Here is a 60,948-nt window from a genome sequence, read left to right on the forward strand (position 1 = left end):
ATACTCTTTCACTAATCTATTTCTCCTTCCCACAGACCAGTCAAGCTCCAGCTTGGAAGGAGTTGCAGGATTGTCTTTCCAGCACTGGGTAGCAAAAGCAGGATTAGGTGTTCAAAGCAATTCTCAGTTACATAGTGTGAGGGAAGCCTGAGCTACAGGAGATATTAATATAAACCAGCTGTTCTCAGTCTTCCTAATGTTGTGATCCTTTAAAACAGTTTAGCATTGGAGTGTTACTTATACAGGAAATACTGTTTATAAGCTCCACAGAATTAACTCCTGAGGGATCCTAAACCTAAATAGTAAATGTTCAAGGTGCAGAACTTCCGGGACAGAAGTTCTTTGTGACTTTGGCAAATCTATGTTTCATTGCGACAATACAAGCCCGCATTTCACAGGGAAGTCAGCAGCAATGGTATTTCAAAGCACAGTCCCATTCCCAAATCTCTAACAGGCGCAGTAAGGATAGTGAAGTTACTCAGAGGCTGACAGCCACTCGGAAATTTCAAAGAACATGCAGAATCACGTGGAATCGCGCAGACCCTGATGGGGCATGCAGGACCAGCAGGACCAGGCAGAAACAGGATGAACTCTACATCTGGTCAATGGCTCCCACGTGGCTGGAGGAGGATACAGCACACTGTCTCCAAGGCTCAACTAGCCGCCTCTCCCGGTCTGAGAATAGCCCCAAGCTCACCACATCATGGTTTTCCAACTTGCCCATGCTCCTTGCTCAGCTTCCTGCACTCACAGCAGAGCACACAAAACCACTGAGGCGGACTTGTCCTCAAAGTCCAGCTTGAAAATGGCTGAGGCTGCCGCAGCCTAGGCTGCCGCCACCTTGGACCCCTCTGCCTATGCCTCCTCAGGAGGAATCTTGCAAAATTTCTGACTTGCAGGACACCTGGCAGGCCTGATTGGCTAGTGAGGCCTGAGTGACAAGAGCACCTCCCATAGAGTCCTACTCTACTTAAAGACAAGGCTCAGCAGGGTGGTAACAGCAGAGGTGCAGGCCTCTAATTCCAGCACGTGGGGGGCAGAGGTAGGTGAATCTCTTTGATTTCTAGACCAGCCTGGTCTACAAAAGCTATTTACAGGAAAGCTGGAAAGCTACAGAGAAATCCTATCTTGCAAGACAATAGATAGAAGATAGATAGATAGATAGATAGATAGATAGATAGATAGATAGATATATCTACAAGAGCTAGCTAGTTCCAGGACAGGTTAGAAAGGTGCAGAGAAACCCTGTCTCTAAAAACTAAAAGTAAAAAAAAAATTAAATAAAAAATTAAAGAGAGAAAGAAAAAAAGAAAGAAATCTACAAATGCTAGTTCCAGGAAAAACTCCAAAGCTACAGAGAAATCCTGTCTTGAAAAAAAAATTAATAAATAAACTAATTAAATAAAAATTTAAAAAATAAAAATTAAAGACACAGCTCCAGTGTGGGTCTCTGTCTCTATCTCCATCCATCACCAGATGAAGGTTCTATGGTGGTATGCAAGATATTTGTCATTATTGCTATAGGATAGGATCATTTCAGGTTGCCTATCCTCAGCTGCCCAAGGGACTAACTGGGGACATCACCATGGGCTCCTGGGAGCCACTCTAGGGTCAAGTCTCTTGCCAACCCTAAAGTGGCTCCCTTAACTAAGAATTGTGGTTCCGTGCTCCCCTGTCCAAACTTCCTTTATCCCAATCCTCCAGTTTCCCCTAGTTCCCCCCCTTCCTTCCCTTCTAACTTTTTTCTCCCCGTCTCCCCTTACCCCCATCCCACACCACCCCCAAGATCCCAATTTTCTCCCCGGCAATTTTGTCTACTTCCCATAGCCAAGAGGATAACGATATGTTTTTCCTTGGGTTCACCTTCTTATTTAGTTTCTTTAGGTTCATCAATTGTAGTCTGAGCTCCCAAGGTCCCAATGAGGAGCAGAAGGAGGGAGAAGATGAGCAAGGAAGTCAGGACCACGAAGGGCGCACCCACCCACTGAGACAAGGGGGCTGATCTAGTGGGAGCTCACCAAGGCCAGCTGGACTGTGACTGAAAAAGCATGGGATAAAACCGGACTCTCTGAACAGGGCGAACAATGAGGGCTGACGAGAAGCCAAGGACAATGGCACTGGGTTTTGACCCTTCTTCATGTTCTGGCTTTGTGGGAGCCTAGCCAGTTTGGTTGTTCACCTTCCTAGACATGGACAGAGGGGGGAAGACCTTGGACTTTCCACAGGGCAGGGAACCCTGACTGCTCTAAGGACTGGAGAGGGAGGAGGAGAGGAGTTTGGGGGAGGGGGAGAAAGGTGGGAGGAGGGGGAGGGAAAAAGGAGGCTGGGAGGAGGCAGATACTTTGTTTTCCTTTTCTCAATAAAAAAAAAGACACAGCTCAATGGTTCCTGACCCTGCCTTTCCTCCCAAAGACCTTTTCTAGTTCAGCAGAGATGCATTTCCATAGCATGTGTCCATGGCCCCAATAGCAGACCCTGCTATCTTCCTGCTTTGCACAGGCACTTCCCATATTTCTCCTTGACACAATGTGGCTATCTAGCTTATGCGGGCCACAATATACTATGACCCTGTCCCACAGGTGGAAGGATGTCCAGAATATTAACAGCTAAATGGAGATGTAAAGATACAAAAGGAGATATTTGTTATTGTGAGACCCTCACAATGTGGGGACCAGTCATGAAAGCTAAGTCTGGGCAGGTTATCCAAAGGAAGTTCTTTACTTCCAACCATTATCACCTGGGACTCTGGTCATCAGTGAATTTAAATGGAGTCTGGAGTCTGAATAATTTACTTTGAGACAATGCCTAGCAGGCCGAGATTGCCCAAGGCCTACCCAAGAGCAGACCATTTAAAGGAAATTCCTAGCATTCCACGAACTGTAGATAGAAACACTTACCAGCAGGAACCAGGACACCCCTAGACAAAGGTCAGCCAATCAGGGGTCCTGAACCTCAGAGATTCTTCAGGATACTTTGAGAGATAAGCCAAGGCCACTCACTCTCCCATCCCCCAGAGACAGCTCTTCCTTCCTGTTTGCAGGCTTTCTCTCTCTCTCTCTCTCTCTCTCTCTCTCTCTCTCTCTCTCTCTCTCTCTCTTTCTCTCTCTTTCTCTCTCTTTCTCTCTCTCTCTCTCACTCTCTCACTCTTTTTGGGTTTTTCGAGACTGGGTTTCTCTGTTGTTTTGGAGCCTGTCCTGGAACTAGCTCTTGTAGACCAGGCTGTCCATGAACTCACAGAGATCCTCCTGCCTCTGCCTCCCCAGTGCTGCGATTAAAGGTGTGCACCACCGCCCCCTGGCTTTAGTCTCTCTTTTTTCCATCTCCCTCTCCCTACTTCTCCCCTTCCCCTGCTTCTATCTCCCCCTTATCTCTTTCTGCTCTTCTCCCCCTTTTCCCTTCCCCCTCATAATCCACCTAGTAAATTTCAACCTCACTCTGCAGGGTGTGCCTATTTATCTGTCTCTCACCTGCTGCCACCATAAGGCTCACCACTGGGGACCAGCCACCTTCAGAGACCTGTGGCATGGTCTCATGCTCTGTCCCTGCCTGGGACTGGCTGCTTTGGGACCTGCTGCCCACTGCCTGCCGCTGTTGGGATTCTTGCAGCAATTTCTAATAATCTGTTACACTCTCCCCAACCTTTACTAATATAAAATCCTATTCTAATTGAGCTCAAGACTCTCTAGTTATTCCAATACCTTGGACGTGTGGACAGAGCGAGTTTGCAAACTTGATTAAAATAAAGGCTCTTTGCATTTACATATGGGACTCAGTCTCCTTTGTTGGCTTTTGTGGGGACCCACGGATTTGGACAGAACACACCCCTCATTCTCAAAGGGATGAGAAGGAATTTCCTAGCAAAATGTTTTAAAATTAGAAACTAGCTTCACGTTCCCCTAAAGATAGTGGCCTTCCCTCCCATTTGGGAAATTCCAAAGCACAAGGACACCTGGCCACCTGGATGGTGGAGACTGCTGAAGATGGCCTGATTTAGGGGCAGGGTAGCCTTGCTTTGAAAACAAAGAACAAGCTGACTAAACAGGATGGGAAAGGGAGCAAAGTCTCCCACCCATGTCAAACCGCTGTGATGCCTTATCTTGTAGTCTATACCTTTCAAAATGCAAACCCAAGAGAGGGACTCCGAACTCCTCTCTACCTTGCTGTGATGGAGTGATGGAGACAGTTACGAACTAGTTAGTATTACACTATTTCTAAACCTTGCTTATTGCAGTCTGTGTTTCTCTGGTTTCTGGTGGTCTCTCTGGGGGTTGTAATCTGGGCACAGCAGGTATGTGACACCATGCTGAGGGCAGATGAACTGAAGGCAATTTTTACCTGGTTGTCACAGGAACTTCAGATAACCAGGAAAAAATACAAGAACTAGATCACGGATTAAAAACAGATAAAAAGTCTTTCTCCTACCAGAAAGCTGCATGATGATTCCCTTCCTTTGGAGTTTCATTCCTGAAATTTGGAACAAACTGTTGGCAATTGGATAATAACAAAGAGTAGTCATAAGGGAAAGTTGAATACTTAGAGAACAATGAGACTAGGAAAAAAGTGTTTGAACACTAATGCCATCACATCTTCCTCAATGGGCAGGTGAAAAAACCCACAGCAGCATTATTCAAAGTTGTCTCCATGAATAGCACTGGTAGAATGAATCTCTCCATGTATATAAAAAGTGGATTTATTAGACTGTCTTACAAGCTGTGGTCCAGGTAATCCAAAAATGACTGCCTAACAATAGAAATTTGAAGAATCTACTAGTTAAGTTCATGAGGCTGGATATCTCAGCTGGTCTTCAGTGTATACCAGAATTTCAAGGAAGTAAGCTCCAATGCTGGTAAAGGAATGAACTTGGTAGCCAGATCTAGGGCAAGCAGGCAAAGAGAAAGTTTTCTTTTTCAATAACGAAGAGTCCAGGAATAAAATATAAAACTTAAGGGTCTATTCCAGAAATACAGAAATGTAAAGTTGTAAGCACAAACACATTAGAGAGAGAGAGAGAGAGAGAGAGAGAGAGAGAGAGAGAGAGAGAGAGAGAGAGAGAGCTGGCAGCCACTGTTAACCTTTAAGAAACACTTTTTGCCTTAAGTGCAGACATTGTGGCAGCCACTGTGTACAGAGGTAACCTTTTAACTTTCCAGCTAGGCAGGTACTAGCAAAAAGGTTAGCTTCTAGCTATTGCCTCTATGGAACCCTCTGCTTCTATTCTTCTAATTTTTAACTGTCCCTTTATGTAACTCTACTCTCTGCCTTACATTCTCTCAGGCACAGTGAAAAGTGGCTGTGCCAGCCACTGACTTTCACAAACAATCTAAGTTAACATTCTAATGTTCTAGAAACAAAAGTTGCAAAGCTAACAATGGAACTTGACATCAAGCCTGACCTCAAGGTTGTAAAAGCTCTTTGACACACACCTGGTGCTTGACTTTACTGTAGGAAGAGGCTCCAAACAAGCCCCCAGGGCCACAGTTTCAGGAGGTGATCTCTGGCTGTGGTCATAGCTATAGGTGACAACATTTGTGTGCCCATGGTTGTTTTATTCTTTCTCTAGAGTAAAGCTTGCCTCTGGTCTAATGGATTTTGGTGGTCTATCCCAACATCACTGTGTGACCACCAAACACAACAAACATCCTTTATATATGTAGGTGACTACCAGAAAGTGTGATCCAGATTTAAGGCAGATCTTATTCTTTGTCTCATTGGTTCTTTTTGCTGTTGTTGTTGTTGTTGAGACAGGGTTTTTTTGTGAATCCCTGGAATTCATTTCTGTAGATAAGGCTGGCCTCACATTCCAAAAATCTGGCTGTTGTACCCTTCAGAGTGCTGGGGATAGATGTGCACAAACAACCAAGCATCTGAAGGTGGATATTGCCTCAAATGATCCAGATTAAAGACAGGTCTTTAATTTCAAAACCTTTAGAACTATCCCTCATCGGTGTGCCCATTGGGTTTTAGTTAATTCCAGATATAGTCGATATGACTTCCAAGATTAGCCATCACAACAGTGAAGACAAAGAAATGAGAAAAATTGTTACCTGCAGGTGGCAGGGAAAGCATGGGAGTTATTTCCAGAACAATGCTTTTCAAAACAAAGGAAGCATGTGGATTTGACTAAGGGAATCTCTACACATTTATATGGAGTTCCATCTATTCCTAAGCAGACTCAGATAACAAACCCGTTTTTGAACATGACGACAATGTAAAAACAGGACATTCTCACGGCAAAGTCATGTAGAAACATATAAATTATAAAAATGATGTAAAGAAATGCCTCTGGCATGTTCATCTTGTACCACAAGTGTTAGTATTCAGGCATCTGTACTGGGCTGCCCTTGGGGTGCTGACAGGCTATGTCCTCAGCTACAGTCACTAGGAGCACCTCCTATGCACCTTAAAGGTGGGCCATGCCCACTTCCTCTCTCTCCCTCTCACTCCCTTTCTTTTTTTCCTTTTTCTTTCTACTTCTTTGCCTGTCTCTGTCTCTTCCTCTCTTCCTCTCTTTCTCTTGTTGGACTCTAGCATCCAAACACAGAGGAAGAGTCATCCCCAGAGACCATCTCATACACCACAGCTGAAGCAAAAGCATGAGGGTTTTATTAATTCTGTCATGACAGGGTCCCCAGCATTCGGGAAGCTGAGGGACCTCGATAGCTGGTACAGTCTACTTTTTTTTTTTTTGATTTTTCGAGACAGGGTTTCTTTGTGGTTTTGGAGCCTGTCCTGGAACTAGCTCTTGTAGACCAGGCTGGTCTCGAACACACAGAGATCCCCCTGACTCTGCCTCCTGAGTGCTGGGATTAAAGGCATGATCCACCACTGCCCAGCTACAGTCTACTTTTAAAGGGGCCACAGAAGCAAGGGGAGTTATTCTTTGACTATTCTGATTGTCTTATTCAAAAGAGCTATTACCAATAATTGACTGGAGAGCTGTTGCCAGATCAGATGAGGTAAGAGGTCATTTTGACCCCATTTCCCAGGGACCGAACCAAAACATACGAATATGGGTAATTGTTCAGGAGGTGAGTAAGGGCTCCTGTAGCTGTTAGGTCCTTGGTTCCCAGGGGAGGAGGGGAAGCACTATGACACAGAGGCTGAGAGGATTCAGAATTGTCAAAAATGGCTTCAGGATTGTCTTAAAGTCTTACATTCCCTCCTCTTATTTGGTCAAATATCTCAATCTTGAGATATTAGTAAATTTGGAGGACCAATTGGATCTGTACACAGAAATTAACAAACCAGTGTTGTAGACCCATCATAGATCAATAAACTGCCAGATGAGTCTATTCGCTCATATTAGGGAGGTCCTGCTGACAAGCATAGCCAACAAGATTGGGTCCATCTGGGGTCAGTACTATTGAGCAAAGGAAAGGCTCCCTTACCAGATTAAACAGTCGCTGGCCTGTATTAGAGCTTGTCAACAGTGAAGCAGGGCTTGCAGAAGGGATTTTAGCACTAGGAGTGGAACCTAGGGCCCTGGCGAGGGGGCTACCTCAGCAGGGGCTAGCTGGCCCTGGTCAGGTAATACCGGCTTGGGCCCTAGTACTATGGTCATGGGAGGTGTTACAACAACTCACAGGGCAAACAGAATCCCTATGTCTTTTTTTTTTTGGATTATATAACCATAAACCCCAAGTATTGTGTATTAACCAGTTAGCTCTTTCTCCTCAGTGAAAGTGATTGTGATTTCAGATTTTTTTTTTCTGGTGTGGAACAGGTGAAAGCGACTAAGTCGTTTTTGTTAACCCTCAACCAAGAGACATTGACCTTGGTTTAACATCCCCAGGCAGCACAATAAAATACTTTAGCCCACCCTCCCCCATACTGAAGAGTCTGCTTTTCCCCCAGACAAATATATCATTCAGAATATTTGCATACAGGATAAAAGTTTCTGGGGGTTTGCTCAGTATCCTCCCAAGAGTCATTTGCTAAAACACACAGGTCAAAAGTTAGCTGGGGGATCCAGGTATCCAGGGGATGAACTCCAGTGGCTAGCCTTAAGGCTGGCCCAGTCTCTAAGTTAGTCAGGGTCCAGGTTAAGTCCTGAGGTATAAACATCTGGGCAAAGATCAGCAAGCCTGGCAGAATCAGGCCTCCTTGAGAGGATTTTGTGTATGCTGAAGCTATCATTTGGATCATCCTGGGTCGTCCTATGGAGGTGTAGATTTGACGTGTGATGCATGGATCCAGGCTAAAATACCATCCATATTGAGGGCAGTAGGTGTAGGGTCCCTTCTAGCGAGGTTCAAGGTTCTGGGACCGGTGTCTCAGAATGTACACAGAATCGCCAACCTAGAATGGGTGTGAGATTTCCGAGTGCCCGGGCTGGTGTTGGGAGGTGCCAGCAGAGAAGCAGGGAGAGCAGCTTAGTCCAGCAAACAGTAGCAGGGATAGCTAGGGCCCCTTTAGGGAGGGTCTTGTCGGGCCAGCAGCAGCAAGCTCTAGTCAAATAGTAGTTGGTTTTAAATACCATCTCATGCCCCAAGTCCTTTCCAAAACCCATGGATCTGTCCCACTGCTCAGCCCTGGGAGACTAGTGGGGGAGATGTCACAGGTCCCTGTGCTCCACATGGAAACCTGGAAAGGTTTTTCCTCTCTGAGACATTTGATTTCTCCTCACCCAGTATGGTAACTGCTAGTGTCTTGAAGCCTACCTGGGTGGTTCTAGTTAATGAAGGACTCTACTTGGCAATCAGGAGCATAAGTAGAAAGTAGCTTACAGGTTCTTAACAGGATTCTCTGGTTCTGCTGAAGGGAGCAGTAAGGAGGATGACAAAGCCATGCCATGGTCAATGTAGGGGCCACTGTCCACAGACCAGGAAGAGCAGGTTGGCTGAGTTGTCAGAGCTGCTTGGAAAGGTGTGAACCATGAGCGAGACAGGGTTTATTAATTAGTATGGTGGCCTGTGTAGTGGCGCTTTGCCTCTGAGCTTTGTTGAGTGTGGATTCATTGGGGGAGGGGGAGGCTCTGCCATACTGGTGTGGGAGAATATGAGCTTATAATCCTGTTGCCTCATGCTTTGTAACTGAAAATTGCTTCAAACACCTAATGCTGCCTCTGCTGCCCAGTGCTGGATAGACAGTCCTGCAACTCCTTCAGGACCAGGCATTGACTCCAAATCACTTTTCAAAAAGACTGAAAATTCCCAATGAGGAGCAGAATGAGGCAGAACATGAGCAAAGAAGTCAGGACCACAAGGGGTGCACCCACCCACGGAGACAGTGAGGCTGATCTATTGGGAGTTCACCAAGGCCAGCTGGACTGTGACTGAAAAAGCATGGGATAAAACTGGACCCTCTGAATATGGCAGACAATGAGGTCTGCTGAGAAGCCAAGGACAATGGCACTGGGTTTTGATCCTACTTCATGTTCTGGCTTTGTGGGAGCCTAGCCAGTTTGGATGTTCAACTTCCTAGACAAGGATGGATGTAGGAGGACTTTGGACTTTCCACAGGGCAGGGAACCCTGGCTGCTCTTCAGACTGGAGAGGGAGGGGGAGAGGAGTGGGAGGAGGGGGAGAGGAGTGAGAGGAGGAGGAGGGAAATGGGAGGCTTGGAGGAAGTGGAAATTTTTTTTCTTTCAATAAAAAAAAAGAAAAAAAAGACTGGAAAGGAATTCTAGAATTAATATACCTTTATGGCACAACAGGACATTATGTTGGTTGTGACCCTGTAATGGCCCCTTGAGCAGCATTTAGAAGCCAACTTTTTAATGGAGGGATGGGCACTTGTGCTGGTTGTAATTCAGGCTTGTCTCCTTTCTTATGGAAATGTGGCTGGTTAATCCTGGGAGACAAACTTTTATATTTTATCATATTAATTTCTAACAGACAACATTAGAATACCATTACCTTTGTGGTATTTGGGATGCAGTTCTCCCTTACCTAAATACTACTTTGTGACTTAATGTTTCCCAAGAACTGGTAATTCCTTATACCATCAATTCTATTACCATCAATCTTCTCTTCTACATCACGGTTTAGCAGTGGAGTGCTACTCTATACAGGAAATACTGTTTACAAGCTCCACTGAATTAACTCCAGATGGATCCTAAACCTAAATAATAAATGTTCAAGGTGCAGAACTTCTGGAACAGAAGACAGACCAGGGCTATGTGACTTTGGCAAATCTGTGTTCCATTGCGACAATACAAGCACTAAGGGAGCCTGCATTTCACAGTGAAATCAACAGCAATGGTATTTCAAAGCACAGTCCCATTCCCAAATGTGAACAGGCGCAGTAAGAATAGTGAAGTTACTCAGAGGCTGACAGCCAGTTTGAAAATTTCAAAGAACCTACAGAGTCATGCAGGATCACGCAGACCCTGCTGGGGCACGCAGGACCTGCAGGTCCAGGCAGAAACAGGATGAACTCTGCATCTGGTCACCAGCTCCCACCAGGCCAGAAGAGAAAGCAGCACATTGTCTCCCATGGTTCAACTAGCCAATTCTCCCAGTCTGAGAATAGCCCCATGCTCACCACAATGTCGTTTTCCAGCTTGCCCATGCTCCTTGCTCAGCTTCCAGCATTCACATCAGAGCACAGAAAACCACTGATGCCAGCTTCTCTTCAAAGTCAAACTTGAAAATGGCTGCCACCAGAAGAATCCTGCACAGCTTCCGTTTGGCCAGTGAGGCCTTAGTGACATGAGCACCTCCCATAGAGTTATACTGTGCTTCAAGACACAGCTCTGTTGGTTGGTGACAGTGGTGGTGGTGCATTTCTTTCATTCCAGCACTTGGAAAGCAGAGGTACGTGAATCTCTTTGATTTCTAGACCTGCCTGGTCTACAAGAGCTAGTTACAGGAAAGTCTCCAAAGCTACAGGGAAACCCTGTCTCGAAAGATATTAGAGAGATGGATGGATGGAGAGAGAGACAGACAGAGAGAGAGAGAGAGATCTACAAGAGCTAATTCTGGGACAGTGTGCAAAGGTGCACAGAGACCCTGTATCAAGACAGAAAGAAAGAAAGAAAGAAAGAAAGAAAGAAAGAAAGAAAGAAAGAAAGAAAGAAAGAAAGAAGGAAAGATTGAATCTACAAGAGGTAGTTCAAGGAAAGGCTCCAAAGCTATAGAGAAATCCTGTCTTGAAAAACAAAAAATTAATTAATTAACTAATTAAATAAAAATTTACAAACTGAAAATTAAAGACACAGCTCAATGGTTCCTGACCCTGCCTTTCATCCAGAAGATTTATTCTGGATCAGCAGTGATGCATTTCCATAGCTTGTGCCCCTGGCTCTAATAGCAGACCCTGCTGTCTTCCTTATCTCAACAGGCACTTCCCATTCTTCTCCTTGACACAATGTGGCTATCTAGCTTATACAGGTCACAATATACTATGTCCCTTTCCCACAGGTGGAAGGATGTCCAGAATATTAACAGCTAAAGGGAGATTTAAAGATACAAAAGGAGATATTTGTTATTGTGAGACCCTCACCCTGTGGGGGCCAGTCAAGAAAGCTAAGTCTGGGCAGGTCATCCAAAGAAAGTTCTTTACTTCCACCAACCATTATTACCTGGGACTCTGGCCATCAGTGAATTTAAATGGAGTCTGGAGTCTCAATAATTTACTTTGAGGCAATGCCTATCAGGGCGAGATTACCCAACCCCTACCCAAGAGCAGACCATTCAAAGGAAATTCCTAGCTTTCCAAGCACTGTAGATAGAAACACCTACCAGCACTTCACCAGGACACCCCTAGACAAATGTCAACCAATCAGAGGTTTTGAACCTCAGAGATTCCTCACTATAATGATCTGTCTCTTTAAGAGACAAGCCATGCTCACTGCCTCACCCATCCCCTGAGGCAGGTCTTCCTTCCTTCTTACAGCCTTAGTCTCTCTTTTTTTTAAATTACCCTGTCAAAGTGGCAGCTTCTGTCTCTCCGTTTTCTCTCATCTCTTCTCTCTCTGCTCTTCTCCCCCTTTTCCCTTCCCCTCCATAATCCACCTAATAAATTTCAACCTCACACTGCAGGGTGTGACTATCCATCTGTCTCTCACCTCCCACTGTCATTTGGCTCACTGCCAGGGACCAGCCACCTTCAGAGACCAGTGGGATGGTCTTGGTGCTGTCTCTGCCTGGGACTGGCTGCTTTTGGGACACTCTGCCCACTTCCTACCGCCATTGGGATTCTTGCAGCAATTTTTAATAATCCCTTACACTCACCCACACTTTTACTACTATAAAACCCTATTCTAATTGAGCTCCAGACTCTCCAGTTATTCGAACACCTTGGACATGTGGAGAGACCAAGTTTGCAAACTTGATTAAAGTAAAGGCTCTTGCTTTGACATATGGGACTCAGTCTCCTTTGTTGGATTTTGTGGGGACCCATGGATTTGGACAGAAAACACCCTTCATTCTCAAAGGGATGAGAAGGAATTTCCTAGCAAAATGTTTTAAAATTAGAAACTAGCTTCACGTTCCCCTAAAGATAGTGGCCTTCCCTCCATTTTGGGAAATTCTAAAGCACAAGGACACCCAGCAGGCCAGCTCGCTGGTAGAGACTGATAAAGATGGCCTGATTTAGGGGCAGGGTAGCCTTGCTTTGAAAACAAAGAACAATCTGACTAAACAGAATGGGAGAGGCAGCAAAGATCTTGCCCCCATGCCAAACCCCCATGGTGGCTTTAGGGCTAGCTTGTAGTCTATACCTTTAATAAAGCAAACACAACAGAGGGACTCAGAACTCCTCTCTACCTTGGGATCTGTAATAACACCCAGTGCTCTTAATTGCTGAGCCATCTCTCTAGTCCCTCTTTTTATTTAAACTTATTTCCATAATGGTGTGGGAGGTCCTTCTGTCTATATGTTGATTTTTTTTTTGCTCAATGTATGAGGAAAACTGGCTTGGTCTATAGCAAGGAAGGAAGAAGAAGGCAGAGTTAGTAGAAGCCATGGAGCTGCAGGAGACAGACACTGGTTGGAATCTAGCTGGTAAGCCACAGTCATGTGGTGATACACAGATTAATAGGAATGGGTTAAATCAATAAGTAAGAGTTAGCAAATAAGAAGCTAGAATTAATGGGCAAAGCAGTTATTTAAGAAATACAGTTTTATATGTGATTATTTTGGGTCTAAGCTAGCTGGCAGCTAGGAATCAACTAGCGGCTACCCTATAACACCATAAAATGATAATGAAAAGATAATGCATCACTTTCTATTTTTATTTCTTCATTCCCTCCTTTCCCAAATTTCTTCCAATTTCTCCCTTGATTTTTATTACATTATAAATAATACCAATCAAAATTCCCACTTCCTCCCCTCCTCCCACTTTTCTCCCCCTCCCCAATTCCCCTTCCCTCACACTCTTCAGTCAGTCCTAAGAGAGGGAAAGATACACTGCCTGTGGAAAGTCTAATGCCCTTCCTCCTACATACAGGCTTAGGAAGGTATGCATCCAATGAGAATAAAATCCTAATAAGGCCAGAATGTGCAGTAAAAACAAAGCCCAGTGCCATTGTCATTGGCCCCTCAGTCTGCCCCAATTGTCAACCACAACCACTACCACAATAGAAAACCAGAAAACAATCCAAAGAATCAATGAAACAGAACAGGTTCTTTGAGAAAATCAACAAGATTGACAAACTCCTATCCAAACTAATCAAAAGGAAGAGAGAGAACACACAAATTAACATGATCAGAAATGAAAAGGGGGACATAACAACACACATTGAGGAAATTCAAAGAATCATTAGGTGTTGCTACAGAAAAGCCTGTATGCCACAAAATTGGAAAAAGTAAAAGAAATGGACATTTTTTTAAAGTAAGTACCAACCAAAGCCCAGAACCAGATTGCTTTAGTGCAGAATTCCATCAGAACTTCCAAGAAGAGCTAATACATATACACCTTAATGTGTTTCATGTGAGAGAAACAGAAGAATCATTGCCAAACTCTTTTTTATCCAGCTAGTTACTCTGATACCAAAACCATACAAAGACTCAGCCAAGAAAGAGAATTACAGACCAATCTCATTCATGAATATTGATGCAAACTTTCTCAATAAATTACTGGCAAACTGAATCCAAGAACACATAAAAAAGATATCAGTTATGATCAAGTAGGCTTCATCCCATAGATGCAGGGCTAGTTTAACATATGAAAATATATCAATATAATAAAGCATATAAATAAACTGAACAAAAATAAACCATATGATCATTTCATTAGATGCTGAAAAAGCATTTGACAAAATTCAACATCCTTTTATTGTAAAGGTCTGGGAGAGATTAAAGATACAATCTTTATTCATAAATATAATGAAACCAATATACAGCAAGCCGACTGCTACCATCAAATTAAATGGAGAGTAACTCAAAGCCATTCCACTAAAATCAGGAACAAGACAAGGTTGTCCATTCTCTCCATATCTCTTCAGTATAGTGCTTGAAGTTCTAACAATAGCAATAAGACAACATAAGGGGATCAAGCAGATTCACATTGGAAAGCAAGAAGTCAAATTTTGTTATTTTCAGATGATATTATAGTGTACATCAGTGACCCCTAAAACTCTACCAAAGAACTTTTACAGCTGAAAAATGCTTTCAGTGATGTGGCAGGATAAAGGAGCTAAATTATACAATGGAAGAAAGAGAGAATCTTTAACAAATGGTGCTTTTATAACTGGATGTCAACCTGTAGAAGAAGGAAGATAGATCCATATCTATCACTATGCTCAAAACTCAAATTCAAATGGATTAAAGGCCTCAATATCAATCTGACCACATTGAACCTGAGAGAACAGAAAGTGGAAAATGGAAAGTAGCCTGCAATACGTGGGCACAGAAGACCACTTCCTGTATATAACCTCAGTAGCATAGACAATAAGAGAAACAATGAGTTAATGGGATCTTCTGAAACTGAGAAGCTTCTGGAAAGGAAGGGACACAGCCACTAAGAAAAAAAGGCACCCCCCGAATGGGAGAAGATCTTCATCAACCCTACATCAGACAAAGGACTGATCTCCAAAATATATAAAGAACTCAAGAAACTAGACATTAAAATTATAAGTAATCGAATTAAAGAATGGGGTACTGAACAGAGAATTTTCAACAGAAGTTCAAATTGCCTAAAATACTTAAGGTCATGCTCAACCTCCTTAGTGATCAGGGAAATGCAACTCAAAACAACTTTGAGATACCATCTTACACCTGTCAGAATGGCTAAAATCAAAAACACCAATGATAGCCTTTGCTGGAGAGGTTGTGGAGTAAGGGGTACCCTCATCCATTGCTGGTGGGAATGCAAACTTGTGGAACCACTTTGGAAATCAGTGTGGTGGTTTCTCAGGATATTCAGGATCAACCTACTCCAGGATCCAGCAATACCACTCTTGGGAAAATACCCAAGAGATGCCCAATCATAGCACAAAAGCATTTGTTCAACTATGTTCATAGCAGCATTATTTATAATAACCAGAACCTGGACAAAACCTAGAAGCCCCTCAATGGAAGAATGGATGAAGAAAGTGTGGCACATATAAACATTAGAGGACTACTCAGTGATTAAAAAAAATGACATCTTGAATTTTGCATGCAAATGGATAGAAATAGAAAACACTCTCCTGAGTGAGATAACCCAGACCCAAAAAGATGAATATGGCATATACTCACTCATTAGTGGACTCTAGCCATAAACAAAGGACAATGAGCCTCTAGTTCACAAGCTAGAGAAGAAATAATAATAAGGTGAACCCAAAGGATAACATATATAGATCCTCCTGGAAATTGGAAGTAGAAAAGATCACCAGGCAAAATGTGGGAGTATAGAATAGGATTGGGGTGGGGGAGAAGAGAAGAGCCTGAGAGACAAGGGGGAAGGTGAAGATTGGGACAACTTGGGGGAGTGGGATTGTTGTTATGAAGGAAGGGCAGATATGGGAGCTGGGAAGAAGCAATCTGGAGTGCAGAATTACACACTGGTGCAAATGCACCACAGGCCCCTGGAAGCTGCGGTTTCTCCCTAGTTGGACTTGGAGTTAGGATGAGGCTGGAGATGAGACATAAGAGTCAAAAACCAACTGTGGGGAGTGGACCACTGGTCATCAGGGACCGAGCTGAGACACTGTTGCCAGGGTCAGGCACAAGCTTCTCAGTGCCACAGCTGGCTGAGAGACCTGGGGTTATTTGCCTTTGGCCAGTAGGCTCTCCTACACTGGTGGTTTGGGTTGCTGCTCAGAGGCTGTGGAATGCTATGAGCTGTAGGCAGGGTGGTGGATGCCTGCCTCAGCTCGCACAACAGAAATAATGGGGCCTCGTGTGCATGGAGCTGGCCATGCCAGGCAGAAGTACAAGGCAGTTGATTTCCGCCTTGCCACAATCAATGAGCTGTACAGCAGTTGGTTGATTCAGAGTGAACAGAATGGGATTGGAAAATTGGGGGTGTAGCTTGATATCTGAGTGGAGTAGATGCAGTCTCCATGAGTGAGTAAAGAAGGTCTAGAGACAGAAATCTAGTGTCCCAGAAAAATAGCATGGACTTCAGCAAAAGCTGGCTTTGTGTTATCACTCACAAAGTCAAGGGGCTGTGAGAACAGATGAGCACAAACCAAATGCCTACATCATTATTTGGAGTTGGGAGCCTGAGTTAGGGGATTTAATTCTGATAGGCAAACAATTGACCAATAGAGTTTTTTTCTTTTTTATGAGGGGAACCACCACTGTGTGATTGCACACTCATGGATGCATGGCCAGATGTGTGGGAAGAACCTACCATTTGATGTTGGGTGTAGAATTCCAGTGATATTTAAGCTAGAAATTTGACCTTTTAGAAGGGTTAGAAGTTACAGGATCCCTATCAGTCCTCAGCTGCAAGGGATATCCTGCTGAGCTGACAGCACCAATGGAAGATTAATGGTAGTATGAGCTGGCAGGTCTCTTGGTGGGTGGCAGACTGGGGAGGGTGGGAGACAGACAGATACACTGTGACGGGAGATTTTGAATATAGAGTATATTTAGTGGGTAAGGAGATTATGGAGTGAAGTAAAGAGAGAAACAGAGAGAAATGGATATAGAGAGACATAGATAGTGAGAGAGGAGAGAAGGGGGGAGGTAAAAGCAGTGGTTTTCTCTTCAAAAGAGGGACACAGAAAGAAATTAGAAGAGAAAGAAGAGAACTTGCCAGGAGATGAGCTTGTCCTGGCTAGTAGATGCAGGGCATTAGGGGTGTGTGAATCTTATCTATTAAAGGAACAAGGTACCCACATGGCAGGGAAGGTCAGCAGAATAACAAAACTCTATCATTAAGCTCTCTAGTACATGTTTTCATTATCTGTGGAACCATTGTCCTATTGTAATGCTCTAGCACAATGTCTAATTGCCTTATGGATAGCAGGGGAAAGATTCTTCAGAGAACTGAATCCAGCGACATACACGAGATAAGTCAGGCATATGAGCTTAGAGGCAGTCTCAGGGAGAGAACAGGGTTCCTTTTGTCAGGTGGAAGGAATCGTCACCTATATTGTCAAGCTTAGAGAAAGCTGCCAGACCATCATAGACTACAACTTCTGACCATCAGGGCCTCCTAGAAGGGAGACATTGTCAAGACTACTATAAAGTCCAAAGGTGGGAGGAGAAAGATCACTGACCTGAATCATCATGGCCAAATTAATTAAATCAAGAAATTAATTGAAGCAAGCTTTTTTATTCATGTACATGTGCTGTTGTTGTTTGCTGTTGATCTCTTTATTCTTTCTCATATAGCAGTCTTTATTGTAGTTCTCAAGTCAGATGATGTCACCATGTATACTCTATAATCAATATTGTGTTAATATTTCTCTTTTCTTATGAAATTTCATCATCAGTTTTCCATTGTTGATAGCATAACTAAAAATCTTTATTGGACATCTGTTGAACATATAACTCAAATAATGAACTGATATTGTTAAATGCTGCAAGGTGGTTCTTGGCAGGCCAAGGGGCCATGTGGCAGGTGAGAGCCCAAGGTGGGTGAGGTACAGACACAACATGAAGGCAGATCTTATGTGGGAGTTTTATTGAGATAAAAGGAGTGTGGGAGGGAAGAGAGAAAGAGAAATATGGAGAGGAATAGGAAGGAGAGGCAAGGACCAGCCTGCATCTCCAGAAGGGTGTGGGGAATCAGGAGTGGACAGAGCTTGCCTGTTAAATGGACCTTTGACCTTGCATAATCTGCAGAGTCTACATAGTGACATAGTAGCCATAGGACCCTGGGCTTGCTGGGGAACTGCCTACATTTCTGTTCCCATTTAACTTGTCTTAACCAAACACTTGTCTACAGCAAAAGAATGACACCAAAATAAAAATGCATTTTTTGTAGGTTATATATTGACCATTCTTTGTGGAATTATGCCTACTAAGAGTGTTCTTTTCTAGTTCCTTGTGGAATAAATCTCAAGTTTGATGTAGCACAAATTCTAATTGGTCTTAATAACTAAAATCCCTGAGTCAGTTATTGGGATAAATGGTGAACGACCTGAGAAGTAAAGGAGATAGACACTAGAGAGACTTTTTACATCTACTGAGTCCTCAGACCAAAGGGGACAAGATCTTGTCTCCACAAATCATCAGACTGAAGGGGTCTCCTGTCTCTATAAATTCTCAAATTGAATGGGGTAAACTCCTGTGTCCTCCTGCCTTATAATCCTCTCTCTGCACAGCCATATCACTTCCTGTCTCCATCTCTCTAGTGCTGGAATTAATGGCATGTGACTCCCAAGGATGAGTCGCCACCACCTGGCTCTTTCTCTTTTGACTGAATCTATCTCATATAACCCAGAGTGGCCTTGAACTCACAGAGATCCATCTGTCTCTTCCTCCTGAGTGCTAAGATTAAAGGTATGTGCCACCACTGCTTGATCTCTATGCCTAACAAGTGGCTAGCTCCACACTCAAAAGGGATGGCTATAAAGCCCACAGAGCAAAGCACTGCTTCTGGCTTTCTTCAAGTGAAGGAAGAACTTCATAAACAGACACTATAGTACACATTTCAGAGTTCAGAGTCTTCCAATTTTTAAATGAACTTGAATTCATGGGCAAGGAAACATCTCTATTCTTGTCCATTTCCAAAGCTTCTCCTACCTGTTGTCAGGTCAAGTAGGAGTGGGCCCACAGAAAACCTCCATTTCATAAACTGACTAATATAGGGCAACTTTGCCAAGGGAAGACTGGCAGGCAGTTTTCACTCACATGTCTCCAAACATCGGAATTAGATACCAGTTTTGTACATTATACATTCACCAAATGGACATAAGAATTCCCACTAAAACAGAAAGGGCCTTAATAATATCAACAGTCCTTTTTGAACATACTATTCTGTTGTAGAAGGCCACTTGTTTGTTTCCAACTGCTCAGCCCCAAAGTAACCGCACAGAAACTGTGTTAATTAAATAACTGCTTGGTTTATTATATTATCACTTTTTATTGACTAGCTCTAACATCTTAATTTAACCCATTTCTCAGTTAGTAGAACATGAGACTCTTAATTGCATATTCTTTGATAGAATCCCTCATTGGGTTCCAATTAGTTGTAGGAAGCCACTTGTTTGGTCCCAGCTGCTCAGCCCCAAAATAACAACACAGAGACTGTATTAATGAAATTGCTACTTGGCCTGTTAGCTCTGACTTCTAATTGGCTAGGTCTCACATCTTAATTTAACTCATTTTTACTAATTTTTTATCATGAAGCTAGTGGCCTACCGGCAAGTTTCCAGGTAACAGCTCTCATCTTTCCCCTCTGATGGCTACATGACATCTCTCACTCCTTCTTCCTTCCACCATTCACTTTAGTTTCCCCCACCTACCTCTATTCTGCTCTGTGCATGAGGTGTTTAATTGAGCAATGAGATTCACAGCATACCGAGGGAAATCCTACATCATTATTCTGCTGTGAGATATTACTTTAACTTTGCAAAGATGTGTTACATTTGTTTATGTTGTGGAATATTACTTTACCTAGGCAAAGATGAGTTATACTTGTTTATGCTGCATTTGTTTAACTTTGTAAAGTTGTTTAAGGCCCCTGATTTGTCTAATAAAAGGCTGAATACCCAATAGCTAGACAGCAGGGGGATAGGTGGGGTTCCTAGGCAGAGAGAATATATGGGAGAAGATGGAGAAAGAATGAGGGAGAAAAAAGGGATATGTAAAATATGCAGAATGATAGAAAGGAAAAAAACCTGACGCAAAAGATAGATGAGGAGAAACAGGTTAATATAGGTTATAAGAGGTAGCACGTAAGAAACATAATACCAAGCATTCATAACTAATAAGTTTCTGTGTCATGATTTTGAAGATGATTGGTGACTCAAAAAATTTCCTGTTACAATATTTCTTACTCAAGTTTCCTCCCCTATTCAGTTTTCAAAATGAAATAATATATCCATAATGCTTGGCAACATCAGTCTTGCAGGAAGACTGACAATGAATTCATATCTTAAATATTCTTTTACCAAGCTTATGCTTAAAATTTAATAATCTTAGTCCTCTCCTCTCCAAATAACCCATAAAAGTATTTTATTTGCATGTATTAATGATGTACAATGGGTTTCATTATGACATTTTCATATATGTATATATTTCTTTTTTCTTTTAGTGTTTTTCTTAAGCAATTTTTTTTGTCCACTCCTCTGACTTGCTCCCTTCTCCCAATTCCCATGGTCCCCATGCTCCCAATTTACTCAGAAGATCAAATTAAATCAAAGAGGGACAGGTCAATCAGACAGAAACCTAACAGAGAAATCAGAGAATTAATGGAGGTAATGAAGCAAATGGACTTAACAGACATCTATAGAACATTACACCCAAATAGGAAAGAATATACCTTCTTCTCTGCAGCTCATGGAACCTTCTCAAAAATTGACCACATACTTGGAAACAAAGGAAACCTCCACAGATACAAAAAAATATCAGTGTCCACCTGTGTCCTATCTGATCACCACGGATTAAAGTTAGAAGGCAACAACAATACTACCCACAGAAAGCCGACAAACTCATGAAAACTGAACAGTCAAATACTGAACCACACCTGGGTCAAGGAAGAAATTAAGAAAGAAATTAAAGTCTTCCTTGAATTTAATGAAAATAGAGACAACATACTCAAACCTATGGGACACAATGAAAGCAGTGCTAAGAGGAAAGTTCATAGCACTAAGTGCCCACTTAAAGAAAACGAAGAATGCATACATTGGGGACTTAACAACACACCTGAAAGCTCTAGAAAAAAAAGAAGCAGATGCACCCAGGAGAAGTAGAAGACTGGAAATAATCAAACTGAGGGCCGAAATCAACAAAATAGAAACACAGAAAACAGTCCAAAGAATCAAAGAAACAAAAAGCTAGTTCTTGGAGGAAATCAACAAGATCGACAAACCCCTATCCAAACTAATCAAACGGCAGAGAGAGAACACACAAATAAATAAGATCAGAAATGAGAAGGGGGACATAACCACAGACACAGAGGAAATTCAGAGAATCATTAGATCTTACTACAAAAGCCTGTATAACACAAAATTGGAAAATATAAAAGAAATGGACACTTTTTTAGATAAATACCATATACCAAAGTTAAACCAGGACCAGGTGAACAATCTAAACAGACCTGTCAGTCACGAAGAATTAGAAGAGGTTATCAAAAGCCTCCCTACCAAAAAAATCCCAGGACCAGATGGTTTCAGTGCGGAATTCTACCAGAACTTCCAAGAAGAGCTAATACCTATACTCCTTAATGTATTCCACAATATAGAAACAGAAGGGTCATTACCAAACTCCTTTTATGAAGCTACAGTTACTCTGATACCAAAACCACACAAAGACTCAACCAGGAAAGAGAATTACAGGCCAATCTCACTCATGAACATCGACGCAAAAATCCTCAACAAAATACTGGCAAACCGAATCCAAGAACACATTAGAAAAATAATCCATTATGATCAAGTAGGCTTCATCCCAGAGATGCAGGGCTGGTTCTCCATACGAAAATCTATCAATGTAATCCACCATATAAATAAACTGAAAGAAAAAACCATATGATCATTTCATTAGATGCTGAAAAAGCATTTGACAAAATTCACCACCCCTTTATGATAAAGGTCTTGGAGAGAATAGGGATACAAGGATCCTACCTAAATATAATAAAAGCTGTTTACAGCAAGCCAACAGCTAACATTAAATTGAATGGAGAAAAACTCAAAGTCATCCCACTAAAATCAGGAACACGACAAGGATGTCCACTCTCTCCATACCTCTTCAATATAGTGCTTGAAGTTCTAGCAATAGCAATAAGACAACATAAGGGGATCAAGGGGATTTGTATTGGAAAGGAAGAAGTTAAGCTTTCATTATTTGCAGATGATATGATAGTATACATAAGTGACTCCAAAAATTCAACCAAAGAACTCCTACAGCTGATAAACACCTTTAGTAATGTGGCAGGATACAAGATCAACTCCAAAAAATCAGTGGCCGTCCTTTACACTAAGGATAAGGAAGCAGAGAGGGAAATCAGAGAAGCATCACCTTTCACGATAGCCACAAATAGTATAAAATATCTTGGGGTAACCCTGACCAAGGAAGTGAAAGACCTATTTGAAAAGAACTTTAAGTCTTTGAAGAAAGAAATTGAAGAAGACACCAGAAAATGGAAGGACCTCCCTTGCTCTTGGATTGGGAGGATCAACATAGTAAAAATGGCAATTCTACCAAAAGCAATCTATAGATTCAATGCAATCCCCATCAAAATCCCATCAAAATTCTTCACAGATCTGGAGAAGACAATAATCAACTTTATATGGAAGAACAAAAAACCCAGGATAGGCAGAACAATCTTATACAATAAAGGATTGTCTGGAGGCATTACCATCCCTGACTTCAAACTCTATTATAGAGCTACAGTATTGAAAACAGCCTGGTTTTGGCATAAAAACAGAGAAGTCGAACAATGGAATCGAATAGAAGACCCTGACTTTAACCCACAAACCTATGAGCACCTGATTTTCGATAAAGGAGCTAAAAGTATACAATGGAAAAAAGACAGCATTTTCAACAAATTGTGCTGGCAAAACTGGATGTCAATCTGTAAAAGAATGAAAATAGATCCATATCTATCACCATGCACAAAAATCAAGTCCAAATGGATTAAAGACCTCAATATCAAACCGAACACACTGAACCTGATAGAAGAGGAAGTGGGAAGTAATCTACAGCACATGGGTACAGGAGAACACTTCCTACGTATAACCCCAGCAGCACAGACACTAAGGGCATCATTGAATAAATGGGACCTCCTGAGGCTGAGAAGCTTCTGTAAAGCAAAGGACACTGTCACTAAGACAAAAAGGCAACCCACTTACTGGGAGAAGATTTTCACCAACCCCGCAACTGACAAAGGTCTGATCTCCAAAATATATAAAGAAATCAAGAAACTAGACCGTAAAAGGCTAATCAATCCAATTATAAAATGGGGCACTGAGCTGAACAGAGAATTCTCAACAGAAGAACTTCAAATGGCCAAAAGACACTTAAGGTCATGCTCAACTTCCCTAGCGATCAGGGAAATGTAAATCAAGACAACTTTAAGATACCATCTTACACCTGTCAGAATGGCTAAAATAAAAAACACCAATGATAGCCTTTGCTGGAGAGGTTGTGGAGAAAGGGGTATACTCACCCATTGCTGCTAGGAATGCAAACTTGTGCAACCACTCTGGAAAGCAGTGTTTCGGTTTCTCAGGAAATTCAGAATCAACCTACCCCTGGATCCAGCAATACCACTCTTGGGAATATACCCAAGAGAGGCCCTATCCTACAACAAAAGTATATGCTCAACTATGTTCATGGCAGCATTGTTTGTAATAGCCAGAACCTGGAAACAACCTAGATGCCCTTCAACGGAAGAATGGATGAAGAAAGTATGGAACATATACATATTAGATATTACTCAGCAGTAAAAAACAAGGACTTCTTGAATTTTGCATACAAATGGATGGAAATAGAAAACACTGTCCTGAGTGAGGTAAGCCAGACCCAAAAAGAGGAACATGGAATGTTCTCACTAATATTTGGTTTTTAGCCATAAATAAAGGACATTGAGCTTATAATGCATGTTCCTAGAGAAGCTAAATAAGAAGGTGAACCCAAAGACAAACACATAGGCATCCTCATGAATATCAGCCTTCATCAGGCAATGAAAGGAGACAGAGACAGAGGAGCACTGGACAGAAATCTCAAGGTCCAAATCAGGAGCAGAAGGAGACGGAGCAAGAGCAAGGAACTCAGGCCCGCGAGGGTTGCACCCACACACTGAGAGACAATGGGGATGTTCTATCGGGAACTCACCAAGGCCAGCTGGCCTGGGTCTGAAAAAGCATGGGATAAGTCCGGACTAGCTGAACATAGAGGACAATGAGGAATACTGAGAACTCAAGAACAATCGCAGTGGGTTTTTGATCCTACTGCACGTACTGGCTTTGTGGGAGCCTAGGCAGTTTGGATGCTCACCTTAGGAGACCTGGAAAGAGGTGGGCGGTCCTTGGGCTTCCCACAAGTCAGGGAACCCTGATTGCTCTTCGAGCAGATGAGGGAGGGTGACTTGATCGGGGGAGGGGGAGGGAAATGGGAGGCGGTTGCGGGGAGGAGGCAGAAATCCTTAATAAATTAATTAATTTAAAAAAATCATGTACAATGGGTTTCATTATGACATTTTCATATATGTATATATTTCTTTCTTCTTTTAGTGTTTTTCTTAAGCAATTTTTTTGTCCACTCCTCTGACTTGCTCCCTTCTCCCAATTCCCATGGTCCCGATCTCCCAATTTACTCAGGAGATCTTGTCTTTTTCTACTTCCCATGTAGATTAGATACATGTATGTCTCTTAAGGTCCTCTTTATTGTCTAGGTACTTTGGGGTAGTAAATTGTAGGCAGGTTTTTTTTCTTTGCTTTATGTTCAACTCAATTATGAGTAAGTACATATTATATTTGTCTTTCTGGGTCTGGGTTACCTCATTCAATCTGATGTTTTCTAGATTTATCTATTTGCCTGCAAATTTCAAGAGGTTATTTTTTCTGCTGTGTAGTACTCCATTGTGTAAATGTGCCACATTTTCTTTATCCATTCTTCAGTTGAAGGGCATTTAAGTTGTTTCCAGGTTCTGGCTATGACAAATAAGTCTGCTATGAACACAGTTGAGCACATATCCTTGTGGTATAATTGAGCCTCCTTTTGGTATATACCCAAGAGTGGTATTACTGGGTCTTGAGGTAGGTTGTTTCCTAATCTTCTGAAAAATCACTATACTGATTTCCAAAGTGGCTGTCCAAGTTTGCACTCCCACCAGCAATGGAGAAGTGTCCCCTTTATTCCACATCCTCTGTAGCATATGCTATCACCAGTGTTTTTGATCTTGGTCATTCTGTTAGGTTAAGATGGAATCTCAGAGATGTTTAGATTTGTATTTCTTTCATGGCTAAGAATGTTGAGCATTTGCTTAAGTGTCTTTTACCCATTATGGATTTGCCCATTAAGAGTTTTCTATTGAGGTCTTTACCCCATGAAGTCATGAAGCTGACTTGATTTCTAGGTCTCAGTGGAGCTGGCTGTTGTCAGCCTTGTTCCCAGTTCTACCTACTTAGGGCCTGGATATGTAGAAAGACTGTATTTTCTCTTACACTACCACCACCAACAATAATAAAAATAAAAAAAGGCTTCAAAATTGAGTTGAAAGCTAAAGGGCAAAACACTAATTTAACATGAATAAAGTTCTGAACTAGGTAATCACTAATTAACAAGTATACCTTTCACCTTTGGACAAAATATCCCATTGTAATTTACCATAGTAATGAGCTGAGCACAAAACTATTGGAACTCTAGTGGTGGTAATAGAGCTATTGTGTCTCTAGTAAAAGAAGAAAAGGGAAGGTAAGGTGACAGGATCTTCCCTCCAGATTCCAGTCAATGCTCTGCTTTCTCTTAATGGTAACTGATCTCAGGAGATGCTGCAGCAGATAAGTAATATTAATTGAAAAGGGGACTCTATGATGCAAGTTTAATGAAGTCTTCATCCATGAAGAGAAAATTTCTGATGATGTTTTGGGGTCACTTAAGTTTCTATAAATAACCCATCTTCATGTTCCATAAGTATCCCCCCAAAACACTGGTTCATCTAGTTGCATTTTGATGCAAGTGTTATTTGGCCTGTTACCGCTACCCTTTCTGGGTAAGCAGACATTTTTAGTCACAGCATGCAGAAAAAGGCATTGAAACAAATGTGGGGTAGGAAGGTTAAGGAAGCAGAGCCAGGTGTGGTGGCACATTCCCGCAATCCCACAACTTGGATGGTGAAGCCAAGACTATCAAGAGTTCAAAGTCATTCCTGAATACATAGCGAATAAAACCAGTCTCCAAGAAACTAAACAAACAGACATTGATGGGAATGATGGCTTACAACTGTGAACCACGTGCCCAGGAGGTTGAGGAAGAAAGATTACCATCAAGTTAAGAACATCCTGCGATCCTCAGTGAATTCTAGGCCAGCTACTGGAGTTATACTTCAAGACCCTTCTTCAAAAAGTAGGCAGAGAGGGCTGGAGAAATAATTCACGGTTATGAATAGTTGCTGCTAAACAAAGGACTCGGGTTTGGTTCAGCACCCAATGGAAGATCACACACTGCTCTCACTTCAATTGTAGGGGATCTGATGCCTTCTTTTATCTATCTATCTATCTATCTATCTATCTATCTATCTATCTATCTATCTATCTATCTATCTATTAAATTGATGCCTTCTTCTGACTTCCATGTGTAACAAGCATCCAGAAAGTACACACTGTTCCCAAGTTCACATAAAATGTTCAAGCAGAGACCATGCTTGACAGCAAACCAGGTAGGCTACAGATGTTTTCTCTTCTCCTTTTGTTTCCCCAGGTACATTCCCCCAGTCACATCCAAGTTCTACAGAACACCCGTGGGTACCTTTCCTGTACTCCCTGCTCCTATCTCCTGTGGATCCCACAGATCTTCCCCTTCTAATTTCTACCCCAACTTGTTGTTTCATCCAGAACCAAACACCAGCAGACATGCATTGCTAATCCAAGAACTGCTCCTGCCAGGGCAACAAGTGGGCAGATATTATGTCCACACCTCTCCATCTGTTCTACAGATACAACCCCCAAACTCTTATGCCAGTTCTGTAGCAGGGAACCTGCTGCTGTCTCCCTTTCCTCTCTGACCCCATCCCCAGTTGATCACAAAGATCTTCTCCTCCAACTCATACCATTATCCCATCCCTCAACACCAGCCGACATTCCCTGCAAACATACTAGCTGAACAGGAAAGGGAAGCAGATTAGCTAACTGAAGACATTCAAACTTCTTCCTCTCCTTCAAACCCACTTTCCTAGTCTCATCCCTATCTATGCAGTAGATAATGGGCTTCAATCTTCCTTTTCTGTGTGCTGACACCTGTAGGTCCTATAGACCTTCCCCTCTTAAACTTCGTCTCTCCATTTGTTGCTTCATATGAGCCTACAACTAGGAAGCACCCCCCAATAAGCCACAGTTAACTTCGGCTAAGAAAGTGTGAAGGCTGGCAATTTTCCCTTTACTTTGTTCCTTAGATCTAACCCTCAAGTCCCATACCAACTGCTATAACAGAACTTCTGGGCTTATCTCTTTTCACTGCCTCCCCACATTCAAAGGAGGTGAAATAAGCAGACCATGTTTTGCTCTCTTCTTCTTTCTCCTGAGAATGCCTACAGACCCTAGTCTATCTCTTTTTCTAAGTGTAAGCTCCAAATATACAGAAACACATTTTATCTAAAATCCTTAGTGACTACAGCTATCAGCTTCAACGAAAATTTCCTAACAGGCAACATACAGGTATCATACATTCCAAAAATCAATAAAGAAAATAAAAACCAGGGGAAGAAACACCCACCAAACAAAGTTATACCCATAAATCAGCATCTATATCTCCTGTCATCCTAATTGCAGATTCTTTCATTCCAGTATAAAAACACAATAAGACTCAGAGGAATATGACTACATAAGAGTTCAGCTATCCTCCAAAACAGCAGGTTCTGAATATCCCAATATACTTCAAGCACAAGACAATGACCTGAAAACCACCCATATGAAGATAGAGGTCCTTAAAGAGAAAACTAACATATCCCTTAAAGAAATCCAGGAAAATGCAAGGAGATAGTAGAAAGGAAATGTAAAATACTGTTAAAGAACTGAAAGGGAAATAGGATCAATAGAAAAGCCCCAAATTGAGGATATACTAGAAATGAAAAATTAAAGAATTCAGATAAGAAGTACAGAGTCAAGCTTCACAAACAGAACACAAGAGATAGAAGAATCTCAAGTGTTGAAGACACAAAAGAAGAAATGGTTATTTTAAAGAAAATATTAAACCTCAATGTTTCCTGAAAAAAATCCAGGAAATCAGACTCTATGAAAAGATAAAACCTATGAATAATAGGGATAGAGGAAGGATAAGAATTCCAGCTCAAAGGCTGAGAAATTATTTTTAACAAAATTCTAGAAGAAAATGTCCATAACTTAAAGGAGAAGCCGATAAAGGAACAAGAAGCATACAAAACACCAAATAGATTGGGCCAGAAAAAAAATTATCCTTGACACTAATAATAATAAAGAAAAAATTAATTTTAAAAGATGCAAAGGAAAAAAATGAGTAACATAGGAAGGCAGACATACTAGAACTATAAGCGCCTTCTCAATGGAGACTCTAAAAGTCAGAAGGGCCTGAACAGATGTGCTTAACACTCTAAGAGACCAGATGCCAGTCCAGACCACTATACATACATAGAAAAACATCCAATTGCCTAAGCCTAACTGCTAACCCTAAACCCTAACACCCCTAACCCTAACTCCTAACCCTAACTGGCTGGTGAGAAGTCTGGCTATAACTGAAGGTGTAGAAGTAAGGTCTGCTGATACCTAGAGCTCTGAAAAAAGAGGTATCCTCACTGTTAGAGTCAGGCCTTGCCTACAGCTGTGAAGGGAAAGTGCACTGGATACCTACAGCTATGAGGAGAAAAGGTATCCTTGTGGAGGTCCAAATCCACCTGAAGGTCAGAGTTTGAGGTTGCTAAAGTTGTTACCAGGTGTGGTTCCACACCCTGACCTAAGGTGTGGTTGTCTTGTGTTTTGGACTATAAGAGGGCCCACACAGGTAAATCTATTCCCCCTTGAGGAAAGGGAGAGAATTCAAACATACTTCTCCTTTTGAATTAAGAGGTTGACCTAGGGAATGACTGCCTTTAGGGTACTTAGTCTGGGTGGATTCAGTTCTTGAATAACAGAAGGTTTTTCTATTAATTATGGTCTTGATGGCTCAAAGTATTGAAGCAAGAAACTGATTTATTTGTCCTATGCATCACGTTAAAGCAGTCTTTTGTCTTCTTCCCCCTGTTGTATCGGGGTATAAAAGTATATGGAAAATTAAATGCAGGCCGACTTACAGTATTCACTGGAACTCCCTCTCTATCCTATGCTTTGCTTCATTCTTCTCACTTGTGTCTTCATTCTCTTTACTTATTTTTCGATTCCCCAAATAAGAAGTCCTCAGTATCTTTTTCAATTACTCAATATCTATTGTAATATACAAAGATTTTAACAGATTGTTGCATACAAAAAGTTTTACTCTCATATAAAGTGCAAAATTTGATCACACTGAAAACATTTATAGGATTACTCCACAATATGAATTTTCTCATGATTTAGATTATTCATACATGCAAATGCTTTACCACACTGATTATATTCATAGAGTTTATGTCCAGTGTGTGAACTTTCATGCATTTAGAGTACTGTGACGTGAAAAGGCTTTACCACACTCATTACATTCATAGGGTTTCTCTCCAGAATGTGTTAGTTCATGTCTTTGAAGATGACTGTGATAAACAAAGCCTTACCACACTAATTACAGTCATAATGTTTCTCTACGGTATGGGTTGCTTTTATGTTTTCGGAGACTACCTTGACATGCAAAGGCTTTACAACACTGATTACATTCAAAGGGTTTCTCTCCAGTATGGATTTTTTTTTTGTCTTTGGGGACTACTGTGATGAGCAAAGGCTCTACCACTCTGGTTACATTCATAGGGCTTCACTCCAGTATGGCTTCTTTTATGCCTTTGATGATCTGTGGCATGCAAAGGCTTTACCACAGTAATTACATTCATAAAGTTTCTCTCCAGTATGGGTGCTTTTAAGTCCTTGTAGATCACTGTTATGTGCAAAGGCTTTACCACAGTGATTACATTCATAGGGTTTCTCTCCAATATGGGTTCTTTCATGACTTTGTAGATAACTCTGGCGTGGAAAGGCTTTACCACAGTGATTACATTCATAGGGTTTCTCTCCAGTATGGCTTCTTTTATGTCTCCGTAGATTACTGTGACGTGTAAAGGCTTTACCACAGTGATTACATTCATAGAGTTTCTCTCCAGTATGGCTCCTTTCATGAACTTGTAGATGACTCTGTCGTACAAAGGCTCTACCACACTTATTACATTCATAGGGTTTCTCTCTAGCATGGCTTCTTTTATGCCTTTGAAGAAGACTGTGTTGTGCAAAGGCTCTACCGCACTGATTACATTCATATGGTTTCTCTCCAGTATGGCTCCTTTCATGAACTTGTAGATGACTCTGTTGTACAAAGGTTCTACCACACTGATTACATTCATAGGGTTTCTCTCCAGTATGGGTTCTTTCATGACTTTGTAGGTAACTGTGGCATGCAAAGGCTTTGCCACACTGACTACATTCATAGGGTTTCTCTCCAGTATGGCTTCTTTTATGAGTTAGGAGATTACTGTGACGAGCAAAGGCTTTACCACACTGATTACATGCATAGGGTTTCTCTCCAGCATGGCTTCTTTTATGTCTTTGTAGATGACTGTTATGTGCAAAGGCTTTACCACAGTGATTGCATTCATAGGGTTTCTCTCCAGTATGGGTTATTTCATGACTTTGTAGATAACTGTGGCATGCAAAGGCTTTACCACACTGATTACATTCATAGGGTTTCTCTCCAGTGTGGCTCCTTTCATGTCTTTGTAGATAACTGTGGCGTGCAAAGGCTTTACCACACTGATTACATTCATAGGGTTTCTCTCCAGTATGGATTCTTTCATGAACTTGTAGTTGACTGTGTTGTGAAAAGGCTTTACCACACTGAATACATGCATAGGGTTTCTCTCCAGTATGGCTTCTTTCATGCCTTTGTAGATGACTGTATTGTGCAAAGGCTTTACCACACTGATTACATTCATAGGGCTTCTCTCCACTATGGCTTCTTTCATGACTTTGTAGATAACTGCGGCGTGCAAAGGCTTTACCACAGTGATTGCATTCATAGGGTTTCTCTCCAGTATGGCTTCTTTCATGAACTTGTAGATGACTGTGTTTTGCAAAGGCTTTACCACACTGATTACATTCATAGGGTTTCTCTCCAGTATGGGTTCTTTTATGAACTTGTAGATAACTGTGGCATGCAAAGGCTCTACCACACTGATTACATTTATAGGGTTTCTCTCCAGTATGGCTTCTTTTATGTGTTAGGAGACTACTGTGACGAGCAAAGGCTTTACCACACTGATTACATTCATACGGTTTCTCTCCAGTATGGCTTCTTTCATGGACTTGTAGATGACTGTGTTGTGCAAAGGCTTTACCACAGTGATTGCATTCATAGGGTTTCTCTCCAGTATGGCTTCTTTTATGTGTTTGAAGACTACTGTGATAAGCAAAGGCTTTACCACACTGATTACATTCATAGGGCTTCTCTCCAGTATGGCTTCTTTCATGAATTTTTAGATGAGTGTGATGAGCAAAGGATTTTCCACACTGATTACATTCATAGGGTTTCTCTCCAGTATGGATTCTTTCATGAATTTGTAGATGACCGTGTTGTGCAAAAGCTTTACCACAGTGGTTACATTCATAGGGCTTCTCTCCAGTATGTGTTCTTTTATGCATTTGACAATGACTGTGATATGCGAAGGTTTTACCACATTGATTACATTCATATCGTTTCTCTCTAGGGTATGTTCTTTTATGCATGTGAAGAAGATTGTGATGTGAAAAGGCTTTACCACACTCATTTTCTTCATAGGGTTTCAATCTAGTATGTGTTTTCTCATGCCTGTGAAGATGACTGTCACATGCAAAGGCTTTAACACATTGAGTATATGCAGAAGTTTTCTCTCTACTTTGACTTGTTTCATGCCTACAATGATAATGGTACATGTGAAAGCATTACTACATTTAATACATTGTTTAATTTTTTTATCTGTATAAATTAATTTTACAACTTAGTCCTATTTTAAGGAGGAATTATATGTTAAGGTTTTATCACCATGTTAACAATCTTGTTTTTCCCCTTCATTAAAGCTTGCTTTTCATCTTTAAAGATAACTGATATCAGCCTTTATTACATGGTTCACATTTACAAAATCTTTTTTTTTCTTTAAGGAAATTATCATGTATTTGAAGAGAACTGAAAAAACTCAGAGCTTCCCCACTCTTATTGTATTAATAAAGTTTTCAATACTGTGTGTGATACTATATTTTCTAATGAACTAGGACAAACAGAAGTATTTACACAGTCCTAGTACTCATGGTACTTTTCTGAAATGTGAGCTTATCGATAGATTAACAATAAGAGTAGAAAATCAATTACTTGTATACTTGTACTCAAATTCAACAAGTATACTCAGCATAGTGTTGGCTACATTTCTTCTGTCTATTCGGAGAGAGAGAGGTATGTTATAACTTTTCTGATCCCTATGCTCACGTAGTTTGTGTCCAGAGTAACATATGATATACCTACTCAAGGTAGAATAACAAATATAAGGTTTTCACATTAACTTCACAGTTTGACTTTATGTCCTCATAGACTTGTGGTATCTGGATTAAGGTCTCTCCACAACAGCTACCCGTTGATTTGTGACTCTAACTGCCCCCTCATTAAACTTAACAAGTATATGGGTTAAACTACTCTCTCTATGGACTATTAGTGTAATAGAGAGTTTTGCAGGTATACTTATCACATTTTCAACATGTATATGTTTTATAATATGAATAATATGAAATAAATGGATTGCAGTTTTTCACTATAGCTCTCATTGTACTCTGAATCAAATGGTAATATAGGTTAAGACATTGTTTCTTTGACTTCTTTCTTAAAAGAATGACTCGCCCAGTAATCTTGTCTACTTCCAATAGGCAGGAGGATAACTATATGCTTTCATTTGGTTTCACCTACTTATGTAGTTTCTCTAGGATTATGAATTATAGGCTCAATGTCCTTTGTTTATGGCTAGAAACTAAATGTGAGTGAGTACAACCCATGTTCATCTTTTTGTGAAATAGGGTGTGGTGTGGGATGGGGGAAAGGGGAGATGGGATAGAAAAGTTAGAAGGGGAGGTTGGGGAGAGCTTGGGGGAATGGGATGGTTGGGATAAAGGAAGGGTGAATATGGGAGCAGGAAATCTTCATTCGGGGAGCTATTTTAGGGTTGGCAAGAGTCTTGACTCTAGAGGGGTTCCTAGGGGTCCAGAGAGATGTCCTCAGCTAGGTCCTTGGGCAGCTGAGGAAAGAAAGCCTGAAATGGCCTGATCCTACTGCCATACTAATGAATATCTTGTATATCACCATAGAACTTTCATCTGGTAATGGATGGAGATAGAGACCCACATTAGAGCACTGGACTGAGCTCCCAAGGTCCAAATGAGGAGCAGAAGGAGGGAGAACATGAGCAAGGAAGTCAGGACCGCGAAGGGTGCAGCTACCCACTGAGGTGATGGGGCTGATATAACGGGAGCTCTCCAAGGCCAGCTGGATTGGGACTGAAAAAGCATGAGATAAAACCGGACTCTCCGAACATGATGGACAATGAGGGCTGCTGAGAAGCCAAGGACAATGGCACTGGGTTTTGATCCTACTGCATGTACTGATTTTGTGGGAGCCTAGGCTGTTTGGATGCTCACCTTCCTAGACCTAAATGGAGGGGGAAGGACATTGAACTTCCCACAGGGAAGGAACACTGACTGCTCTTTGGATTGGAGAGGAAGGGGGAAGTGAGTGGGAGGAGGGGAGTGAGAGGAGGGGAATGAAAGGAGGGGGAGGGAAAAGGGACACAGGGAGGACGTGGAAATTTTTTAGTAAAAAAAAAAAAAAGAATGAATTGCAAGTGCAGTTCATCTATCTGAAATCAAGGTATACGATTTTGTAAGTATTTAATAATCATTGAGGCACTTTATTATTTACACTGTTGCTTTACTTTATAACATATAGGATACATTACAAATTCTTCAGAGATACATTTGTATCAGGTTATACATGAAAATTACCTTTCATGTCTTCTAGAACTTTGACAATGTTCTTCAATATTATGATCTTTCCAACTGTATCCTAAAAATATAGTGCCAGAAAAAATGTATGTTATATTAAAAATTGTAAAAAAATTTAGTTTGCATTTGAAGCAAACCTTACGACCATGCCTGATTTATTTACCCCATTCTTTTATCTCAATAATATTACAAAAGAGTATCACTAACCAATGAATAGTTGTCTCCTTATTTGAAACATGAAAGATAATTAAGTCTTACCTATACTAGCGAGGTTCCTGTAGATCTCCCCCATCACATCTTTGTAGAGATTCTTCTGGGAAGGATCCAGCAAAGCCCATTCTTCCAAAGTGAAGTTGATATGCACGTCATCATAGGTCACTGCATTCTAAAATATCCCGTACATGTGTACAACAGAAAGCATGAGTTTGACAACACCTTTAATATATACTTCGTTGACAGTATAGTCATATAATTCTGGTGCTCTCCATACTTATTCCATGACATAGACATCATAATTTAGTCAATGAGTCACTTTAGAAGCAAACTGAATAGGAGGTTCACCTCTGTCATATATGAACCCTTTGAATGTTTCACATTGCAAGAGAAATGGCTACTAACCAACAATAAAAGATATGTAAACAGATCAACAGTACAGAGTTAAGGTAAAAGAAATTGTATGAATGGTTATGTCCTAACTACAAAAAAGAAAAGTAAGGTGAAAAAAGCTGGATGCGTTGAATCATGCCTCTTATCCTTGCACTCAGAAGGTAGAGGCATGAATTTCTCTATCTGCATCTGAGTTGAATATAAGCCTAGTCTATGCCATCACTTCTAGGAAATTTAGAAATACATATTAAATACCTGTTTCACATAAAAAATGATAAAACAAACATTAAAGATAGAAATAACTCATAGATTTTTGCTGATGTTTCAACAAAGAGTTATGCATTTACTTCAACTCTTTATTCATCAACCAGAAACATGACTTGCCCCAATTTAAACTGCAACATAAGTAAGGTTTTACTAAAGGCCTGGTATGTTTAAAAAGTTACAAATGGACAAATGAAAACAATAGCAATTAATATGCTGATGACAAATAATCAACACAGAGCAGGAAAGATGGTTCAACAGTACAGAGTCCTCCTGGTCTTGCATATAGGTGGGCTCATGGGGGATCATAACTATCCATTATTCCAAGTTCAGGGTTTCTAGTACCATGTTTTGATCAATATAAGAACCAGGTACTCACATGGTGCATATCCATGCATACAGGTAAAACACTCTTTTTAAAATAAAAATTCAAGACAAACAAACACAGGCAGGAAAAAGGGTATGCACCTGCAATCCAATGATTAGGAAGGCACAGGCAGTATTAATGTCATGAATACATGCCATCCTGAGAAACATAATGATACACACTCTGTAAAATTTTAAAATTCAAGACATGGGTGAAGCTCAGTACAACAGCATATGCTTGATAGGAACAAAACCATCATACAACAATATAAAAACAAAAAAGCCAGGAATGCTGGCCCACCTTTAATCGCAGCACTTGGAAGTCTGAGCCAGAGGATCTCTGAGTTTGGAGCCATCATGGTATATATAGAGAGCTATTTTCAAGATAGCTAGGGATACATAGAGAAACCTTGTCTTCAAAAATAAACAAACAAAACTGAAAAGAGTATGCTACCAAACCACCTTAGCACTAGACAGCAGTTAATTCTACCAAATCTTATGTGATTTAGTGATAGAGTTCATAATGGTGGGGAAGTTATGACAGCAAAAGAAAAAAACTGACTGTTTAGTTTCAACCACAACACAATAGGCACAAAGAACAGGAAATAGGTTGAGGCTATAGAAACTCATATTGTGGGATTCCCCTCTGTATGCTGTGATTATCACTGGTTAATAAAGGAAATACTTTTGGCCTGTAACAGAGCTATAGGATCTTAGAGATCTTAGAGAGCTTGGAAAGGAATTCTAGACACTAAAAAATGAAGCTTAGCTGCATTTATTTCCCCAGATGGGCTTTGCTTACTGATGACATGCTGTGGCTCTTTAAGAGAGGTTTTCCTGATTTAGAGGTAGAAATCAAAACAAAATCAATAATAAAAAAGCTGCGCCATTTTGAAATGACAGCATTCTGGGCCATATTGCCAGCACAAACTCTTACTCTTTCTGGAAGACCAGCTATGGGGTCTGTGAGCAGATTGCTAATTGCAACTTAGATTCCTTGTGTTCCTGAAAATGGGACAAGGTAAATGGCTCTCCGAGGCAGCAAACATACCTCTACTATGTTGGACTGGGTGGAGCAAGCTGGCAGGCCATATGGCACAGCCTAAGTTCATAAGTAGTCCTTAGCATTTTAAGAAGCACTCCTGAATAGTAAAAAATTACAGATACACAATAGGACAGATTCATACATAAAAGACCTCTAAATGAGACATAGTGTGTTTACAAAATGTACATAGGCTTGGGAGAGAGAATGAAAAAATATAGTTATAAATACAAGTAAATGGTTTATAAAAAGTGAAATGAAGTCTTTAAAGGACAGTACAGGCAGTCATAAATTAAAGGAGTAAATAGAATAAAATAAATATCACAAAGTAATAGAATAAAGACAAATAAGGCACATAAATATGGATTATATAGAGTGTCTAGATTATGTATATTATTGAGTTTTATTTGAATTTTTTGACTGTAAAGGAGTTAAGTAACCAACATATATGCTTTAAAGGTATGATGTCTTCACAATTTAGGTCTAAAGATTGATTGCTTTGGAAAAGAAGTTGTTCCTTTGTGTCCACAGAGGATGACAACCTGTGGAATACTTCCAGACTAATGTGGTTTGATGAATCAAGACTGCCCAAAAGGTCACTGTGAACACCCCTAAAAAAATCATTCACCAAATAAAAAGCAGGAAGCCATTTAAAGAGAACTTTGTCCATATTCCCAAATGCTATTCATAAATGTTTTTTTTTTTACAATTAAAGGGGTATATGCTATAGAAATTTGCATTGGTATGGATCTGGGTTTATTGATATAATTTTTTTTTGATTTTGAGACAGGGTTTCTCCGTAGCTTCTTTGGTTCCTGTTTGGTACTAGCTCTTGTAGACCAGTCTTGCGTTGAACTCACAGAGATCCGCCTGCCTCTGCCTCCCGAGTGCTGAGATTAAAGGCATGTGCCACCACCACCAGGCTTATTGATACAAATGTAAGGTCAATTTTATTATATGCATTTCTGCTCTTGATTAAGCTATTGTATTTGTGCAGCTCCTTTTAAAATGTAATGTATAATTATGATATAGGTAAATAGAAAGTCATCTATAATAGTAATAGTCAAGTTTGTAGTCATGTTAGTTAGATTTTCTAGATGTACAGAGATGTATTTTAGATAGACAGGGATTCTTCAAATCTTTCAGAGACTGGCATAATATGACATTTAAAATGTTTTAAGAGCTTAAGAGTTTCCTGACAATGAGACACATCTGCTCCTGGCAGCACCAATCTACTGCAAGAGGATGATGGGCATCGAAGAAGCTCCTTATGAAGTTTGTTAGCCATTTGGGCAAGAAACTACTCTTGCGTGGACTGCTTGATGAACTGGATATGTAGGACCCACAGAGAAATGACTGCTGAACTTGCCTAAAGGTGAGATGATTCTTCTGGGTTCCTGATTCATGAAAGACTCTGCCAGACATTCTGCAGGACACAGAAGAAACTGATGCACTTTTCCATTGCAAGACAGAACAGGTTTTCAAATTTTCTGCTTCCTGGAAATGTCTGCTGGATACTATGGGCCTGTGGGCTGAAGACTGGATGCCCCAACAACACAGAAGAATTTCTGGTAATTGTCCAGGCAACAAGATATCTGTCATTTATAGAGATTTAGAAGTTGGTTACAAGATACTTCCTGTTTATTTAGGTAAAATTATGTCCTTCTGGGGTCTTTGATGGAGTTGCAGAATTTGTAGTTGTAGTTAGTTTTCCTTAGTTACGATAAAAGACAAAATAGATAATAAGTATTGTAACTGTAATTCTTGCATGATACCTGTTTTGTTATGTGTAATTTTACTATGTTAAAATTACAAACTTCGTTTTCATCTAAACTGAAAAGGGGAGGTGATAAACGATTCCCTTATGCATGCTGTGATTATCTGGTAAGAAACAGCCATCTAGCAATACACAGATTAATAACAATGGGTTAAATTAAAATGTAATAGTTAGCCAATAAGAAGCTAGAGATAATGAACCAAGCAAGATTTAATTAATACAGTTTCTGTGTGATTATTTTGGGGCAAGCAGCTGGGAACAAACAAGCAGCTATCCTTACTATATCATATCACATCCCCAATGAGAAATTTCATCCAGAAAGGCTCCTCCTACTAATGGTTTCACAAGCAATCAAATGAAAGTTACCAAAAAGAGGCATATATTAAAATACATCTTCCTATCTGGGAGGTTTTTCATTCAATAAATTACATTCTGACCTGGGTCACTATAGGCTCCTGGTTATTTATCAGGAAAATTAATTTAGTCACTCATAGTCCACAATAGCCCCTACATTGTTCAAATGTTCAAAGTCTCTTCTGATGCTCATGACGATCATGTGACAGTGACTTGTCCCACAGTCATTCAGTCCCAAAGAAACACACAAAGGTCTACATTAATTATAAACTGGTTAGCCTATTAGGACAGGCTTCTTATTAACTAATTCTTACATCTTACATTAGTACATAATTCTTATCTGTGTTAACCACATGGTTTGGTACCTTTTATCAGTGAGGCATTCTCATCTTGTATCCTCTGCATGTGGGTGATGACTGCAGACTGAGCCTTTCCTCTTACCAGAATTCTCCTGTTCTGATCACCCCACCTATCCTTCCTGCCTGGTTACTGACCAGTCAGAATTTTATTAAACCAATATGTGACAAATCTTTACAAGGTACAAGACCATTGTCCCACAGTAAGTAACATCTTGTAGAAATCAGAGAACAAAGTACATCTTTCCAACATACAATGGTACAGAATACCATTCACAATCCAAAGTAGAGAAATGGAGACATAGTGAGGGAAGATTGAACCAAGGCAAGACTGAAGCATAGCAGGACAAACATTAATTCTCATAGCTCTGTCTCAGATGCACAGGGCTTCAGTTTCAAAGGGCTTAGATGGCCCTATCCCTGCATCTTCTCATACATCTCTCTCTTTGGTTTCTTCTACTCCCTATATTCAGCTAGCTCTCCATAGAAGATGTCTAATAGTTTAGGCATCTCTATATATTGTGGTACCAAACTGCAACCTAGGCTACCAAAATAAAACTCTGGCTGTTGTGGAATATTATTATTAAAATGTATTATATTTGTTTATGTTGTGAAACAATTGTTTCAATGATGCAAATATGTAATGCATTCTTTTATGTTGCATTTGTTTAATTCTGTAAAGATATGATACTGGGCTGCTCTAAAATGCATGTTTGGCCTAATGAACAGTCAATGGCTTGGTAGGAAAGATTAAGAAGGGCTGGAAGGCAGAGAGAATAAATGGGAGTGTTGTTTTTCTCCACAAAACTGACTTTTCATTTCTTTCTACACCATTCATATTTTTTTTCTGCTGTAGACCTAAATAAATAAATAAATCAAAATACAATGTTCCCACATTCTACCCAGCAACAAAATCACTTTGGGTGTACCACATTTTGACCTAATTATGTTTGTTTCTTGCTGTGATTAAATTCTCTAAATAAAAGCATATGAGGTGATAAACAGGCTTGTTTTACTGATATTTCCAGATCACAAGCCACAACTGTGGAAGGTTAGGATAGAAACTCAAGTTAGGAACTAAATGCCAGAGACACAAGGATAAAAATGTTTACTGGCTTTCTTTCTTGCTTAGTCATTCTCTCAGATCCAGCTATCTTTCTTATCCCACTCAGTCACACTTGCTTAGTGGGTGATGACCTCCACCATAAGGGAAAGAGAAAAGCATTCCCAAATTAATCATCAATCAACACAATTTTCCCCAAATAGTAAGTAGCAATTTTGATCTGGGCAAAGCCTCAACTGATGTTCTCTCACATGACTGTAATCTAAATCATGTTGACAGCTGAAGCTAATGAAGGAAGAGATGAAAATATATAAAAAGATTCTTTTAACCACAAAATCAATATATTAACCATAACAAACACCAAGTTTTCATAACAAACATGTGTTTCCAAAAACACAGATTGGTCAAGAAATGGGAAAAGAGAACCTCTAAGATCAAGAAGAGAAAACTAAAACTGTCTCTGCAAAGAAACTTCCTAAACTAAGAAATGCTCAGGGACCTCATAATATACTATATTTTCTGAAAAAGAATCATGAAGATCTATCATTTTCCTAGAGAAACAACAATAAATTTAGATCATAATTCATAAAATAAAAGTATATATGGTATCATAGGCAAAACAAGACACAAAAACAGGCCTACAAATACATACCAGGGTTCCTTAAACAAGAAAGACAAGATACTAACAAAAAGTAAATAACAAGAAATCACTGGCCAGTAGTCATCCTGTGCACTCTAGTTCTCTCCTTGACTGATAATAGAAAATGGATTGGGTGAGGAGAGCTGTTCCACCAAAACTGGAAAATTTGCATAAAACTTTCAAATGTTTTAATTTTATACAATAGTTTTGATTACTAAAAGAATTTCATTCTGTTATAAAAAGAAAATTATATTGATTAAGATCACTTAGGAACCATTTTGTTTCTTATGACTGAAGATTGCCTGTAAGTCTGCATCAGAGTGAGGAAATAAAAACTTTCTCAAACCACATGCAATGTAAAAACATAGAAAAACCAGTATATAATTTGTATTATACACCTAAAGCAATTTGCTTTGCTCTAATTGTTTTAAGAGGCGGAATACTTTTGAAAAGAAGTTTATCCCCACATTTTGTGTATGTTTATGTGTGAGAAAGAATGTCTTCCATGTGTATAACAACAGAGGGTGTCATGTCAGATCCGCTGAATCTGGAGTAGAAGGTGGTTCTGAGCCTCCCCACTTGTATATTGGGATAGGAACAGGCCTAATAATTTCAAGTCAATGAAAAATTCTTAAAATATAGACTGTCATGAGCTGAGCAATACTTTAGCTATATCATTCTGGTTATCTATTGAGAAAAAACTTGTACAAAATTATAGAGTACAATGAAAATTAAGATGGTAGCTCCTCAGAAAATTGGGAATAGATCTACCCCAGGATGCTGTTGTACCAATCTTGGGTATATACCCACAGATGATCCATCCTGTAGTTACTGTTTTTTTTTATTTTTTATTTATTTATTTATTTATTTATTTATTTTTTTACTCTTTGGCTATTTTGGGAGCCCACCATCCAGCTCCCAATTATATCACATGGAAAATTATTTTTACCTATGAATGCCCAGTCTTAGCTTGGTTCTAGCCAGCTTTTCTTAATTTAAATTATTGTATCTACCTTTCGCCTTTGGGCTTTTATCTTTATTCTATATACCTTTCTTTACTTCTTACTTGTGGCTAACTGTGAAGTTGGTCCCAAACATTCTCCTCTTTCTTTTCTTGGTCCTCAATCCTTCTCCCTTTTTCTCCTTTTATTTATTCTCTCAATCTGGCATCCCAACCTATCCCTCTCCTGCCCAGCTACTGGACATTCAGATCTTTATTAGACCAATCAGGTGTTTTAGGCAGGCAAAGTAACACAGCTTCACAGAGTTGAAAAATGCAACATAAAAGAATGTAACACACTATTGCATCACTAAATAAATATTCCACAGCATAAATAGATGTAATGTTTCACAACATTTCCCCTTTTGTCTAAATAAAAAAAATGAAAGGTTATAACTTTTCACTTTCCCCACAGCTGCTGTTTCCTTTTCATTGGCATTAAAACATTAAAATTAATAAACTACTGTGCAATCTATATCTAGGGGTATTAATTACCTTTCTCTGTTTATTAAGCATATGTTTTAGGAGGCCAGAAAAACATTAACTAGTTAATCTTTATCAATAAAAATTGGGAGTCAGATATCACAGGTAAAAACCTGAAAGATCAGAGAAGCAGTGAAGAAGACACCAGTGACTCTCTCTGTTCCATTTCTCTATCCAAAATAGGCAAGATCCTCTCTCAGCCCAACCTTATTACTTGTCTCCTTTCTATCCACAGTCCTCCAACTTCTATAGTATCATTGTAAGTAAATAGCTAGCTTTGTTGTCTGACTCCAAACATGCTTTTTTTTTATCAGAATATGAAAAAAATATATCACACAACACCCTGCAACCTCTTATATATCCCACTCTTGCTACTTCCACACTCCTATGCAGCTCTCCATGGAACATGTCCCATAGCTTGGGTATCTCAACATCTTGAAATCTGAAATGTGATCCAGTTTCATATCCACCACTTCATGTAATGAACCCTCAAAATCTCTTCTTCACTGCAGCTCTGACTCTGCCAAACATAGATGGGCAAAATAGTGATGACCTGATCACAAAAGAAGAATCCATGATCTTTATGTTTTGCATCTTTCATGTTTCCTGAATCAGTATGATATAGGTGATCCTGCCAAGATTTGATAGACTCTACCAAGCTTGGACCAAATTTGCTGCAAGTTCTATATGATGATGCTCCTGGGACAAGGAATTACTTTGTGTACTTCTTCCAAAAATTAAGGTCTTAGTTAGATGCAGTCTTACACGTGGAGCATCTTCCTAGGCTTCAAATGCACAGACAGGCTCTTTCCTTTAATGGTGCTAAAATTTTTGATAATCTCTGTACCTTTTTCACCACTAGACTGCCATCTGAAAATACCTAGTATTATTTTTCTTAAAAAAACAGACTTTTTCTGATGTAAGCTGTGAATATGTGCTGCTTTTATTGGTTGATGAATGAACCTGTTTTGGCCTATGACAGGGCAGAATATAGCTAACTAGGAAATCCAAACAGATACAGAGAGAAAGAATTCAAGAAGACTCCAGGAGCCGCAGGAGGAAAAAAATATGAAGTAATTAAGTCATGAATCATGTAGCAAAGCAGATATACACAAACTATGGGTTATGGGTTAATTTAAATGTAAGAGTGAGCCATTAGTAGTCTGAGTCATTGGCCAAATATTTATAATTAATATAAGCCTCTGAATGGTGATTTTGGAGGTGGCAGATGGGAGAGAAACTTGCAGCTATATTTGTCAGCTCTTTCTTCTTCATTTTTTTCACTATACACCTGAATGAGTCATCAGTAATCACCATCCAATAGAAGCAATGTTTTGTACAGGAAATCAGTTTATTCCTTTGTAATTCTACCTACACACTTTCTCAAAAATGGAGAGAATAAGAAAGATTAGGACAAAGATTTCACACAAATGATCTCTAGATAAATTTTTCATGAAGTCTTCTAAGTACCTCTGCTTATGTATCATGCTAAGATCACCTGATACATAGGGGCCACAAGGAATAAATACAGACTTGGGCGGAAAGGCTACAGCAAGACAAGGCTTTGACTGTTTATTGAGGACAATCAGACTTTTCATTTATCAAAAACAGAAGATAGGCCGGGCGGTGGTGGCACACGCATTTAATCCCAGCACTCGGGAAGCAGAGGCAAGTGGATCTCTGTGAGTTCAAGACCAGCCTTGTCTACAAGAGCTAGTTCCAGGATAGGCTCCAAAACGACAGAGAAACCCTGTCTCGAAAAACCAAAAAAAAAAAAAAAAAAAAAAAAAAAAAGATAATGGCAATTTCTATGACCACTATAGTTATAGCTTCCAGGAAGATGTGGGATTCCCGTTTGTAAGCTGTGACTATGTTTTATTGCCATTGGTTAATATAAAAATCTCCTTTGGGGCTGGAGAGATGGCTCAGTGGTTAAGAGCACTGCCTGCTCTTCCAAAGGTCCTGAGTTCAATTCCCAGCAACCACATGGTGGCTCACAAACATCTGCAATGAGATCTGGTGCCCTCTTCTGGCCTGAAGGCATACCTTCAGACAGAATACTGAGAATACTGTATACATAATAAATAAATAAAATCTAAAAAAAAAAATCTACTTTGGACTTAGGGCAGCACATAATAGAGCAAGGTGGGATTTCTGAGCAGAGAGAGAGGTGAAAAGAGAGTTAGGAAGACACCATGTAGCTGCTAAGGAGACAGATGCCAGATAGAACCTTACCAGTAGTCCACAGCCATATGGCAATACATAGATTTATAGAAATGAGTTAATTTAAGATTAAGTGTTACTTAATAAGAAGTCAAAGCTATTGGCCAAGCAGTGTTGTAATCAATAGACTCTGTGTAATTATTTCTGGGCATCCAGAAACAAATAGCCCCCATTAACCAAATGGTGCCAAAATGAGGCAACTACATCAACACAAAATCTGAGAGAGTTAAAAAAAATCTAGACACAAAGAACAGAGTAAAGCCGACTTCTTGGTAGCCACATATTTTTCCAGATGGGCTTTCTTAGCTGGCAGCAAACAAGGGTGCCACAGCTCCTATAAGAGACGTCATCCTGACTCAGCCACAAAAAATTCACAGCTTTTTTGGGGAAGGGCTTCCTGGTTTGTGCTGGCACAAATAGCTCTGACTCTCATGGGACGTACTGCACCTGGGATCTGTGTGCAGCATGTTACAAATTGCTTAATGGAGACACAGAAATGCCATGTCTCTTGAGCAGTGGCAGAAAGAATGGCTTGCAGAGATGGCAGTAAACATACCTCTGCCATGTTGGACTAAGTAGAGCAAGCAGGCAGAGCTGAGGAGTTGGTCCTAGCCATGCCTGTTCAGCATTCTTTTTTTAAAAAAAAAAAGTACTTCTGGTCAGAAAATAATTACAAGTATGCAAACAAGGCCAGATTCAAATAAAAAGAATTGTAAATGGGTCACAGTGTATAAATGTATGTAAGCTTCATAGATTAAAGGAGTATAGAAAAATAAGCCATACAAAGATGTGAAATACACAGAGCATCTAGATTAAGTGCATTATTGTGTGTTCTTTAAGTTTTTTGACTGTGAATGAGCACAGAGAGACGTTTCATTGTATGGGCTGCTAAGGCAAACCAACATATATACTTTAAAAGTATCTTGACTTCAAAATTTGGGTCTAAGAATATGTTGCTTTGGAAAAGAGGTTCTGCTTTTGTTTCTGTAGAGGATGAGAACCTGTGGATTCCTTCCAGAATAAGGTGGTTTGATGGACCAAGATCCCCTGATAGGACTCCATGAACCCTCAAAAGACTTTGTCCAACAAAAAGCAGAAAGCAGTTTGGCGAGAAGTCCTCCAAAATTCCCAAATATTGTTCATAAATGTGTGTTTACATTTAAATGGGATATAAGGATAATCCTTTGTATTTGTATAGACCTTGGTCTATTGATACAAATTTAAGGTCAATTTTGTTAAATGAACCTCTGCTCTTGTTTATGGTATTATATTCAGTTCATTTAAAGATGCAATGTATAGTTAAGGAATACAAATTAATAGATAGTCATTTACGTTAGTTAAAATTGTACTAATGTTAGTTAGGTGTTCTAGATGTAATGAGATATATTTCATATGGATTGGTATTCTTCAAATCTTTCAAAGACATATAATATGGCATTTTAAATGTTTTAAAAACTTAGGCCATTTGATAATAGTAAGACATGTCTTCTTCTGGTACCACCAATTATTTCAGAGAGGTTGATGGGTATTGGAAAATCTCATTATGAAATTTGCCTTCAATCTGACAAGGCTAGCCATTTGGGCAAGAAACTGCTCTTGCCAGGATTACTTGGTGGTAATGTTGTATAGACTGGACATGCAGGACCTAAAAAAATGACTGCTAAAGTTGCCTAAGGAAGGTGAGATAGTTTCTGCTTCATGAAAGAGTCTGCTAGACATTCTGCAGAACACAGAAAAAAGGTGACTGAGAAACTGGCAATATAGGGGTAACTGTCATTGAAATTTTCTGCTTCATTGAAAGGTCTGCCAGATACTATGGGCCTATAGACTGAAGATGGATGCCCCAATATTACAGAAGAACTTTGGGTGACTGTCCAGGCAGCAAGATGTCTTTGTCAATTCTAGAGTTTTGGGTGTGCTTATAACTACTTAGGAAATATATGTCCTTCTGGAGAATTTGATGGAGTTGAAGAAAGACAGTTTTATAATTATAAAAGCTAGATTAGATATAAAACTTTAGACTCACAAAGATAGAATAGATGACATAGTATTTTCCTCAGTTTGCCAAATGTAAATGGACTAAATACTGTAACTATAATTCTTGCTTGATAATTGTTTTCTTGCATGTAATCTTGCTATATCAAAGTTAAAACCTTTCTTTTTACTTTTTACAGAAAAGGGGAAGCGATGTGCGATTTCCCTCTGTATGCAGTGAATATGTATTATTCCAGTTGGTTAATAAAGACACAGCTTGAACCTATGGCAGCACAGAATAGAACAAGGTGTGAATTCCAAGCAGAGATAAAGGAGTAAAGAAGGAAGAGTCAGGGAGATGCCACCTAGCCACTGCAGGAAGCAAATGCTGGATGGAACCTTACTGGTAGGCGACAGTCATGTGGCGATACACAGATTAATAAAAATGGGATGGGGCTGGAGAGATGGCTCAGAGGTTAAGAGCATTGCCTGTTCTTCCAAAGGTCCTGCGTTCAATTCCCAGCAACCACATGGTGGCTCACAACCATCTGTAATAAGGTCTGATGTCCTCTTCTGGCCTTCAAACAGAATATTATATACATAATAAAAAAATAAATATTTAAAAAAAATAATAAAAATGGGTTAATATGAGATGTAAAAGTTACTTGATAAGAAGCCTAAGCTATTGGATGTGCAGTCTTAAAATTAATACAATTTCTGTATAATTACTACAGGTCTGGACAGTGAGGAAATGACCAAGCAACCTCTATTTTTTGGGTTTTTTTTATTTATTTATTTTTATTTCTTTCTTTTTTTCTTTATTAAAGATTTCTGCCTCCTCCCTACCACCGCAGAAACCTCTGTTTATACCAGGATATAATGAAGTTTGCAAACTATATAACATATACAGGATTATTGCGTAAATTTAATTGTCCTGTTAAGCATTCATGATTCCTTGACTACTAAGGGATTATACAAAAAAGCACAAATCAGCCTGAATGCTTCACTAGCTGAGAAAATTTAAAAGTCTGTCAGGAACTCAGACATATATAGTGACCCAGGAACCATGAACTTTAATCTGAAAAACCTACGACATAGGTCTCTCAAGACAGTTTAGGTTAGGCCAACTCCATGGCCTAAATAGCCTACTGCCCACTAAAATCCTATGACCTTGACCTCTACCAGCTGACATTACTCTCAACATTCACATCTTCTAGTTCATACAGGAACAGCTGATTAAGCTCTTTGTCCAGTTTTCTGATATCTTCAGCATTCTTATGAGAGTCAACATTCCCAGGTCCTTTGCAGCAACAAAATCCCCTTTGAGTCCCATTTTTGTTCCACCTTTCTTCTCTGTTGCTGTTATTAAATTATGCAATCAAAAGCAACTCAGGTAATGAACATGTTTATTTGGTTGTTAGCCCTATTTTACAATTCCTCCTTATGAGAGCTTAGGATAGATACTCAAGCTAATAACTAAAGGCAAAACATGTGGAATCATTGTTTTCTGGCTTTTCCTCTTGCTTTGTCAAGGTCTTGTGCTCTAGAGCTAGCTCTCCTATCTATCCCAGGGCTGCTTGGTCAGAGATATCACCAACTCAGTGGAAGAGCCTTCCTACATCAATCAAAATCAACACAATCTCTCAGATACCTTAGTCAGATATTCTGATCTATGCATACTCTCAATTGGTATTTTCTCAGATCACTCTAAGCTATGTTATGCTGACAGCTGAGGCTAATTAGAGGAAAGAGGTAATACTATACAAGAGGATTTTAAAGACCCAAAGGCAAGGTACTAATCATATCGATCACTTCAGTAGCCAAAACACATAACAGGAAGATAGATATTCCAGGAAATGGAAAGAGGCAAACATCTAAGATAAAGAAGAGAAAACTAAAACTGTCTCTCCACAGAAATGTCCCAAACCAACAAAAACTCAAGGAGCGCAAAACATGAGAAATCTGAATACAAAATTGGTGAGACCTTATTTTCCAGAAAATAAACAGTATAGTTAAACAACAATGAGTAAAATTAACAACATGGATGGGGGGCACTGACAAAGACACAAAGACATATTATGCTCCTTTAAATGAAAACTACAAGATTCTAACCAAAGTCAAACACTAAGAAATCACTGACCAGCACTCATCTTATACACTACAGTTCTTTTTTGTTTTGTTTTGTTTTTAGTTCTTTTGATTTTTCGAGACAGGGTCACTCTGTAGCTTTGGTGCCCGTCCCAGAATTAGCTCTTGTAGACCAGGCTGGCCTTGAACTCCCAGAGATCCACCTGCGCTACCACCACCCGGCAACCCTTCAGTTCTTTATCTTTTACCAATAATAGAAAAATGCTTGGGCGAGGAGCGCTGTTCCACCAAAATTGGAAAGATTCACTTAAAACCTTCTCATATCTTAACTTTATAGAAAATAGTTTTGACTACTGATAAAATTTCCTGATCTTATAGTAATAAAAGTCTATTAGGATCACTTAGACACCATTTGCTCCCCATGACTGATGACTGCATGTAAGTCTGCAATCAGAGTGAGGAAATGGAAACATTTAAAAACAAAAATCAAGATAGCAGATTTTTAAAGAATCAGTGGACACCTACAGCAACTTGTTTTACTCTAATTGCTTTATAAATCACAAGAACTTTTGAAAACAAGTTTATTGCTATTTTTTGCATATGTGCGTGAGTGAGAATGTCTTCCATATGTATACAAGTAAGAAAAAAGATGGGTTCAGATGCCCTGGATCTGAACTGGTATATGAGCCTCGCAACTTGAGTATAGGTATCTGAATTCAGGTCACCTCCAAAATGAATATGTGTTGAGCCACCTGCCAACATTCATAATAATTTTTATCCAATAAACCAAAAGGCTCTCACAGATTAACAACAATAGAAAAAAAGCATAAACAAATAAATACATGTAAATAAATGATCCTTAGAAACATGATGCATCAAAATTAAGATGATATGTATGGTAAATTTACACCATAAATACAGTACAATGGAAATTCCCAATAATTTTTAACAAGAAAGCTGATTACAAAACTACATTCATGTTCAAGCACTCATACTAATCAATGGGATTATGAAAAAATAGTGCACAGATTGACATAATATAATATGACTTCTTTCTGGGTGGTGGTGGTACATACCTTTAATCCCAGCACTCAGGAGTCATAGACAGGAGGATCTCTGTGAGTTAGAAGCCAGCTTGGTCTACAGAGCAAGTTCCAGGACAGGCTCCAAAGCTACAGAGAAACCCTGTCTCAGGGAAAAATAATTACCACAACAAAGCTGATCAATCAAGAATGTGTATGGTATTGGGGAAAGAATAAAGAGGATGGAGAAAAAGCCAAGAAAAAAGGCAGGAAAATACAATCAGCTATTAACCAAAGGACCAAAGGAAACTAGTCAGGAAACGTGTGATCTTGACCAATGATACCCAGCTGCCTATGATTCTGTGTATAGAAATTAAATAAAGACTTCACAATTTTCACAAAATATTTCAAAGTGACCCTTAAACTGTTGTTTCTGACACTCTAGCTACTGGTATTTCTTCCAGAGAGGCCCCATGCTCTAGAGCTCTCTCTGCAAAAGTGATAATCTCCTGCTATGGTTCTTCAGGCCCTTAGACCTCCTTGTGGTTTCAGGAAAACCCAGCCCCATTGATGCCCAATCTCAAAACAATATAGAATAATTTCTGCTTCCTGTCAAATGGATTATAGCACAAGGTATAGATTCTGCTCTGTCTTCCTGCCCAATACCATACACACCTAAGAAACCACTGCAGCTCAGAAACTCCCTTTGTCCCCTGGACTAAACATCACTGAATCACACCACTGCAGCTAGTGGTAGCAGAAAGTTAGAAGCATTTTAATCACGTATTGCTAAAAGACATTCAACATCATCTAGTTCTACCAGCTTTTAAACTATTTCAAATATTTATAAGACAAACTTGAAAGTAGACTGCAATATTCAGAAGTTCTAGAAGCCAGATTATCAGTTTTCAAATCTGTCTTCCCACTGCACACCAAAAGCATGTCCCTGTGTGTACACTGGACAATGATATTACAAGCACTATAGACTACCAGGCCAGTGCTACAGAGTCTTCCTCTCCCAGGAAATCCATACACAGGGAGGCTCAGAGGACAAGGAGCCCTGACCAGGTCATTACATAGAGCAACAGAACCACAGCCTGGCTCATGGTCCATCCAAACCTCAGCAGAAATGACAGCTCAACAGACCTCCCCTGAACGCACTACACTCACTATGGCATAGCTTGTGTGTGGTCTTCCTTACAACTCATCACAACAAAAGTAGAAAAGAATCCTGGAGAGAACCTGCAAGATGCCTGCCACTATTCTTCCTGATTGCTAAGACTTCCCAGAGTCTCTCATTGGTTAAGGCCTCCCTGCTGGGTCTCAGACTATGATCAGCTCCCTTAATGGGTGAGCAGAGTTTAAATGACTCAGAGAGCACAGCACTTCCCGTTCTGCCCTTCCAGCCCAGTAGGCAGGGCCCTAGTCCACAAAGTTTGTATTTTAGTAGACATTCATCCACTTTCCTAGAGCATACCCTGACCCTCATCCAAAGCACATTCCATTCCACACTCAATGTGCAGTGCAGCCAACCCATCGCCTCTCACCTGGGAAATGCTGCAGCCAAACACAGGTCACATTCACAACTGTTGTTAAAGAAAAATGGCCATAAATTAGAAGATAATAAGGGGCCTTGTAAGGCTTGGGGACAGGAAAGAGACTGTGGATATGATATAATCTCAAAAAATTATTTTAAAAAGTTGAAACAGGCTTTATGGCCATGTGCTTCAGAAACTAGGGATTTATGTAAGAGCACATCAAAGATTTCTTAAACCTTTGGTCTCAGGTTTTTTATATTTAAAACCAGTAAAATAACAATCCTGTTAGGCAGTGCCATATTTTACTCAATCTATTTTGGTTGACCTACTGTAACTATAGCAATTTGGTTTAATGAGAAGGTCAGTTCTTTATCCAGAGTCTTGAAAGTCCTGGCCACTGGGACATTTATGGAGCATCTAAAATTGATTACCTAATTCCTAATTAGGTAATTAGTACATAGTAGTAATAACAAGTACTACTGTTGAAGTAGATAAGTTCACAACCCCTGTCTTATCTCTCCCTTTCTGCACTGTGAATCTATCAGCTTGAAGCTTGACCTATATACTCAATTCTTGCACAGATCCCTCTTCATTTATAAGGAAGTACTTAAAGACAGAGATACTGGAGGTCACTAATTAGCTGGTCTATTCTTCCTTCTCACAGACCAGTCAAGGCCCGGTCCTGAAGGAGTTGCAGGACTGTCTATCCAGCACTGGGCAGCAGAGGCAGCATTAGGTGTTTAAAGCAATTTTCAGTTACATAGCATGAGGCAACAGGATTATAAGTTCATAGTCTCCCACACCAGTATGGCAGAGCCTCCCCCTGCCCCAGGGAATCCACACTCAACAAGCTCAGAGGCCAAGGGCCACTAACCAGGTCACCAGACTAATTAACAGACCGTGTCTCGCTCATGGTCCACTCCTTTCCAAGCAGCTCTGACAGCTCAGCCAACCTGTTCTTCTTGGTCTGGGGACAGTGGCCCCTACTGTCACCATGGCCTGGTTTTGTGGTCCTCCTTACAGCTCCCTTCAGCAAAACAAGAGAATCCTGGAAAGAACCTGTAAGCTACCTCCTACTGATGCTCCTGATTGCCAAGTAGAGTCCTTCATTAGCTAGAACCACCCAGCTGGGCTTCAAGACACTAGAAGTTACCATACTGTGTGAACAGAAATCAAATGTCTCAGAGAGCAAAAACCCTCCAGGTTTGGCCTTCCACACTAGGGTGAGACAAGACACTAATCTTGGAAATTTGTAGTTTAGTACAATCCCCCATGCCCCCAGAGCACTGTCTGTTCCTCCTCCAAGGCACAGGGTCCTATGTGTACACATTCCATTACACAATCAATGTCAATACTAACCAACCCTTTACTTCATAGCTGTGAGGTCATGCAACCAAACACAGGACACATTCAAACAGTAACTGTTAAACAAAAAGAGGCCATGGATTAGAACATGATAAAGGGCATAAGGAAACAGTAAGAAGCAAGAGAGAGATAGTGAAAATAATGTAATTATGATATCAAAAAATATGGTTAAAAAGTTGAAACAAGCTTCATGGTCATGTGCTCCAGAGACTAGGGATCTGTATTAGAGCACACCAAGTACATCTCACATCATTTTTCTCAGGGTATAGTCATGTTAGGCAGGACCACACCATTTTATCCAATTCTTCTAGTTTGCTTGAACTAATGTTGAAAGACCCCCGGTGAGGGGAGACACTCACTCAAGTCTCGGGATAACAGGAACCCCACCAAAACTCAAGAGAGACCATCCTTGCTGCAATCACATGAGGCTTTAATCCATGACGTGAGACGAAACGAGAACCAGTGCACTGGGGCCAAGACTCATAACCCAAGCAGGGGAAGAATTCAACCCCGAGTGACCGCGAGAAGTGATTTTTAAGGGAAGAAACCACAGTCCAGTTATCTGGAATTGGCAGGGAGTGTCACGGAAAATTCCGAAAACACCAGTGAAGAACACAAAGGGGCAACTCCCTGCCTCCCAAAACCACTCCCAAGGTAATAATCAGCTAGTTCTTAAAACTCTACAATGGGGGAAACTCCCTGTTTCTCAAGATTATTCTCAAGATTACAGCCCAACTTTAACTTCAGCTAGTTCCTGAAACACAGTCACCAAACTGGCTAATGCTAGATTCCTGATTCTTCTCTTCCTGGTTAGATTTTTGGCTATTTTCTTCCTGCTTGGTGTGGGGGGGACACCAGGATTTATCCAGGGCTTTCTTTGGGGATACCTGGAGTTATCCAGGTCTTTCACTGTAATCGGAATTTATACCGATTCTTGAAGGCATGGTCTGTCGGGTGTCACTACTCATTGCTAATGTCCACTACTGTCACAGCAGAAAAGCTTTCATCTCTTTATTGCCCATCCTTTTCTTTTGTGACTATGCTTGCTTTACAGTTGGTCAGTGAACTAAATTCTTACACAGGTCCTACTTCACTTATAAATTCACAATAAAATATGGAGAAGTTGGAGGATACTCTTTCACTAATCTATTTCTCCTTCCCACAGACCAGTCAAGCTCCAGCTTGGAAGGAGTTGCAGGATTGTCTTTCCAGCACTGGGTAGCAGAAGCAGGATTAGGTGTTCAAAGCAATTCTCAGTTACATAGTGTGAGGGAAGCCTGAGCTACAGGAGATATTAATATAAACCAGCTGTTCTCAGTCTTCCTAATGTTGTGATCCTTTAAAACAGTTTAGCATTGGAGTGTTACTTTATACAGGAAATACTGTTTATAAGCTCCACAGAATTAACTCCAGAGGTATCCTAAACCTAAATAGTAAATGTTCAAGGTGCAGAACTTCTGGAACAGAAGTTCTTTGTGACTTTGGCAAATCTATGTTTCATTGCGACAATACAAGCACTAAGGGAGCCCGCATTTCACAGGGAAGTCAGCAGCAATGGTATTTCAAAGCACAGTCCCATTCCCAAATCTCTAACAGGCGCAGTAAGGATAGTGAAGTTACTCAGAGGCTGACAGCCACTCGGAAATTTCAAAGAACATGCAGAATCACGCGGAATCGCGCAGACCCTGCTGGGGCATGCAGGACCAGCAGGACCAGGCAGAAACAGGATGAACTCTACATCTGGTCAATGGCTCCCACGTGGCTGGAGGAGGATACAGCACACAGTCTCCAAGGCTCAACTAGCCGCCTCTCCCGGTCTGAGAATAGCCCCAAGCTCACCACATCATGGTTTTCCAACTTGCCCATGCTCCTTGCTCAGCTTCCTGCAGTCACAGCAGAGCACACAAAACCACTGACGCGGACTTGTCCTCAAGTCAAGCTTGAAAATGTCTGAGGCCGACGCCGACGCCGAGGCCGCTGCCACCGAGGCCGCCCTCGTCCAGGACTCCACCGCAGCCGCCTAGACCGCCGCCGCCGAGGCCGCCGCCGCCGCCGAGGCCGCCGCTGCCACCGAAGCCGCTCCAGCCTAGACCCTGCTGCCTGTGCCGCCTCAGGAAGAATCTTGCAAAACTTCTGACTTGCAGGTCACCTGGAGGGCCTGATTGGCTAGTGAGGCCTGAGTGACAAGAGCACCTCCCCCCATAGAGTCCTACTCACCTTAAAGACACAGCTCAGCAGGGTGGTGACAGTGGAGGTGCAGGCCTCTAATTCCAGCACCTGGGGGCAGAGGTAGGTGAATTTCTTTGATTTCTAGACCAGCCTGGTCTACAAGAGCTAGTTACAGGAAAGCTCCAAAGCTACAGAGAAACCCTATCTCGAAAGACAATAGATAGACGATAGATAGATAGATAGATAGATAGATAGATAGATAGATAGATAGATAGATAGATAGATAGATAGATAGATATAAATATAGATTTATCTACAAGAGCTAGCTAGTTCCAGGACAGGTTAGAAAGGTGCAGAGAAACCCTGTCTCTAAACTAAAAGTAGGGGCTGGAGAGATGGCTCAGAGGTTAAGAACATTGCCTGTTCTTCCAAAGGTTCTGAGTTCAAATCCCAGCAACCACATGATGGCTCACAACCATCTGTAATGAGGTCTGGTGCCCTCTTCTGGCCTGCAGACAGAATATTGTATACATAATAAATAAATAAAAAAATAAATAAATAAATAAATAAATATAAAATAAAAACTAAAAGTAAAAAAAAAATTAAATAAAAAATTAAAGAGAGAAAGAAAAAAGGAAAGAAATCTACAAATGCTAGTTCCAGGAAAGGCTCCAAAGCTACAGAGAAATCCTGTCTTGAAGAACAAAAAATTAATTAACTAATTAAATAAAAATTTAAAAAATAAAAATTAAAGACACAGCTCCAGTGTGGGTCTCTGTCTCTATCTCCATCCATCACCAGATGAAGGTTCTATGTTGGTAAGCAAGATATTTGTCAGTATTGCTATAGGATAGGGTCATTTCAGGTTGCCTATCCTCAGCTGCCCAAGGGACTAACTGGGGACATCATCATGGGCTCCTGGGAGCCACTCTAGGTTCAAGTCTCTTGCCAACCCTAAGTGGGTCCCTTAACTAAGAATTGTGGTTCCCTGCTCCCCTGTCCAAACTTCCTTTATCCCAATCCTCCTGTTTCCCCTAGTTTCCCCCTCCTTCCCTTCTAATTTTTCTCTCCCTGTCTCCCCTTACCCCCATCCCACACCACCCCCAAGATCCAAATTTTCTACCCAGCAATTTTGTCTACTTCCCATAGCCAAGAGGATAACTATATGTTTTTCCTTGGGTTCACCTTCTTATTTAGTTTCTTTAGGTTCACCAATTGTAGTCTGAGCTCCCAAGGTCCCAATGAGGAGTGGAAGGAGGGAGAAGATGAGCAAGGAAGTCAGGACCACGAAGGGCGCACCCACCCACTGAGACAAGGGGGCTGATCTAGTGGGAGCTCACCAAAGCCAGCTGGACTGTGACTGAAAAAGCATGGGATAAAACCGGACTCTGAACATGGCGAACAATGAGGGCTGATGAGAAGCCAAGGACAATGGCACTGGGTTTTGACCCTACTTCATGTTCTGGCTTTGTGGGAGCCTAGCCAGTTTGGTTGTTCACCTTCCTAGACATGGACAGAGGGGGGAAGACCTTGGACTTTCCACAGGGCAGGGAACCCTGACTGCTTATGGACTGGAGAAAGAGGGGGAGAGGAGTTTGGGGGAGGGGGAGAAGGGTGGGAGGAGGGGGAGGGAAATGGGAGCTGGGAGGAGGCAGATACTTTGTTTTCCTTTTCTCAATAAAAAAAAAAAGCACAGCTCAATGGTTCCTGACCCTGCCTTTCATCCCAAAGACCTTTTCTAATTAAGCAGAGATGCATTTCCATAGCTTGTGTCCCTGGCTCCAATAGCAGACCCTGCTATCTTCCTGCTTTCCACAGGCACTTCCCATACTTCTCCTTGACACAATGTGGCTATCTAGCTTATACGGGCCACAATATACTATGTTCCTGTCCCACAGGTGGAAGGATGTTCAGAATATTAACAGCTAAATGGAGACGTAAAGATACAAAAGGAGATATTTGTTATTGTGAGACCCTCACAATGTGGGGGCCAGCCATGAAAGCTACCTCTGGGCAGGTCATCCCAAGGAAGTTCTTTACTTCCAACCAGTATCACCTGGCATCACCTACCCAAGAGCAGACCATTCAAAGGAAATTCCTAGCATTCCAAGCTCCATAGATAGAAACACCTACCACCACTTACCAGGACACACCTAGACAAATGTCAACCAATCAGGGGTCCTGAACCTCAGAGACTCCTCAGGACACTTTAAGAGATAAGCCAAGGCCACTCACTCTCCCATCCCCCTGAGGCAGCTCTTCCTTCCTGTTTGCAGGCTTACTTTCTCTTTCTCTCTCTTTCTCTCTCTCTCTCTCTCTCTCTCTCTCTCTCTCTCTCTCTCTCTCTCTCCCTCTCTTTGGTTTTTCGAGACGGGGTTTCTCTGTGGTTTTGGAGCCTGTCCTGGAACTATCTCTTGTAGACCAGGCTGGTGTCAAACTCACAGAGATCCGCCTGCCTAGTCCTCCCGAGTGCTGGGATTAAAGGTGTGCACCATCACTGCCTGGCTTTAGTCTCTCTTTTTTTCCATCACCCTCTCCCTACTTCTCCCCTTCCCCTGCTTCTATCTCCCCCCTATCTCTTTCTGCTCTTCTCCCCCTTTTCCCTTCCCCCTCATAATCCACCTAGTAAATTTCAACCTCACTCTGCAGGGTGTGCCTATCTATCTGTCTCTCACCTGCCGCCACCATAAGGCTCACCACTGGGGACCAGCCAACTTCAGAGACCTGTGGCATGGTCTCATGCTCTGTCCCTGCCTGGGACTGGCTGCTTTGGGACCTGCTGCCCACTGCCTGCCGCTGTTGGGATTCTTGCAGCAATTTTTAATAATCTGTTACACTCACCCCCACCTTTACTACTATAAAACCCTATTCTAATTGAGCTCCAGACTCTCCAGTTATTCCAACACCTTGGACATGTGGACAGACCGAGTTTGCAAACTTGATTAAAATAAAGGCTCTTTGCATTTACATATGGGACTCAGTCTCCTTTGTTGGCTTTTGTGGGGACCTACGAATTTGGACAGAACACACCCCTCATTCTCAAAGGGATGAGAAGGAATTTCCTAGCAAAATGTTTTAAAATTAGAAACTAGCTTCACGTTCCCCTAAAGATAGTGGCCTTCCCTCCCATTTGGGAAATTCCAAAGCACAAGGACACCTGGCCACCTGGCTCTTGAAGACTGATAAAGATGGCCTGATTCAGGGGCAGGGTAGCCTTGCTTTGAAAACAAAGAACAAGCTGAGTAAACAGGATGGGAGAGGCAGCAAAATCTCCCACCCATGTCAAACCCCTGTGATGGCTTAAGGGCTAGCTTGTAGTCTATACCTTTAAAAAAGCAAACCCAACAGAGGGACTCCCATCTCCTCCCTACCTTGCTGTGATGGAGTGTTGGAGCCAGTTCCAAACTAGTTAGTATTACACTAATTCTAAACCTTGCTTATTGCAGTCTGAGTTTCTCTGGTTTCTGGTGGTCTCTCTGGGGGTTGTAATCTGAACAAACAGGTATGTGATGCCATACTGAGGGCAGATGAACTTGAAAGACTCCACAGACCCCCTCCTCAAAACCGGCAGCTAGCATGCTCCCGGGGAACATCCTGTTTGCTTTAAAAAAAACTCTCTGGATCAGCAGCCAGCCTGCTCCCATGTGCATCCCATGTGCCTGAGAGAACAGGAGATAGAGATAGGAAGACTGCAAGGCAAGATGTCAGTAAGATAGGATGTCAACAAAGCAGGTTAGCAATAAGATAGGAACAGGATGACTATTGCCAAACATCCATGCTGAGAGAGGAAACCATTCATGGCCCCGCCTCATTCCGGTCAACCGATAACCACGCTTTTGCTTCTCTAAACTTGCTTTTTGCTCTTCCCTATAAAAAGAGCTCCCCCCAGTCTGCAGGTGCGCAAGTCCTCCGAAAGACTTGCTGCCGGCAGGTACCTGTGTTTACTCAATAAACCTCTTGCTAATTGCATCCTGTGGCCTGGTCTCGGAGTGTCCTGGTTCTGGGGTCTTCATCAGAGAGGAAAGGTTCTCTCTGAGGGTCTTTCAAACTGAAGGCAATTTTTACCTGGTTGTCACAGGGACTTCAGATAACCAGGAAAGAAAAACAAGAAATAGATTAGAGATTTAAAACAGATAATAAGTCTTTCTCCTACCAGAAAGCTGCATGATAGCTCCCTTCCTTTGGAGTTTCATTCCTGAAATTCGGAACAAACTGTTGGCAAATGGATAATAACAAAGAGTAGTCATCAGGGAAAGTTGAATACTTAGAGAATAATGAGACTAGGAAAAAAAGTGTTTGAACACTAATGCCATCACATCTTCCTCAATGGGCAGGTGAAAAAACCCACAGCAGCATTATTCAAAGTTGTCTCCAGGCGGTGGTGGCGCACGCCTTTAATCCCAGCACTCGGGAGGCAGAGGCAGGTGGATCTCTGTGAGTGCGAGACCAGCCTGGTGTACAGAGCTAGATCCAGGACAGGCTCCAAAGCCACAGAGAAACCCTGTCTTGAAAAACCAAAAAAAAAAAAAAAAAAGTTGTCTCCATGAATAGCACTGGTAGAATGAATCTCTCCATGTATATAAAAAGTGGATTTATTAGACTGTCTTACAAGCTGTGGTCCAGGTAATCCAAAAATGACTGCCTAACAATAGAAATTTGAAGAGTCTAGTACTTAAATTCATGAGGCTGGATATCTCAGCTGGTCTTCAGTGTATACCAGAATTTCAAGGAAGTAAGCTCCAATGCTGGTAAAGGAATGAACTTGGTAACCAGAGATAGGGCAAGCAGGCAAAGAGAAAGTTTCCTTCTTCAATAATAAAGAGTCCAGGAATAAAATAAAATATAGAAATTAAGGGTCCATTCCAGAAATACAGAAATGTAAAGTTGTAAGCACAAACACATTATGGAGAGAGAGAGAGAGAGAGAGAGAGAGAGAGAGAGAGAGAGAGAGAGAGAGCTGGCAGCCACTATTAACCTTTAACAAACACTTTCTGCCTTAAGAGCAGACATTCTGGCAGCCACTGTGTACAGAGGTAACCTTTTAACTTTCCAGCTAGGCAGGTACTAGCAAAAAGGTTAGCTTCTAGCTATTGCCTCTATGAAACCCTCTGCTTGTATTCTTCTAATTTTTAACTGACCCTTTATGTAACTCTACTCTCTGCCTTACATTCTCTCAGGCACAGTGAAAAGTGGCTGTGCCAGCCACTGACTTTCACAAACAATCTAAGTTAACATTCTAATGTTCTAGAAACAAAAGTTGCAAAGCTAACAATGGAATGTGACATCAAGCCTGACCTCAAGGTTGTAAAAGCTCTTTGACACACACCTGGTGCTTGACTTTACTGTAGGAAGAGGCTCCAAACAAGCCCCCAGGGCCACAGTTTCAGGAGGTGATCTCTGGCTGTGGTCATAGCTATAGGTTTCAAGCTTTGTGTGCCCATGGTGGTTTTATTCTTTCTCTAGACTAAAGCTTGCTTCTGGTCTAATGGATTTTGGTGGTCTATCCCAACATCGTTGTGCGACCACCGAACACAACAAACATCCTTTATATATGTAGGTGACTACCAGAAAGTGTTATCCAGATTTAAGGCAGATCTTGTTCTTTGTCTCATTGGTTCTTTTTGCTGTTGTTGTTGTTGAGACAGGGTTTTTTTTGTGAATCCCTGGAATTCATTTCTGTAGATAAGGCTGGCCTCACATTCCAAAAATCTGGCTGTTGTACCCTTCAGAGTGCTGGGGATAGATGTGCACAAACAACCAAGCATCTGAAGGTGGATATTGCCTCAAATGATCCAGATTAAAGACAGGTCTTTAATTTCAAAACCTTTAGAACTATCCCTCATCGGTGTGCCCATTGGGTTTTAGTTAATTCCAGATATAGTCGATATGACTTCCAAGATTAGCCATCACAACAGTGAAAACAAAGAAATGAGAAAAATTGCTACCTGCAGGAGGCAGGGAAGCATGGGAGTTATTTCCAGAACAATGCTTTTCAAAACAAAGGAAGCATGTGGATTTGACTAAGGGAATCTCTACACATTTATATGGAGTTCTGTCTATTCCTAAGCAGGCTCAGTTAACAAACCCGTTTCTGAACAAGACGACAACGTAAAAACAGGACATTCTCACGTCAAAGTCATGTAGAAACATATAAATTATAAAAATGATGTAAAGAAATGCCTCTGGCATGTTCATCTTGTACCACAAGTGTTAGTATTCAGGCATCTGTACTGGGCTGCCCTTGGGGTGCTGACA

At 40.8% G+C, this 60,948-nt stretch overlaps 2 protein-coding genes across 2 annotated transcripts in view; both read right to left on the minus strand.

Annotated features, from left to right (window-relative positions):
- The window catches only part of LOC142836867 (uncharacterized), a 12,624-nt gene extending 11,860 nt beyond the window's left edge, over positions 1 to 764 (minus strand). Inside the window, 1 exon segment of the mRNA XM_075951525.1 lies at positions 698 to 764. Within this exon segment, the coding sequence (XP_075807640.1) occupies positions 698 to 724 (27 nt within the window). The 5' untranslated portion in view covers positions 725 to 764.
- Positions 765 to 30,059: 29,295 nt separating this feature from the next.
- Positions 30,060 to 54,545, minus strand: LOC142836861 (uncharacterized). Its single transcript, XM_075951513.1, is given in 6 exon segments — positions 30,060 to 30,531; positions 30,534 to 30,631; positions 30,633 to 32,237; positions 34,364 to 34,424; positions 34,622 to 34,748; positions 54,364 to 54,545. Coding segments are annotated over 6 exon segments (2,316 nt in total). The 5' UTR covers positions 54,391 to 54,545; the 3' UTR covers positions 30,060 to 30,133.
- Between the last annotated feature and the right edge of the window lie 6,403 nt (positions 54,546 to 60,948).

Source organism: Microtus pennsylvanicus, chromosome 17 (assembly GCF_037038515.1).
Source record: "Microtus pennsylvanicus isolate mMicPen1 chromosome 17, mMicPen1.hap1, whole genome shotgun sequence".
Classification (NCBI taxonomy): domain Eukaryota; kingdom Metazoa; phylum Chordata; class Mammalia; order Rodentia; family Cricetidae; genus Microtus; species Microtus pennsylvanicus.